This window comes from Protopterus annectens, chromosome 9.part0 (assembly GCF_019279795.1).
Source record: "Protopterus annectens isolate FY-2018-M chromosome 9.part0, PAN1.0, whole genome shotgun sequence".
NCBI lineage: Eukaryota > Metazoa > Chordata > Ceratodontiformes > Protopteridae > Protopterus > Protopterus annectens.
The window spans coordinates 952,177,908-952,249,996 of NC_056743.1; positions in this window are offsets into that span (position 1 = coordinate 952,177,908).

Here is a 72,089-nt window from a genome sequence, read left to right on the forward strand (position 1 = left end):
TAAATGTTGGCTGATTCATTAAGGCACTGTTAAATGCTTCCTGTATTGCATGCAGGTAATGTTAGTCCTTGAATCCTTTTGGCCATACATCAGAATGTAATAAAGGTTTGCTAAATAAAAGATGTCTGTGTATTTCTGTCATGGATATTTGCAGTCATTGTAGTTGTGTTGGTGACTAACTCTATTTGGCTCATGTCCGTATGACATATTTGTAATAGTGTATTGGCATATACCATTCATATGTTATGTTCATATTGTTTGGGGTGGGCAGAATGTGTGATTGCTATGGTCCATGTTATACTCAGATTTGAACACTTCAGCTGCTGTATACACACATGTATGTATGTATATATATATATATATATATATATATATATATATATATATATATATATATATATACATCTTTATGTACCAGTAATATATATTATTGTATACATTTATATGTACCTTTATAGATGTGTAGTTGTTTTTAACCTATCTGTGTATACGTATATCTCTATATATTGACATGTATCTATCTATCTATCTATATATATGTATAGATATATATATGTACATCTGTATATATAATATATATATATATATATATATATATATATATATATATATATATATATATATATATATATATATATATGTAGCATACACCTTTCATTGTGTACATGGCAGTTTGCCCTATTTCCACACAATCTTCCCTTTTGTATTTTAACCTGTCTGAAAACACAACTGCCATTGGCACATCTCAGGGAGCTTAGTGGTAGGTTACTCTGAGGATGGTGTACATGGTTGTGGGTTCTAATCCTGGAAGTGGTTGTTATTTTACTTCTCAGAGCAGGCAATGCTTGGGAAAGGGTGATTAATGCACATTAAAGCAGTTGTAAGCTAGTTTGCCTGTGTTCTGTGCGATAGTAATCAAAGGTTACACCTGTGAAGTGCTTATCCATTTAACTGTGTTTAAGCACCACTTACTGTAACGCAAACCCACTTAAAACTGCTTAAAAGTGCCTTAATCAATCTGCATCCAACAGCCCTTATTCTGGCCCTCATAAAAAATAAACAGCCCTTGAACCCAGGACCATGAACACCACAGTCACTGACTTTACCACTAAGGAATCTGAGATATGTATGAATGTTATGGTTTTTAGAATATACCTTTTGCTACAAGCATTCCTCACTACTGAAAACAAATGTGACAGTCAGTTGATGTACATATGTATAATACATGTTAATGTTCATATGTTTGTGGAATTATGTGTTGCAATGTGACCTGCCAGGGTGTATTAGGGATGAGCATGGTTCTGGTTTTGTGTCTTTTTTTATTATCCCCATACTCCATGTATACCCCTCTGGTTTACTTACTGAACATCCAACCCAGCCTCTCCTTGATGCATAATTTCATTACCCATCATTCCTCCCCCACCCCATACTCCACATACACAACAATCATCCCTTCTATGGTGAATTAAGTTAATATTAATTGTTATAATACCAGAGCTGCATGTGTTTTGTGTACACTTCAATTCCTTTGGATTGCTTCTCTGTCACAAAGTGTGTTTATAGATGTATACATATATATATATATATATATATATATATATATATATATATATATATATATATATATATATATGGCTATAGATGTGCCTATATATATATATATATATATATATATATATATATATATATATATATATATATATATATATATATATATATATATATATATATATAATTAGTATTATTTTTTAACAGTTATACATATGTAGACTTGTATATGTTGATTCACAAACTACAGTACATTACAATGTACTGTAGATATGTACACAAAGTGACTGTGCCATTTGTTGCCAGTACTGTGGAATACCTGTAGTAAAAGGTGTATTCTAAAACCCATGAAACATATATGCAGTTCAGATGGCTTAGTTTCAACTCCAGTGACTATGGTGTGCATGGTCAAGGGTTCAAGACCAGCGATGGTTTAACTTTTTTTAAGGCCAGAATACGGCTCTTTTAAGCAGTTGTAAGCATGTTTAAAAGTGATTGTGCGACATTAAGGTGGCAGTTAAACATGGTTAAATGAAATCTGAAAGTGTATAACCTGTGCGCGCAAACACGGTCACATCCACTAACTAATCAGGATATATATAGTTAAGTGTAGTAACATCTCACTATGTGCTTACATAACATTACAATCTCTGTTGACTTTACTCTCGGGCACACATGGGTTTATATGGGTGTTTCAAATGTTTATTAAGCTGAAGATTACTACCTAAATATGCAAACTGTCATTAAGGTATACTTTTTAACATAAAAAACCATCTCTTACTTTATTGGGATTTGAACTGCAAATACATAGATACTATGTGAATGCTCTAATCATTACACTATCAACATTAACATTGCTTCTGCCTATTTTTCTATTTAGATGATTTCTATGTGTAAGGTAGGCTAAACAAAGGGCAGTTGCATGCAAACCCACTGAGCTTCACATACTCTTGAAATAATAACATAAGAAATGACAGGGGAAAATATAAAATAAAATTCCTAACTACATTAGGCATAGCCCCTCACTGACACTCTTCAAGATAAACTTTGACAGGTGAATGGGTAACGGAATATATACCCCTGGGTTCATATGTGCCAGAACCATACAGCTGTGGGGGGGCCCAGTTTTACAGCTTCAGGACCTGTTGGGGAAACTGAATGGTGTGGAGTTTTCAGGTAAACATGCCCTGTTTAGATCACTAAGTGCCCCTATCACCCTCCGTCCCCCCCGTCTTCAACAGCTTCCGGCACCTCTGCCTTGAATCACTTCATTGGCTATGCTTGACAGAGGCTCAGTTAATTGATCAATGGGGTGGAGAAAGCCAACACACTGTAGCTATGCTTCTAAATGCCCTTGGACAGATAACCTAGTACCTACCTGTGAACCTCTAAGGTGCAGGCCATCAACAAAATACAATATGTGAATAAACAGAGCTTTCAGATCACAATATACAGTGAGTAATCAGCATGTAGGCAGAAAACTGTTCAGTACAGCAAGAACATGCAGAACACTGATGCTTAATCATTCCAAAAGTCTCTCTTGGAAGCTAGAAGACTTGTATCAGTTTAAGGCTTTCTATTGCTTACCAGAAGGTTACCTACATGAAAGGTGAGAAACAAGCACAGATGGGAAACATGCATGCAACAATACCATACCAGCTTGCACCTATTGCCCTTAGGCTTTGAATACTGCCCAAGGCTCTTGCCGCCCCATGGTGCCTTTTTTAGGCAAGGCTCAAAGGTGAAACCCACCTCCGTAAACAGTGCAAAAAAGTAAAACAATGAGGGTTTTGCTACTCAACGCCAGGAGGTGAAATCACAACATGCACGCACTCACATCACTCCTCGGTATGGACTACGTCAATATCTATGCAGTAACTGAAACCTGTTTAAGGCTCCTGAGAGCACCCCAGCACTACCGGACTACAACTCATACCACACATTTCAGCCAGAGAACATGGACTGGCACAGAAATGGAGGGGGTTTATCCATATTAATCAAGGATACCTACACCTCTAGGTTAGTGGGGCAGCATGATACCTCTGAGATCATCCATGTGCAGCTAACATCAGCCAATACTGCAATGCAAATTGTGGCCTGCTACAGATCACCCTCCATGACACAGGACCACCTCTCCATCTTCCTGGAGACAGTGGAAAACATGACAGTCCTACCGAACACCCTGATATCGGATGATTTCAACTACCTTACCATTAACTAGGAAAACTACTCGACTACTTAATTCCAGGCCCAGCACTTCCTGGAATTTATCAACTCAAATGCCCTGGATCGGATGGTAAACTCCCCAACCAGAGGTGGAAATATACTAGACCTGGTAATCACCAACATGAGTGACAGGTGCAACACAGCAGAGGTAAACCCATTACTGGTTAGATCTGACCATAAACTATTCACTGTGGCTGTTCACACCCCACCATCTCCCCCACCCAAGGAAATCACAGTGAAACCCTTTCCTACAGCTAACTTCACACTACTAAAGACAGAGGTGGGAAGTTTCACAGCCCCCCACACTAAGGGAAAACACTGCCCAAGATACAGAATGATTTACAAATGCACTCTATGAGCACCTACAAGGATGTATGGATCGTGCCAACTCTGGTAAACTAAGACTCACACCTCTAAGACAAGGACACCAGTCTGGTGGACCCCTGCAAAAAAAGGCTATACAACAGAAGGAGGACAGTAATCCAGAAATGAAAGTAACTTCCAGGAAGGAACGACATCCCTGACCAGTATTAGTAAGGAACAATGGTCCCTCATGTAATCATCCAAGGCTAACTTCAAAAGGGAAATAGCCAAGGATTAGACAGATAACCACAAAGCCTTTTTTTGCTATGTCAAGAATCTAAGTGGTAACTCACGGATTTGCGCTGTGCAGGTTCATAGGTTCATAGGTTCATACTAGGCTATCTGCCCGAGGGCATTTACAAGCCTAGCCCATAGTTTTAGGCTTACCACCCCCCTAGTATGGGGAACTATACCATTTATTTTGCTGTGTGCCTCTGTTGAGCAGTGACACTGAGGTAATCCTGGGGTCTATCTCGATCTCCCATTGGTCAAGATTTCTCTCTTGAACAAGGCCACAGGTGCTCAGCCTCATTATTTTCAATTTATTCGGGATTTTATTCCAAAGCATAGGGTCTATCCCTCTCCATCCTATCCCCTAGCGCCCACTAGGGTTAAAGTCTCTCCTCCCGCCCTTCTGGCTCTCCTAGGATTTAGATGGCTGATGTTTTGAGGTAGTTTTTTGATTGACATGGCCGCATATGACAATCAAACCTCTGGTCAGCCAAAGGTGCAATAGAAAGCAAAATATACTGAACCTACTGATATCCTACAACCTTGCAGATACATTCAGTGCATATTTCACCCCCATATCACTCCCTAAAGGGCACACAACAATACACAGAAAGTACAGTATCCCAGACATCACAGATGCACAGGTGAAAATAGCCCCCTCAAAAGGCAAAATACAGCATCACTGGGGCCAGATGGTGTCCCAGGCTATCTTGCAAACACTACAAGACAAACTAACCCCCCACCTAAATAAGCTTTTCAACCTCCACCTCTCCACAGACTACATGCCCATAGAATGGCACATAGCAACAGTTATTCCACTCCACAAAGGAGGAGCCACAACTGACCATGGTAACTACTGCCCCATAAGCCTGACTAGCCTGGTCTGCATGTCTATGGAGTGCATCATGATTGAAATCATTAACAAAGACATTGGTAACCTCCAAATACTTGACCCAACCCAGGTCTTCTTGTCTGAGGGCACATCATGCCTACTGAACCTGGTTGACATATTACAGACAGTCTCCCAGGCAATAGACAAGGGGAGAAGTGGTTCACACATCCTACCTGGACCTTGCCAAGGCTTTCAACACCATTCCCCACTCGGGTATTACTGATAAACTCACCTGCCTGAACATAAACCCCTATGTCACAGGCTGGGTTGCCAACTGGCTTACAGACAAAACCCACATGGTAAGACTAGCGGCCTCCAGGTCCAACTCTTAACCAATCACAACTGGTGTCCCACAGGGCTCAGTCCTGGGACCCCTACTGTTCGACATATACTTCTCAGAGGTACAGACAAACACAGGTGGACTATGGCGGACCACATTTGCCAATGTCTGCAAACTGGGAGCCATAATTGGCAGTCCAGCTGACACAGACATCCTTCAAAAGGACCTCACGGAGATCAACACAGGGTGTCAGAGTCATGGCCTCAAGCTAAATGCCACAAAATGCATAGTCATTCCATTTTGGAAAGCGAAACACCCACAAATTACCACATAGGTGGCAGCCCCCTTAATACAGATGAGTTAATAAGAGATCTGGGGACTATGGTAGATAGCAATCTCTCCTTTGACGTTCATATCGCCAAAGTAGCTAGGACATCCTTCTATGTAGGCCATCTAATAACTAAAGGGTTTGCATCTAGACATACTGAGGTTATAGTGCCCCTTTACTCGTCACTCATCAGGCCCATCATAGAGTATAATGCCCCATTTGGGATATACCTCAGAAGACACTTCCAACACCTGGAAAGACCACAGCAGTGCCTCACAAAGAGGATTACTGGCCTCAAACATATGTCCTATGCAGCCAGACTGAATAAACTCCAGCTGTAGTCAGTGGCATCTCCTTTACTCAGAGATGATCTCTGCTGGCCTACAAAGCCATGTTCAACTCAGACTTAATGGATATGCTCCACCTAAGGAAATTCATGTCACAGTGAGCCACGTGCTCTAGTGAGCTAAACCTTGCCACAACAATAACTAGAACATGTTGGTGGGACAGATTCCTGTCACAGAGACTCCCCATGCTTTGGAACAACATCCCTAATTACATTATACAGAGCCCCTCACTAACACTCTTGAAGAGAAACCTTGAAGAGTGGATGGGTAACAGTAGATACACCCCAGGGATCCCACCACTGGCTCTGCTCGACAGAGGGACAGTTGATTAATCAATGGAGCGGCAAAAGCTGACACATTCTGGCTAGGCTTATGAATGCCCTCGGGCAGTTAGCCTACCTATGAACCTATGAACCTATACATACAGTAGCAGTACATGCTGATAGCTTAATTTACTGTTCAAGTGTTGACTTACCTTGTGTCAATAGCAGTTGTGTGTGCAATTGTTGCGGGCTGCCTATGTTGGATGCACACATAAGACTGCCTATACATGATAATTTACAGGTAGTCTTGTGTATGTGCCATCCATTTTTACTGTGTGTACAGGTGGAGGAAGGTGTCAGTCCCTAGGTGCCTACACTGCCAGTGTGTGTGTTATACGTTCCATCCTTGCCAAGGCATGGGCATACTGGGCACACCTCCATCTGCCTGCAGGGGCTGGCTAAGGGGGCTCATGGTCTGAGTCCCTCTGTGCCTGTGGGGCCCTTGGCAATGGTGGTGGGCTGTGAGGGCCTTCACCATTCTGTCCCTGCTGCAGCTGTTTCCGCAGGATCATATTGTGTAGCATGGCACATACTATGAAGATGTGGGCACATATGGCTGGAGAGTACTGCAAGGCTCCACCGGATATGTCCAAGCAATGAAACTGTGATTTGAGCATCCCAGACACATGCTCTATGATGATTCTGGTTTGTGCGTGTGCCTCATTATGGTGTTCTTGCATGGGTGTGTGTGCATTTCTGATGGCTGTCATCATCCACGGTTCCAGTGCATAGCCAGCATCCCCCACCAGATGGCCTTATGGGATGTCCTTCCTGGCAAATGCCTGATACAGCTGTGAGGCATGCCAGATGTGGGAGTCATGATAGCTTCCAGGGCTGCCAGCACACACATCCATGTTAATGCCCTAGGCATTGCACACAACCTGGCAGCTGATAGAGGGGTATCCCTTGTGGTTTATGTAGCACCTACCCTGCTCACCGAGTGGTGACTTGATGTGTATGCACTTGTAGTCTATTGCACCCAGTACCTCCAGGGATTCTGCCACATGGTGGAAGAGATACATATTGCTGGCAAACTCCTCCTGCATTTGGGGGAAGTATATGTGCTCACTGGCATGTGGTAACATGGCATCCAGGAACTGGTGGAGTACCCTGGATGCTGATGCCTGTGAGATCCCCATGATATCCCCAGTTGGCCTATGAAAGGTACCTGTGGCTAGTATTCTCAAGCTTACACATACCTTGGTATCCACTGGGCTGGGTTCCCCTCTGTTTGTTCTGGCTCTGAGGCATGGCCGGCACAGCTCCACAAGTTGCTGTAGGTTGTCCCTGTCCACCCTGTAACACTCTACTATTGCCAGATCATGTAGCCCCTGGTAGGTTACCCTGTGTCTGAACACTCTTCTCCTCCTCTGGTGCCTGTGGTGGTTGTCAGCATCATCCTCCTCACCACCTTCAGTCTCCATTATATGCTGGTTCGTCAAAGCAATGGTAGCCCCTAACATGTCGATATTAAAACTTCCCCGTTTGTATACACCAATGGTGCAGTGTGTATGGGAAAACACATGTGTGTGTGAGGTGCTTTCACACTTTATACTATTGTGCTATAGAAGCTGCTGATGTAATTGTCTGTGTGTGAGCAGTTCCAGCTGCAAGGTATCTTACATATGGGTTTTACATTGATTACTGCAAGTGTGGGGGCTGTAGTGTGGAGTTATGCTTTCCTGGCTTGATTCATCTGTTGTCCTTTAATTCCCTTTTAAACCTAGATCCCCTCCCATTGTCAGGCATGCATCCACCTGCTAGCTTTATTGTCTTGTACTTTCCCTACCCAGTCGTGTGTTGCTAAGTGTGCTATGTAGCTTATATAATGCAATTCTACTTTGTTCTGCTGTGACACTTTACTGTTTTCTTTGCAGTACATCCCCTCCCCTTTCCTGTTTTGTAGGTAGCTGCTTGCAACCTTGTTAGCTGTTGTCAATGGCCAACTGTAGGTTCCTAGGTGTTAATTACTCATTTGTACTCCAATTTCGCTGCTGCAGCATTTCCTTATTTTTTTCATATATCCTTCCTGTTTCAGATCCGGTGCATGCCGGACATACCTGTTTATTGGGTTTAAGCACATTTTAATCTCTGTTCACATACATACTCGGTTACCTTGTGTGCTCTTAGCTAGGCAAAGCTAAAGCCAGTTAAACACACCCCTTTCCTTTAGCTTTGCTTAGCTATGGGCAAACCGGATTGGCATTGCTCCAATGTGCTTACAGCAAAGGTGACACACCCCTCTCTTGATGTCATCTTTATCTCATGGTCACACCTCGGTGTTATAACACTACACAGTGAGGTGCAGCCTTACACCAGGGGGGAATCTGTTTTTCAGTATAACTCCTCTCATTTGCATTAGATTGCCTACTAATTCCTAGAAACCGTGCATAACACTAACACAGCTCCTTAGCAACCCTTGCACCATGGTGTGGTGTAACATACCTGCCATTGACTAATATGGGGAAATCATGATATATGTTACATTGTGGTTTTATTTTCTTTTTTTCTATTTTTCTTATGATCCCGTTTGCACGCAGCTGCCCTACGCTTTAAACTTCACGATAGCGTGAGAAAAAAATAATAATGTTATTTTTACATTTTGTACATTTTTTTATGTCAATGGCTATATATTTAGCCATTGGCATATATTTATAATATAATACATGTGTTTGGCCGGCTGACATGGCTCCGATTTTATGTTTGCAGTAATGAAAACCGTGTTTTACGGTTTACATTTCTGCATGCTTACACTACGCCTGCACCACTTCCTGGATCGCTAACTACCCTCATTTGCATGCTACACTGCTGCAAATGGGGTGATTAGCATACAGGAGCCGAGAGCTGTGCCGGCGTAGCGTACGCAGGTAGTGCATGTAAAAACAGCTCGTACCTGCATCGCTCGGCGGCCATATTTGGTGTTGGAACACTGACACTACTCCTGCACCTGGCACAAGCTTCATGAATCCCGGGAGTTATTTATTTACCTTGTTGCTACTGCTACCAATTCTATTTTTTATTCATTTTTTCACATCATTACAAAAACATTGCAGTCCATAACAAAATAGAAATAGTTAATATCTTCAACAAACTCTCAGTATTTTCTTTATGGACAGACTAGACCCTATAATTCAAAAAATCAATGTTGCATGCTGTGATTTCATTACATCCTGATCCCAAAAACAGAATCTGCATTATCCAATATTAAAGCTACTACTTCAGTGGGTATTGAATACCAGCTGTATACCAGAATGTATCATTTGCACTTCAGGATCACTAATTACTTTTCTGTGCCTTTTACTGAATTAATTTCTCAGAAATGAATGTTTCAAGTTTCTGAATAACAACCAATGTGACATGTATTTATTTGTTTGTTTAGACATTAATAATGTAGGTGGGCTGGTTAAATGCTGTTTTTGGCAAAAGACCTCAGCATAAGGCAAAAAATAAGAAGCTTTGCAAGTTTATACAATACAAGAATTATAGATTAATTACAACAGCTCTGCCCAGAGTTTTTCTTTACCCAAGAAATCAGTATACAGTTAATAGCCCCCGTTTACAGCTCAGTAGCAACAAATAGACACTAACAAGTAAGGCATTCAAAATTAAACTTGAGAAACAGTTTGCTAAAAGGCTCATAACAACAGCAATGTATTAGCATACAGTTTGTTTAAACCACATTTACCAAAACATTATATATACTGAAGTGCTGGGAATTAAAATATAAGAAAAGGTTTGCTCAAAGGATGAGTAGTACACACACACACACACACACACACACACACACACACACACACACACATGCATGCACACACACACACACACACACACACACACACACACACACACACACACACACACACACACACACACACACATGCACACACACACACACACACACACACACACACACACACACACACACACACACACACACACATACATGCACACACACGTAAAAGCAGCTACAACAATGCAAAGTAATAAAAGCAGAACGGACCAGCAATGCAAACAAAGTAATAAAAGCAGAATGTACCTGTAATTCAAATGCTCATGCTTACAAACTGGAACACGGTGTTCAATTCAAATGCTCATGCTTACAAGGCAGAACAGACCTGCAAAATCAAATCAAATGTGCACAGTAATGGTTACAAACAGAACAGATCACACACAGTAAACTAAAAGCACATACAAACACATTCAAAGTAGTAAAAGCAGAATGGGACCTGCAATGTAAAGTAATAAAAGCAGAATGGATCTGCAATTCAAATTCTAGCAGCTCGAGCTTACAAAGCAGAATGGACCTGCAAATCAAATGCTGTGCCTCAGTCATGGTTGCAAAGCAGAAGTTGCAGAATGGATCACACACAGACACAATGAAAGCACAATGGACCTGCAAATCATTTTTTTTTTTTACGGTTTGTCCTCCTCTCCTTCTTACCTGGAGCAGTTGGGGAAATGCATGCATGGCTTGCACGCTACTTTGGCTGCCCCCCCCCATCCCCTACTTAAATATACCAACTCAGAGATCACACCACAGTGGAGGAAATGGCAAAGTCCCAAAAACGGCCCAGCAATTTTTCCCTGGGAACAAAATCGCTGTTTCGTGTATTCAGCATTTTCAGGTTTCAGTTTTAAAGGGTCGATAAATCAGTGTTCTTTATTTTAAGCATTCGCTGATTTAATATAGACCCGGAATATCATGCTTCTCACATGTACCTTTTGTGTCCCTCATGTACAGCAACTTGCATGGTTCTGTTAAAAGAAGCACTATGTTGCATGACACTGTTCCACTATTTGAGGAATGAATGTTTTCCATTACTGTGAATGTTTCTGACCACAGTGCTGACATGAATTAAGTTTTGCAAACTCTTTACCTACATGGCCAGCACATGTTAATTCCTTGAAATCATAAGCCAGGTTCCATATTAGTAGACCATCCCCCCATCCAGATGATGTCATAAAACCAAGTGTTTTCACTACATTCATAACGTGCACTCTCAGTCAAGATGGGGTAGCTAGGTAGGTACACTACAGGGTTAGAGTTCAGATGTACAAAATAGTAGCAGGTTGAATCTCCTGCCCTTCAGTCTGTGTTTAATGATGTTAAAAGCTGTGTGTGATCTTAAAAGTATGCATAGTGATAATCCAATGTTCTTTAGAAATAAATTTTCTAGAAACAATTCTGAGAAATGTATATCACTGTTGTTTGAGGAATACATCATTCTTACATGTTTTCAGGTGATGAAGACTGGACCAGAAATCATGCTCTGTGCATCAAGTGGATGCACAGGCTTGAGGAGCAGTGAAGGGAGATGGGTATGTTGATTACTTCTTCTGTTGTTTGAAATGAAATGCATATGATCCTTGTTACAGGACTACATTTTTCATATTAGTATGCATATTACTTAGAATGCAGGAATACCCATCATGCACCAGTAAGGTAAGTGAAATTATGACACTATAGCTGTACTTAAAACTGTGGTTTATGTCCAAAAATGTTGAAATATTATGTAGCATTAAACAATTTTTTCAACTCACATTTTTTGAACTATACTCCACAACCTGAACAACAGGTGGGTTTGTGTATCGGTCACACATTTTGAAGGTGAGGGGTATTACACATAATGTTAAGTGCTGCTAATAATAAACATTGTGGTACATTTTTATATGTAGCTGTGTTTTCCAGTGACTGTTCTATTATGTACAGTCTACTTTTCCTCAGACTGAATGGGTATTTGCTGTATGGGTGTTTCTGCTGTTGTTTGCTGACTGTCAACACTGGTATTGCATATGCCTACAGCTTCTTGGATGTTTTTGTTACGATAAAGTTATAGTCCTATTTTGCTGACACTTGTACAGTAGACTGTTCTTTGCAGCAATTCATAATCAGCAAGCATTATTACAGGTTGTGGTAACTGAACATATAGAATATTTTTTACTGTTGTATTCATTATATTGATGTATGTTCAGCTAGTTATCATGCTGCCTGGCTCAGATGTTTGTCAAGTGGATTGTCTAGCTTGAACAATACTGTCATATCACTTTCTAGTAATTTTTAACAATGACACTTGGTGGCTGCTAATATAAATCATTACATGCAGACAATACAATCTATAGATTACTACACTCATAGATTTTTACTACTGTAATGACCCCGGTGAGTGTTTCTAAACCTATACAAGTTTTCACAAAATAATAATGGTGTCTTGTTTACAAATAGGACATTGAGGGGAAGGCATTTATAAAGTACATCTGTCCATAATGGATGTTTGTCAGTCCCCCTGTAAAATTACAAATCACTGTGCATTTGTCTATGCTGTGCTTAAATTGTATAATAAACAAAATCAGCTAGACATGGATTTCAAGACTGTTCATTGGAGGTTCAGTCAGTGGGACACATAATCTGTCTCTCCAGTATGTTCTGTTTAAGTTACAGAGAAAATGTTGGTCCTAAGAACTTGTATTTCTGGTATTCTTTGACTTATAAATATACAAAAGATTCATCACTAGGGTGTTTGTGGACATCATGTAATCCGATCATAATGTCACCCCTCAGAAATGTATATGAAAGTGGGTAGATGTAAATGTGCTTAAGGCCCTCAGCATGACATGTTTGTTACGCTTTGTATTCTTTGTTTATTTAAACTCTTAGGTAGTTGTAGTTTCTGCATATGTCAGGTCAGGTACATACTGAAGGGATCATTGTAGTCTTTGTCCCAGTCTCCTTCAATAAACACATCACATCAAATGATTTATGACGACCTTTTTTAAACTTCCATAAACATAACTATATTGACCAATATTTTATTTTATTAATCACAGCATAAGCATCCATGCAACTCTTAACTAGGGCAGCGTGACCTCGCTCTTCCTGAGCAAATAAATGGTGTCCTTACTTCTGCTTGATTATTTTACTTATCAAGCAGCATCCCATCACTCATTTTCACTTATCACTTATTGAATTAAACATCCGACCAAATAAGCAGCGTCCTTACCTCCACTGACTTACTTTTACTTATCAAGCAGTGTCCAACCACTAACTTACATTTCCCAACTCATTGAAATGAACATCCAACACCAGTGGGGGAACAGAAGAGGGACAAGTCTGCCCTTCTTCTCTGCCCACCAGCCTGACCAGGCTGTTTCCCCTCCTTCATACCCAAATTTCCAGCAAAACTTTCCAAAATAAACCTAAATATATATTAAAAAGGTTGACGGCAAATATCATTCTGTGTACTCCATCCTCTCTGAACCAAACTGGATCCCTGTCATCAACCTCCCAAAGCCCTATCATATAACTACCCAAAACAACCAGTTGCCTAAATAGCTGAAATTAAACCGATGATCCCTCTACAATGACAAAGTAATACCCATACCCTCGTATAACCTCTGTAAATCAACAATATCCTCACTTATCCTACTACCAACGGTAGCTTTGTAATTATTCTTAGGTCATTACTTGCGAAAAGCACCCACAGAATACTAAAAATCCTAACACCATCTGAAACAACGCAAGCCTACCTGCATGCCATCCTACCAAACTACAATATCCTTTTACCACCTAAAGGATATAATATTGCCCAAATGAGATTTCCTTTTCTAAAAGATCAGTTTAATAGTAATCCACCCACTATACCCACTATCTATTATAAGGCAAAACATCTAATAATCAGAATAGCATTTGCTGACCAATGAACCACCCTCTTTAATGACTTCAATACATCCATAAAGCCACTACCCCCAGAGTGCAACCCAATGACCTCCATTTCCCAACACCAACTATTGCAACAAAACGTATCTTGTCAATAGACACAGTCTGTCAATCTTCACACTATCAAACTACTTCAACCCTTCAAATATATAAACCACTGCTCGAGATTTAGTATAGTCACCTAACCATGTCACCTATGCAACTATACTAATTGGAGCTACATCCACCCTTAATCCGCCCTTGTCCTGAAATTGTGAGTGTTGATTTTTTTTTTTTATTATTTATTGCATTGCCTTCACATCTGTAAATCAAAACAAACTATAGCCAGCATCCACTAGCAACCCCAGAAACACAATGTCTTGCTTAGACCTTCAAACTTCTGCTTAAGCCCATTCTTCATACATCCCCAACACACACACATATCTTGCAATGCTCTGTCAAACCTTTCACCTAGCCTTAAGCAGGGCACCCAGATAATGTACATCCTTCTGATTGCCCACCTGCTGCTGCCAAATCCAATGAAGAAAAGTGCTAAACTCTCAAAGTAGCACAGACCATCAAGCAACCCATCTACATAGCCTTTCCACAGGAGATAGCCCTAACACAGGAAAATCCAAACCCCACTACCATGCCCACAAATCTGACCCAACCTCACATTGTTGTGACTGTACTACAACTATGGACAGCATCAAACTCTATATATCTTCTTTATCCTGCTCCTAATGTACTTCATCCTCACCTGTCCCTACACTACCCCCACCTGTACTAACTCTGATGTGCCTTAATGAGCACCTAATAAATAAGGATTACCTGAGACTCATTGTGCACCACTCCAGTGGCTGGAGTATCCACACCAGCAGAATCTATTGCTTTTTGAGCAAGTTCCTTCAGGCCACTGACTGATGCCCACTCTGCACTTCAATATCTACAAAAGAAAAGAAAACTGTAAATCCTCTGCACACACATGAACCAAAATTCCCTAAAGAAAAACCTCCCCAACTGATAAAAGTTCATGTGCCTTGTGATACACCACCTCTGGGCCAGTAATAAAGGAGCCTCAATCCTCACCACTGGCACCAGTGGGTGGCACCAGTGGGTGACGTTCACTGTGCCAATAACAGATACACACAAAGTATCTCCAGATGCAGCTCTCTGCATCAAGCACAATCAAGCACAGTTTCCATTAAGAGCACATGGGGAACACAGTCAGTCCTGGGCTGGTTTCTCCCTCTTTCTCCAAATCCCCAATAAGACTCCTCACTGGTGCAGCTATAGAGTTGAGATCTCAGCTGAGTGTCCAAGTCAAGACCTCCATCACCCACTCTGCCCAACCAGTGTTTTGTGTCCATGCCCAAGTAGCTGACACATACCCTCTTTGAGATTTGATTTACACACACACATACACACACACACACACACACACACACACACACACACACACACACACACACACACACACACACACATACACACATGCACACCTGGGAAAGGCTGTCACAGGTTTACTAGTTATGCCCCCTTCTTGCCCAGACTATAAGTTAGTTACTACTGCCACTAGATACTCCTGCCAGCTACCTTAAGGCCCTTACAAGGGTAACCAATATACTGAGTAAAATTAATATTAATACAAATGGTAGTTTGACCAAGAGCAAGGTTATTTAGGAATGGCCCACACAGTGTCTCCAAATAAATATGCAAATACTCTCAAAACTTAAATATCTCTACAAAGATCAGACAAAATTATATGTTTAGTATATATTTAATTGTAAATAAAAGAACAAGAAAATACTAAGTATATATTCACAGTGACATCAGAGTTCAAATCACAGGAAATAGTTAAAATAACATTGAAGGACAGACTCAGACAAATAAAGAAAAGCAATATCAAAATTAAGCTTTACTATATTTCTGGATGAATCTAAAAGAATCACCATTCCCTACTTATATAATAGGGCAAGGCAGATGATGTGGTAAATGCACCTTGTTATTATCAGGCCCAAGACAGACTACAGAATGCTCAGTTTCACTGAGAAACTTCTCAAAATAATATGTAAAATATTACTTCTGGGATAGCTTGCAGAATTACATCACTTCTAGACATCTGACTTCTAGTTCCCATGCCAACCCCCTTTGCTGGAAGCTGGCAGGATTTAGCACCTACCTGTAAAAATACACACACAAGGGCTTTTGCTCAGATCTGTGGCAGGTGCTGGAATTCAATAAACAATGTCATGCCTCCGTGCTTCCAGACTACTAATTAGTTCACCCCAAGGACAATGCAGAAAGCTTCCTAGTATAGGCTTTATGTCCCTGGCTGCATTGAAACCTGTGTCATAGCATCTTTATGGCCTAGCCCATAAAATGATTTCATTTCAGATATATTATAAAGTTTGCTGGACTCATGTTAACCCTCCAGTTTCCTCTGCTAAAACATATAAATTTAAACAGTTACACAGTTACAGTTACAATAGTGCATGCACATTTCTGTTCTCTCCAATAGGGCACAATGTGGATACACTTCAAACACAAGCCCTCTACAAGTACCTTTTCAACACAAACATCTGTACAAGTCAGTTTGATATAGACATGGTATACATTTCTAAAACATTTGTAACACAACAATCTTGTATAAATCAGTTTGATATTCACAAATGACATATAATTATTTACAAAATTCCAGCTAGCTATGCTTGCAGTACCTCCTATCATCACATTCCTTGAAAAATCACATTGACAAGGTCAGCCACATACTCTTTGTTAACAATTTAATGGATATCAATGGTAAGAACTAAATTATTATTTCATAACAAGGCCTATTCTATAAATAAAATTATCATGTTAAATATCCTATGAGCTTCCTAGCTGAAGTTGTTAGTGAGCCATTAAATGTGCTCCACCTTTTACCCATTTGTACCACATTATATGTGACAATATTCCTCATCTTGGAGATGGAATGAGAGACAATAATCATGGTAAAGAAGATTAGACCATTTCATACTTCTCCCAACAGATTTTGGAGCCTATGCCTGTATCTGTATTAAAGGGGAGGCTTTACTTAACATAAGCCATCATAACATTGCCAAACTTATAAAGATCAGATGCGTTAGCAGCAATCACCACCACTGAAAAGTCACTATCTTCACTCAACCACTCATTCTCACAAAAGACAAACACATACAGATCCTTTTCATGGTTCATTTCAGGTTAACGAACTTGCAGGGACAATGTCAAAATATTGTGCTTACCAATTCCACCCCTTCATACATACAGGCACTGTGACCCACAATCAAAGATCGGAGTTAAACCCTTTACCTTGTGTCTATGAGGCAAACACAAAATCGCTACGCCCCCTTTAATGTCTACATTAAACTAACTTTCAGATTTGGGAGCTCAAAATCTAGAACCCACCAAAGTTTAAAGAAGAGACCTAAATTATGACAGAAACATCTGGCCATTCTGTCACATCTGGGCAGAAGTAATGTCCACTTACTGCAAATAGCAGTAAAAGTTCATGCAAGCTGCACCTCTCAACCTCTTATAGCAAAACATCTGGACAAAGCCATAAACAAGTATGCCCCTCAACAAAAGTGGGACAAAGGCAAAAAAGGTACATATTCATATTTCTCATGCTCTGGCCTGCAATTACAAACAGACTAGCCCAGAAAATTAACCCAAGTGGTTAAACATGTTATTCCCAATGGATGTAGCTCATGTAAATCATTGTAGCAGATACTTTATAGGGTAACCCCACACAAAAAAAAAAATTCCCACATACTATTATGACCAACTTACATATGTGACATTCACCAAATTAACATCAGAAGTGGTACTTTTGGTTTATTAGCCATTACAATATTAATATTCATGCAAACAGGCACTCATTTCCAGACAACTTTCTTCATCCTCTAGTGAAGCAGGATCACTGCAAAACCTGCAACATTGTCCAGTCCTGATCCTCCAGAAGCAGTCGCCATTCATTGAAATCCTCTATAACCTCATTGTGCACTACTCCAACAGTCAGAACATCCACCGCAGCAGCATTCATCACCTGTTGAGATGACATCCTTCAAGCCACCAACTGTCATCTGCAAAGAAAAGGAACTGTAAATCCTCTGAAAGAGAAGGAGAGAGAATAAACAGTACACAAGTCTCAAATCCATCTTCACAATCACCTCTCTTCCCAACAAACCCAGGAAAAGACAACTACACTGCAACATTCAGCACAAAGCTAGTCACCCCATCAAGTGGTAGATGCTTCCACTGTAAGCAAACAGATCCAAAGATTTTCCAACCACAGTCCATGAAATATTTTCACCCACAGTCGACAGAGAACAACCACATCTCCACATGAAAAAGGCAAATGACAATGCTACTAACCAATGATTTACTCCACCATCCTGTTTCCCACCCCCAGTACCCAAACCAACAACGACTGCATTGAGTCAAGCCCCCAAGCCACCCAGGTAAAAGTTTGCATTAGAGTGCATTTCCTGAAAGAACTGTAATCTGAAGCTTAGTGTACGTCATTATTTAGTGACTTCTAGCTCCAAAATCAGGCCATGCCATGAAAACCAAACAAGGCATTCTAAGACATAATTTTAAATATTGCCCTTACAAACTTAGAAAGTTGATAAAATAACCAGTTTGCCTTAGCATGAATTTTGGCTATATACTAGGATTTGTGTTACCATGCTTTCACTGAATAAGTCTAAAACTCAAATGTATGTGACTTTGCTACCTCACTCCATCTTCAAATTATTCCCTTCTGCACTTGTCTTGTATTATCTTCAAATGACCAAACAGCTGATGATTAAAATAATTGTTTGCTTTATTTCTGAAACTATCCAAACAAAATAACACTCACAAAATTGTACTTCTAGTATACCAGAATACACAATGTGGATGTTGCATGCACATCCATAGCGCTCAGCCTCTCACTGCAAGAAATCTTGACACCCCCCCCCCCACCACCACTACCACCAAGAAAAGCATAAAGCACGAAGTGACTTCAAACTCTGCTTGGATAAAGTAAGAAAGTTGCCAGCACAAAAGCATCTGCCAGATTAGGAGTCATAAACTCACACAAATGCTTTTATTTAGTAACACAAATTTTATGAGGAGCAGACCAAAATATGAGGCAAAAATTTGAACACTGTGAAATTCAGAACCGTGAAAGATATGTGCATATCTACTTACAGAGGTGCAGTTACAGAATGCACATCACTGCAGCTTAAGATAATCTCTGTCCACTTTCCTTGCATACTGATGACTTGACACATACCTCTCAACCTCTTAAAGCAAGAAATCAGGACAACACCATAAATAATGGGAGGACAAAGGCCCAAAATAGGGACGATTTATAAATATTGCTCTGATATACTTCAAAAGTTGATATAATAATGGGTTTTTCTTTACCATGACTTTTCTGAAGTGTATGAAGCCTGGAAATCAAATGTCTGACATTATTTTCTGACTGCCCTCCTAAAAGATTTGAGTCATCTGCCTGAAAGCCAAACATTTATGAGAAACAGTCCAAAACATAAAGCAAAATTCTGGACTTATTGTGAAAATCCTGACAATTGAGAAGTGTGTTTGGACATGCCTCCCACAGAGCATGCCTGTAAATACTTACTTAACAAGGTGATGACAATCATAACAGATCTATCTGCATGCCAAAATGACCTTTCTTGCTCCAAGAAACTAAGAAGCATGCCCATCATTATATTCTGACTTCAGTCCTCAAAGATCTGGCAATGCTCCACCAGAAAGACACAACCATATCAGCAATAGGTCAAAAGAGGAGGCAGAATTTGACCCCCTGTGAAAAGCTGCACAGCCAAAATGTACCTCCATGATCCACTGACAGCACCACACAGCATATGCATGGAGGCAGCCATTACTCTACATCTCTCTGAGCCCATGAAAAGCTATTCACAGCTTTCCTGAGGAAATTACATCAGAGAACAGCTGTCATAGTCTACCACCACCACCAATGAAGCCCAAACTCAGTCAAGAGCATAAAAATGGAGCTTCTCTCCAAAAAATGACCTAAACTACTGACCAATGACAATGACCACTCTTAAAGACATGTAAGTCACTTGCTGGATCTACAGCCTCACAAAATTGTTGAATGTGGTACCATTTCTCCTATTCTGTTCCTCTCTCTTTCTTTCTCTTTTTTTTCAAAACAACATTGGCCCATCATCTATACATGGACTACCTAGCATTACTCAAACCCTTGCTCCCCCCATAGCCATAACATATTTCCAAAAGTCAGAAAACCTAGCCAAAACATCAGTGGCCCCTCATCTATCCCTGAACTATATATCATTGCTAAAAACTGTCACCCCTACAGCCATAACACATTTCTAAAAGCCCAACACCAAGGAACAAAAAAACCCCATATAGATATATATATATATATATATACACACACACACACACACACACACACACACACACACACACACACACACACACACACACACACACACACAAACCACCTGTCTCCTGCAACCAGCCACCCCCCAATAAGCTGAGGCTTACGTGTTCTGCAGGAATACCTACAGGTCATCTTGGACATAATTCTTGCTTTAGTAAGCATGCCAAAATGCGATTCCTTACTCAGTCACACTTGCATAAAACCCATTATTCCCTCCTTACACTTACCTCATTTCCTCCCAATCCTCCTACATTCCCATTTAATCCTTTCATCCCTCCAACTAGCTTTCTTCCCCTACCCTTTTAATTTCAATTACTATTTCTACCTAACCCCCAGCTGAAGATGTCGATGGACAAATTGGTTTGTTACCAAACCTCATATGATTGTTGGGAAAAGGTCAAAATGCAGTGTGACAATGACCTCTTTGGACCTACCTGTCATGTCCTTACTTATAAATTGTGCAACCCAAAAGGCTTTCCTCACCACTGTGGCCACATGGTGGTTGAAGGTAAGACATGACCAATGCTATGTTGACATTTACAAGATGTTTATTTTTCAAAGTTCAGTTATGTTAATGTGGCATGAGACAGTGTCAGACATTCTTCCATCCAAATGCCAGGATATGTTACATGTGCTTGATTTGCATATGGTTGCCATGCTTCATCTGGACAGTATTCAAATCCTCAGGTGATGTCCTTGTTTCAAGTAGTAGGCTTTGTTGTACATGCCATTGCATGGCCTTGTGTATAGTGTCACATTGGTGATAGATATATTCCTACTGACATTTTCTGTCATTGGTCATGTCCATAACTGTAATAAAGTTCCATAGTGAATGTGTTATGTGCATTATGAGACATTCACTAGCAGAAATTATGTTGATTAAAATTGTGCTACTTGCTAATATTTGCATCATTTAAAATGAAACTGTGTTTTAAATGCAATGTTTGATGTATGCTACTTTACCTTCAGTCTTATAGTTGTATTTTCAGAGTTCACCAGTGGATAGCATGTTAATTATGTTAGATTGCAGGTGTGCATGTCAGTTTCATACTCAGTCATGGGGTGGGTTTGCACCTTGTATGCTTGACAGATTATAATGTGACACTGTTGCTTTAAATTTTTGAAAAGTTCAATCAGGATTACCACTTCCTCTTCCAAGGTTATATAAGGAACTGATGTTTTAACTTTTTTTTTTATCTCTGATGAAGTTCTGTTATAATTTATTGGGATGAAAGTGCTTAGAAGTTTTCATTAAATGGCCTTTTGATTTTAGTTGGACCACCATTTCTTTCTTCCTGTGTTCTGGATGTTTTTTATGTTTTTTACCATTTGTATTAATGTTGATGCTGTGAGCTGTCTGCAGTTCTGCTTGGGAGGCACTGTTTGGTGTTGTCATATTCAGTTTTACTGTGATCTTCATGAGAATGTTCTGTGTGATACAAATTTGCTTTTAATTTCTGTCATGTTTTGCAATTCATCTTCACAGAGCAAGAGACCTGTAGACATTTGCCTATCAGACGATGATGATGAGCACATGCTACGTCACTGCTAGATTCCTCAGATGATGGTGATGATGACAACAGTAGCAGTGATGAGTAATCCAGAACTGCATCTACCTAAGCCATTGTGCCTGCTGTACCTTAGAGGAGATGATGCCAGGACCAGAATAGAGACAATAATCAGGAACAGATCCTGGAGGTTGTGATCTGAAAACAGATGAGGGACATGATGGCGAACTTTTTCCAGCATATGGCCCTGACTATGCATGACTTTTTCAGGAAGATAGCCCCAGAGATCATTTGTGAGGCCATCACCATAAGACTGGTCCCTCCACTTCATAAGTATTGACTTTTTGCTCCGATTGTGTTATACTGCCAACAAGCTTGGTTACCTATGCAGTTGATGTTACATGATTACACATTACTGTGTATGTGTGATTTATAGATGGCCATTTCTCTGGATATCAGAAATCATTATGGCAATGTAACATACATTTGCCATTTGTTTAAATGTATTTTGTGTTGGATTCTACAGCACCCTGTGTGCTGTACATATGCATTTGCAGTGTGTCAGCTTATCCTCTCCTGCTTTTCCCTGATGTGGGCCCAGTTTGGCCACCTCCCTTACACCTTCATAATTCCGCATTATATTTTGAAGTTGTTTGCCTTTGTTGCAATTATTGATCATTGCCATACATTGCATTGTTGACATGGTGAACATGTGCCAAATGTATTGTTATTTTACAGATGCAAGACATCTGCACATAAGTGGCTGGCTACTGCTTATAATAGATCCTTGTTCTCATCATATCTGTGTGTTGTAGAACAGAGCATGTGTATGTACCTTTAAGAAGCATTTCCAGATGTAAGCATGTGCATATAAATAATGAGCACATGCAGGCAGCACTGCCATTTTGAGAGAACAGCCAGAGTGTTAACATGTCTGAGTATGGCAGTCAGTATGTTTCTAAGTTTATTTAAGTTTAAGTTACAAAAGCTCATTCTTGATGTGTTTGTGTGTAAGAAAGCTGCTTTAAGTGAACCCACAACCACTTGTCCATTTTATCCTGACCAGACATGCAACATGATGTCAGAACCAGGATTAAGAGAACAACTTCTTCAAGCCATGAGGTGCAGAGTTGAAGCTGAAGGCAAATTAAGATGGTTGAGTGAAACAGTGCTCAGACAAACAAAAAAGGCCAGAAATGAACTTAAAAGTAACAAAAACTTGCATAAATGATTTATTTGGCAAAGAAAATGAAACGGAGCATTTGTAAGGCACAACATTATTAATCAAACGAGTTAAAGTGTTCAAATCTGTGATATTATATAAAACTAGCAGAAATATTCATATGGGGCTCAGAATTCCCTTTGGTTTGCATAGCAAGCAAGTTTAAAGTAAAACAGGCACAAGAAAAGTATAATGAGTATGATAAGAGATTAAAAGGGCATAATGAGTACAATTAAAAGGCAAAATAAGCTTAAAGAACAAGGTAACTACATGTTTTTTAGTAAAAGACCGAGTTTGGGGCATAAACTACAATTTCGCATTGACCAAAGCCATTCAAAGCATAACAAGAGCTATTCAAAGTATCTCAGACCCCCGGATTTACTAATCTTCCATGCAGGACTAGTCTAGTCCTGCACAGAAGCGGCCGCTTAGGAGCAGGACGGCAGCGCACCATGCATATTAATAAAGGCGCAGTGCCCGACCTCCTAGGCATACACAAAGCATGTATGAGTGCAGAGCACTCAGAATAAACAAGCCCCTGCAAAGTAGAACAGCAGAAAGTGGAAATAAATGAGCAAGGCTACTCATAGGTGTCTGCATATCCCCACCAACAGTCCCCCATGTGTACAACAGCAACAGTACATATAAATAAACTGAAGAAAACCCGTCATATTTATAGTAAATCCGAGTACAGCTAACCATAGTTGCACGGGTGTGCCTATCACTTAGCTATGGTTAAAGCAGCTGTAAAGGACGAAGAGGATAACAAGAAAGATATATGCAAATGAAGCAGCACAGCAATAGTGTAGTGGGCAGGGCATCTGTCTAATGTAGAGCAGGCATTCCCGGTTCAAGTCCCACTGCAGCACATACCATCCTCCATGTGAAATCTATATATGAACAATTTTATTTTTGACTCTAGGTATATGCAGTTTATAAAAGTGTATTTTAGATTTTTGGACGACATATGTTTGGTTTGGAATGGGCCTAGAGAAGAAATAGATAATTTTGTAAGATATATTAATTATACTACAAAGTTTTTATAATTTACATATACAATATGGGACGAACAAGTGAACTTTTTAGATACTACTATATTGAAAGACAATGTAAACAAGAAATTTAAGTCCAAATTGTATAGGAAAGAGTGTTTTTACAATTCATATGTATACTATAGTAGTAATCACCCTATTAAACAAAAATGGAATATAATTAAGGGTCAAATGATTAGGGCAATATGGATGACATCCGAAGTAGAGGATACTAGGGTAGAACTAGACTATATAAAAAGTTTATTTGAAGAAAGGGGTTACCCTGTGGTGACTATAGAGAGTATCAAAGAAGAAGTACTGAAAGGATGGAATGAAAAATATATACCACTATTATTGAAAGGACAGAATAATGGTGGAGAGTTGGTAGAAAATCAACAAAAGAGGAAGGAAGATGAGAGGAATGAGACAGGGGATGTGTATATGACATTAACCTACAACCAAGATTCAAGGAGTATAAAGAACATAATACATAAAAACTGGATACTATTTTCATCTATGCCTAACAGTATAAAAATTTTCTCCACAAACTTAAAATCTGGGTACAAGAAGAATAGAAATTTAAAAGAAAATTTTGAAAAAGAACAAGAAGAAGGACATAAGAGTAAGGTTGGAACTTACAAATGTGGCAGGTGTCAGCAATGTCTGTTTGTATATAAACAAGGGACTTTAGAACTAGAGTTTATCAATATGTCATTCTATCTTAACTGATATTACCACTGTCAGTCAAAGGGTATAATTTATTTAGCTAAATGCATAACATGTGGCTCTTATTATATTGGAAAGACTGAGCAGAGTTTGAAACATAGGGTATATGAGCACATGTATGACATTAATAGAAAGAGAGAAACTAATGCCCTTTTCAGACATTCAGTAACATGTCCTCAAGCTGATTTTAAGTTTTGGGTCATTGAACAGGTTAAAAGAAATGAAAGGGGTGGGGACTGGGAAGCCCAACTGGAACTGAGGGAGTCAATATGGCAATTACAGTTGGATGCTTGTAACCCACCAGGCCTCAATGACCATATTTCACTTGTGCCAGCACTTAGAATTAGAGCAAACAGATACTTAATACTAAATATTAAATATTAAATAATAAACATTAAATAGAAAATAAATTTAGTAATACATGGATACTGATGTATAAGCTATTTTGTATTATGTAAAATGTGATTAAATATGTGTAATGTGTTTTATATATATGGTTTGTGCATTATTTAATTAAAATAGTGTGTTTATGCAAGAATTTAAAAAAAAAGTTATATAATGTTATATAAAATTAAATAAGTTTACTAGTTTTTAAGTAGAGTGATGTTTTTTTTAAAAAATGAATTTCAGTTAATTTATGACCAATGGGAAACGTGTTGGGTCTATTTAAATGGTAAGGTGGGAAGAGAAAGTTGACTCTGACGATGTTTCCGGGTTAGGAAATGAAAGCGCTAAGTCCATTGAAGAAGTGTATTTTATGGTGTTAGTGTGCGTTTTTGGACAATAAATATTAAGATATACATTGGAGGTGGCCTTTATTGATCTTGGAAAACAAATGGAGTTTTTTTTGATTTATTGGCTGGTGTACGACTTCAGGTGTTCCACTTTGATTATTGGTAACATTTTTTTTCTCACCAGCCCATAGCTACCACACCACTACACATTGCCCCCCCTCCACACTCCCCCCCTTAGGACCCATCCCTTATGTTGTCTCGGCCCAAGTATCCTAGGTCTGGCACATGCTGTAGTAAATGCACATAGCCATGGGTACCCACCCATACATCCACATGTCATTTATATATATATATATATATATATATATATATATATATATATATATATATATATATATATATATATATATATATATATACGATGCTTCACTAGGGATGGCTTGCACCTGTCACCCCTGGGCTTTTGGATATTGGCAAAGGCTCTTGCTACCCCCATAGTGCCTTTTTTAGGCAAGGCTCAAAAGACAAACCCACCTCCATAGGTATCACAAGGGCTAAGAAACTAAGAGTAATGCTACTCAATGCCAGAAGTCTAAACCTCAAGATGCATGCACTCAAAACTCTCCTTCACATGGAGAAAATCGATATCTATGCAGTAACAGAAACCTGGTTCAAGGCTCCCGAGAGCACCCCAGCATTACCAGGTTATACCTCATACCATGCTTTTCGGCCCCAAAACTTGGACCGAACCACAAAAGGAGGGGGAGTATCAACATTCGTCAAAGATACCCACACCTCCAGGTTGGTGGCACAGCACGAAGCATCAGAGACTATCCATGTGGGACTAACAGTGGGTAAAACTGCCTTCCAGTTTATAGCCTGCTACAGACCACCCTCCCAAACCCAGGAACCCCACTCGGCCTTCCTGAGAACACTGGAAAATATGAAGGTCTCTCCAAACACCATTATATTGGGTGACTTCAACTACCCAAACATAGAGTGGGAGCATTACTCTAGCTCCAACACCCTAGCCCAAAGGTTCCTAGAATTTATAAACTCAAATGCTATGGAACAACTTGTTACCACTCCCACAAGAGGGGAAAACATACTGGACCTGATCATCACCAACATGGAGACTCTATGCTCCAGACCAGAAGTGTATCCCTCACTGGTAAGATCAGACCATAAACTAATCTCACTGTATATTCACATCCCGACCCCACCCCCTGCCCAGAAAACCACAGTGAAAAACTTCTCTAAAGCAAATTTCACACTCCTCAAAACTGAGGTGGAATCCTTCAAAGCCCCCGGGCCTGTGGAAAATACGGCCCAGACTGCAGAATCCTTTATAAACGCATTCTATGAACACCTTCAGGAATGCATGGATTATGCAATCCCAAATAAAACCAAGACCCAATCCTCCAAAGGCAGACATCCTGTCTGGTGGACCCCAGCCATAAACAAACTATACAATAGAAGGAGGAAGCTACTACATGATAGAGCAAAATCCCAAAAAGGGAAAGCATCTCTGATCAGTATTAGCAAAAAAACTATGGGCACACATAAAATCGTCTAAGGCCAGCTTCGAGAGAAAAATTGCACAGGACACTAAGGATAATCACAAGGCTTTCTTTAGTTATGTTAGGAACTTGGGTGGGAATTCCCAGATATGCTCAGAATTAGTCCAAAATGACAAAAAATACACCGAACCCACAGACATTGCCAACATCCTAGCTGACAGGTTCAGCACAAACTTCTCCCCCACCTCCCCACCAAAAGAGCAAATATCTACCCCAGCAGAGTGCTGCCCCCCTGACATCTCAGATGCTCAGGTAAGAGCCGCCCTCTCCAAAGCAAAAAACACAGCATCAATGGGACCAGACAGTGTCCCGGGCTGCGTCCTACATGAACTCCAAGAAGAGCTAAACCCAAACATAAAACTATTGTTCAATCTCAGCCTTACTACAGGATATGTACCCAAAGAGTGGCGTACAGCAACAGTGGTCCCTCTCCACAAAGGTGGTGCCTCAACGGATCCTGGAAACTATCACCCCATAAGCCTGACTAGCTTGGTCTGCAAAGCTATGGAAAGGATCATCATGGACCTCATAAATAAAGATATTGGGGACCTACAGACACTGGACCCTACCCAGTTCAGCTTTGTTAAGGACAGATCCTGCCTCTTAAACCTGGCCGATTTCTTTGAAACAGTCACCAAGACCATTGACGAGGGGAAGGTGGTTCACACAGCCTACCTGGACCTCGCAAAAGCCTTCGATACAATACCCCACTCGGGCATTATAGATAAGCTCACCAGCTTAAATATTAACCCCTATGTCACTAGATGGGTTGCAAACTGGTTCAAGGACAGAACCCACATGGTTAGAATTGCTGGAGTCATGTCAGACTCCAAACCAGTTACAAGTGGCGTCCCACAAGGCTCAGTCCTGGGACCTCTCTTTTTCGGTATATATTTCTCGGAGGTACAAGCCAACACGGAAGGACTGTGGCTGACCAAGTTCGCAGATGACTGCAAACTGGGTGCCATAATCGACACTCCAGCCGACACAAGCATCCTCCAAAAGGGCCTCATAGAAACAGACAACTGGTGCCAGAGCCATGGCCTCAAGCTAAACGCCAAAAAGTGTATAGTCATCTCCTTTGGCAAAAACAAAGTGCCCACAAATTACCACATAGGTGGTAATCCATTAAGTACAGAAGAAGTAATTAGGGACCTGGGGACCCAAGTTGATAGCAATCTCTCATTTGACAACCACGTGGCCAAAGTGGTTAGAAAAACATTTTATATAGCCCACCTAATCATGAAGGGATTCGCATCTAGATCAGGAGAGGTCATCATGCCTCTTTACTCATCTCTCATCAGGCCCATAATTGAGTACAATGCCCCTATTGAGATGTACCTTACCAGACACCTGCAGCAACTGGAAAGACCCCAAAAGTACCTCACCAAGAGGATCAAAGGACTCAAACAGATGCCATATGCTGCCCGGTTAAAGAAACTCCAGCTCTACTCAGTGGCATACCGCCTGCTCAGAGGCGATCTGTGCCTGATGTATAAAGCCATGTCCAACCCGGAATTAATGGACATGCTGCACCTCAGAAAATCCAAATCCCATCGAGCTTTGTGCTCGAGAGACTTGAACCTCAGCACTGAAATAAATAGGACATGCTGGAGGGACAGATTCATAACCCAGAGGCTCCCTTCACTCTGGAATAAAATTCCAGTCCAGGTTAGGCAGAGTCCCTCATTGACTCTCTTCAAGAGGAATCTTGATGAGTGGATGGGAGATCATAGGTTTACCCCGGGTATCACTTCTGTGTCACTGTTAGACAGAGGCACAGTATACTAACCTCGAAAAAGGGCATAGCAAAATTAATTTAAAATGGGTGGCGAAAGCCAAACACACTCTGGCTAGGCTTATAAATGCCCTAGGGCAGATAGCCTAGTATGAACCTATGAACCTATGTAACTCTGGGTGTAGGCGAAAGTTGTATACCCAATGTTCGGGCTGTCCCGCATGGGACGAATGATTACCTTGTACTAGCAATAGATTTCATGTGTGACTCTGTGTACACTAATGGATTTAGTTGTAGGTATAGCAAAGTGTACATGGCACACAAGGTTGGCCGGTATGCACACAAAACAGTACCCAGCAATAACAGGCAACATGACAGGATATGTAGCTAAATATGTAAAGGTATGTGTGTGCATATATACCCATAACTACATGGAGATATACCTCTCCCTCTCTGTAGTACAAATGTATACATACATAGACAGACCTATATAAATACCCACATATAGATATATACATATGCAGCCACCCATACATCCACATGTCATTTATATATATATATATATATATATATATATATATATATATATATATATATATATATATATATATATATATATATATATATATATATATATATACATATATATATATATGCATGTGTGTAAATATACCCAGATATATAGCTAGGATATGATACAGCTGTTAAGGATTACATATGTTCACAGGCTGTGCCAATGAGGGTGAGGGGCCCAATCAACAAACGTGTAACATGTAGCATCAACCCCCCAAGCTTGGCAGGTGAAACATATAAACACACAATAAAAGTAAACAAACCACTGCTTCCCGGACTACAGGCAGGATACTACCAGTGAGAGGGACCTGCCAAGTCTAATCTTGAAACAAAGAAAAATTTCCCTTGCAGGACAAGCCAAAAATTATATGGCTATTCGGCCTTCCAGCCATTACACAGATAATGTATGGCAGGATGCGCATGCACCCGCACCACAAGGTTGGGGAAGCCTGATGACCCATGGGGTGAGATAACATATATGATGGGTCCCAAGAAGTGGGGAGTGGCCAGTGTGTACTGGTGTGTTCAGACCTGACCTGCACCCAGAGTAAGGAAGAGTGCCAAAGAGGAGGTGCAGGTGGGGAACTATGGGTATGTAATTATGGGCCTAGGCGTGCAGGTGTTGGCTGGAACGGTTCTATGTGGACCGCCCCAGGGATGTAAGCAATAGTATACATTGGGCAGACCTGACACCTAATGAGCAGCCACGCCCAGTACAAGTCCCACAGCAGCAATGTCTAGTTTACATGACAAAGGACGGTATAACCAGAAGTGTTGTTGCAAACCCACTAAATGACACCAAAGAACACATGGCCACAACACCCCACTGTAGGCATGTAAGCTGAACTAATTGGTATCACAAGGTATTATTGCTGTCCTCACCCTCACCCAGGGGTGTGAGTGTCCAGACCTACCCCCAAATGCAGGGTATATACACAGCTGTCACTGTAGAGGAAATGGCCAGCTGTGGACCTTCCCTTCAGCCGTCCTGCACATCCCTGTACATGTCCCCTACTATCAGCCCCTCTGTGTGGCCCAATAACACCACTTTCCTATCAACCCCTGTTTCATTCCTAGTAATGTTCACAGTCACAAGTAGGTGACACCCACCACACAACTATATTTGCAGAATCTGGAACCCTCAACCCAGGTGTATTACCACAGCTGTCCCAGATGACACATGTCAATAACACATGAAGGGAAAATTCAAGCACACTTGGATTACCACCTGCTCACCACCTGGCGAAGCCCACCACCCCCCAACTAACACTCCATACCCCTACACCAACTACTGACACTGACACCTCCTGTCCTGCCTCGCATACATATCCCAACACCCTGCAAACCTGCCCTACTGCTCCCCCACCAATCAGTCAAATGGACTACTATACAGTTAAAATGTCCCCCACTCCACCTACTTGCCTGCACCTTCACTATTCACATCTACTGTACAACACAGGTATGGCATAACTAAACCTAACCCGAATACCTGAGTGTAACCTATCCAAAACTGCTAAACTGGAATCCCACTTCACCTTACACTGACCTTTGTGAACAGTCATACCTGACATGTGCACCTGACTTAAGCATGTATAATACCACAATTTTCATGATGTAGTGCAGGGGTATGCATCAGCAAGTGGGAGTATGCCTGTTTGGGTGGTGGTAAGCAATGCCCACACTGGTTAAGCAATGTGGAGGCCAATCCAGTGTAAGACACCATAACCGAAGGTCAGCAAGTCCGAGCCTCACGCACACCAGCGCATACCCGCCTACACTTCCCCCGCAGTGCCTTAGGCTCACTGTAGCCCACAGCCCTCATTGTGGCCAGTAACAACATAATCAGCACTCCCAGGTTCCCACCCCCCCACCCTGTGCACTATAGTCCAAGTGTGTTACCATGAAGGCATGGCAGATATACAATTAGCTGCTGTTATCACAAACATATCATTCACCATAGTCAGTCAACAGTATAGGAAATGTATGTAAGTATGTACATTATACCAGCAAACATGTGCACATTGCTCAATCACAGTATTCTGAGCAGTCTATGAGTATCAATGAACAGTACCTGTCCACACATACTGTGAGAATAGTTTTGTGTAATACTGAAGAGAGTAATGGAAAACGGGGCACGCCGTGGGGGGTGTGCTTCATCCACGGAAGCAGGAGATGAGGCTGGTATAGTGTGTGAGCATACCACTGCTTCTCAAACACATGACAGGATGCTACCAGTGGGAGAAACAGTGTAGACCACCAAAGTCGACTCGTGACACAACAACAGGTCTGTCCCTGGCAGGACACATCAGACTTTGTGGATCACAATGAAGTTTCCACCAGTATCGGAGGAGGATCAAGGGAAGGCTCAAATGTACATAGACTAAATGGATGAAGAGCCTGCAGAAGATTGCATTGAGACAGTAAAATAGAGGAGTACCGAGACATGCAGACAAGGAAATGTGTGGAGGTGTGGTATGGCAGGGCTAGCAACTGAAGAATGGATGGATGCTGTGTACATAGAGCTTGGGGGCTGGGGAAAGGGAGCATGGATATGACATTAAGGTAGAAATATGCATATTAAGCAGAACTGCAATAGTGTAGTGGGTAGAGCATCAGCCTAACGTGCATGCATTCCCAGTTCGAGTCCCACTGCATCACATTCTATTTTCTATGTGAAATCGGTATATCAACATCGTTTTGCTGTATAACCTACTAAATGACATTTATACTTGAACAGGAGTACTGCATTACACATAGACCCACTCACTATTCAAAGGACATGAGATGACACACAGGTATGTATACATAGACAACCTTTAATAGTGTATTTTACAATAATATATGCCATTACTTACAGCACATAGATCTGGATTTATTTAATCAGAGAGGAATGCAAGGCCCACACAAAACAGTAGATGCAGACAGTGCAGATATATAACATACTATGCTGTCCAGGCTAAGCCCGTCAATTCGTACAACTGTAGACAAAGGATTTTCCGTCAAGATAGGTAACAATAAACAATAACAGATGTAGTTCAGCAGCCGCCAGTTACACCCTGTAGTCAAGGCCTAGGCGGACATGTATTACCTGTGCTAATGTCTATGTATCTGTCACATGTATGGACTCTGACCAACAAATTCTGTGGGAGTCCACGATATGACTGGGGTGACAGCAGGAATGCTAGCAGTAAATAATGATAGGCCAATACTGAACAATCCCTAACCGTATCACAGCAGGACAAAGCCAGCCATATATGTGAAGGACAGAGGCAGGAACTCAGGCCCGTACTCGTAATATTGCTGTTACACTCCCTGCAAATTGCTGGTGATACAGGATTTGTTGCAACATACCCTTATGCAAGAATAATACATCAGGAACACAAATGGAAGTAGCCATGAAAAACACAACCATGCTCAATGTAATGTACGTGTGTCATTGAAATTGGGATTTAAATTAGTCCTTGATCATGTTCCACATGTTGACATCACATCCCCCTCTCCCCCACCCACTAGGCGGCCCAAGCAGTACAGACCCATCCAACCAAGGCCATCCATGAGGCATACATGCATTACCCACAGTTCCGCTTCACCCCACCCATTGCACACATGCAACCACCAGCTCAACCCTGGTTTTCTCATATATTTCCTGTATAACCTACTAAATAACATTAAATGTGAACTGGACGACTGTATTAATAAGGCATTAGTAAGCAGGTGTAAGCACAACTAAGCAGTAGTAAGCATATATAAGCACTAGTAAGCATGTGTAAGTGCGTCTGTACGGGGGTGTTTTGCTGTTACACTCCCTGCAAATTGCTGGTGATACAGGATTTGTTGCAACATACCCTTATGCAAGAATAACACATCAGGAACACAAATGGAAGTAGCCATGTACTGATAGCATGCAACAGATAGATTGCCGGGGATATATCTAGAACAAGACCTGTATGGTGTACAGGCAAAAGCAAACAGACAATCCACTGGACATCATGTGGATAGGCCTACTGTTGAGAGCTATGCAGACAGACTGCATTCCATCCTATACTACTATGTACACACAAACACTGCAAGACCAGTAATATACAATGCACATAACAACACTACTCACTCTGTCTGTAGGTCTGGAACGTCTTAAGATTGTGTAGTTGCACTCTGTCTGCAAGCCCTGCTGTAATAGGTACTGCAAACTGCCATCTGTAACAGTGCTGCCCACATACAGGAAGGATGTCCTCCATACTGGAAAAGTGAAGGGACAACGCCCACATGAGTAAGCAATTTATAGTACTGGGTTGCAATGACAATGGTTAACTGAATCACTACACAGCAGGCTGCACGCAGTCAGCAACTGTTGCACACTGATTGGTGCAGAGCCCATCACCTGATCATGTGCATCACCTACAAAAGCCATGCTGAAATCCATTCAAACCAACTAATTTGCTCTACTGGAGAGGGAGAGAGACAGAGAGAGAGAGGGGAAAAAAAATAAAACAAAACTCACACACAACGGGAAACAAAAACCTACAAGCCCAAACCGGTAAGGTATCACACCCATCCAAAGAATAAAAGGTATGTAAAACATAACTGTATGTAATTTAATGTAGCATGTGGTAAAGATTAATAGGATATATAATGTTGAATGTTTGATATGTGCCATCTGTAGTTGTCCCTGTAATGATATCCCACTGAACAACTGCTCTGGACAGTACTGTCTTTCCCTGTAAGCAGTGGGACATACCCGCCAACCATGCAGATCAGCAATGAATGACAAAGATGTCAACCATAATATCTGTGTATGTTATGCTAGTGTGGACAATAGCTGGTGGTGGATGTGCTACCGTCATGATAGACACATGGGTGTCAGAGCACACCACTTGCAGGATAGTCATGTTAATGTGTAATGTAGCATGCATAAATGCCATAGGTGTGTAATATGCATACCAGCAATCTCACACCATATTTACTACCCTAATGTTAGCCTGTGTTCACATGTGGCACCTGTCTGTGTTGCAGCAAGGCAGAACAGTGCAGCTGTAAATGAAAGACAGTTACAGAATGTGGACCAGATATATGTATGCACTACACATATCTGTATGATACAGAATGTGACATGTATGTGTACAGATACACAGACACTCATATAGACATAGGTGTATCAACAATGTACAACATATATCTACACATATATGTACATAGATGTATATTTATACACATATATATAGTGGCACTGACAATGGCATGCAGAAGAAATAGTCTGTAACAGGCCAGCAAAGATAAGTGTCCCCACATGGAGCATGGCTACAAACACATAGCACAAAGCGTGGCACATACACATAGCACAAAGCAAGGTACAATACAACATATGCCCCAATGGTAGGTAAGCAGCTAATAATTGCAGTCTGCCAATGGTTTGTTGTAGCTGATATGGTGGGGGGAGACAAATATGTGTATTAAGAACTATGGTAACCCAGCTGCATGGGTGGCTCAGACCTGTTTCCATCTTTATGTTTTACAGGAAACATGTCACATAGTCATCTTCCCGCATACAGCGCCACTGAGACAGAGATCATTATCGACCACCTGGTACAGCACTACAAACTGCTGTTTGGGTGGACAGTCCATGACCAGCAGGAGAGGACCGCTCTGTGGAACGAGCTAGTCCACAGGGACAATGATGTCGGACTGCATAACCGCAGTTATGAGCAGGTCCAGCATCATTGCATCGATCTGCTTCGCCATGTATGTAGGCGTGCAGCTGCCATAAGGGGGGACCACCTCGCAACAGGGGGGGAAACCCATCCATCCACCCCTCACCCATGTGGAGGAGCTTCTCAGCAGCCTTGTGGCACCTGGCCACCTGAAGCATCAACACCTGTCAGGGCACATCTTGGAGGTGGATGCCAATGACACACCATCTGAGGAGCATGCAGGTAAGGCCCGAGGGCACATCGGTGCCCCACTCTTGTGTATGCATCTGCATCTGTACAGGTACATCATGCAAAACTGAGATGTCATATACATAGTCTGCTGCTGTGTAGTAGTAATAAACAGTTGTGTATAAACTGTAATATTGTGTAATTCCACTGTTGATGTATCATAATGCTGCACTCACCTTTTATGACTGCCACAGCTGTGGCCACTGACATCAGCTTTCTCACACTCCTATGTAGGTCCCTCCAGGATACCACCACGGTAGCAGCCCTTAGCCTGTGAGTATGGTTCGTGTTCATGCATGAAGATAAACTGGGCATGTAATAGCTACGGGAGGGATATCCCATGCACACGTCTGACACACCTATCCATGCTGCATGCTGTACACATTCATGTTTGTTGCTGTGAAATGCACTGCATCACAGTAGAGACCATGCTGGGGTATGCAAAGGGTACAACAGACACATGCAAGATAGCTAACATCCTGTCAATGTGCAAAGTGTCCACAGGGATGTGAAGTGTGGCAAGACACATGGCCTACAATAGGGACATGTGTGACTCAACACCACCATGGCTGCAGCTGCACACAATCAGGTTAAGTAAATGTTGCAGACATAACCCTGACCCCACAGCACTCATGACAACAGTGTATGCACTCCAAGGGATGTGCACATGAGTAGACCTTGCAACCATGCAGAGGTCTGGGACATGTGTAGGGCATTCCCCACAGCCATGGTAAGGTCCATTGGTTGTCAGTGTAATAGTCATGTACTGGTTATACATGCACTGCTGATGTTGTGATCTGTAACGCAGACATCAGGCATCCACAACTGACAGCTGTTCACATATCATCCCAGGTATGAGTCGCTACAACACATAGGTGCTGTGAGCATTGGAGCTGACATAACTGACACAGTATTACAGATGCATCAATGGTTTCTACACCTGCGAGGTATGGTGCACAGTACAAGGCAGGGTGCAGAACAGGTTCACAGTAACACTTTGTATGTGGGTGCAGTGTTAAAACGGGGAAGGGCCATCGCCAACCAACACAGCCCATGCCTCACACACATGTATACTGCTGCTAGCATGATGTCACTATAGTTGCACTGCATGCTGTTGATCACCATATGTAATGCATGTGGACAGAAGGGTAATGGGAGGACTGTGTGTACACATGTTTAAATCCACATGTAGGAGTGTGTGTGTGTGTGTGTGTGTGTGTGTGTGTGTGTGTGTGTGTGTGTGTGTGTGTGTGTGTGTGTGTGTGTGTGTGTGTGTGTGTGTATGTGTCTCAATTGTGTTTGTATGTGCAATCTAGTGCAGTGTGGGCGATGCATGTCAGATGTGTGTGTGTGTGTGTGTGTGTGTGTGTGTGTGTGTGTGTGTGTGTGTGTGTGTGTGTGTGTGTGTGTCCATGTATGCACAGGCTATAGTCGGACTGACCACATGGCAATACCTCCCCTTGGGATTGTGCCATACATGGAGTGAGACATGGGACACCAGGACAACCTGCCAGGTATGTAAACATAGGACAGCTGATAGCATAACAAGGTCTGTAGCATGAAGCATACATTGGGAGGTGCAGTACATATCAGGTATACACAACATATTGCCAGCAGCAGATAGGTAACTGGCTACCCACATATGCAACACTACAAATGCAATGGGGAATTACCTCAGCACATTCGTGAGTGTATCCAGGTAGTACTGTTGTCCGCATGATGGGTCACTTGTGCAGCAGATGTGTCATGGACTGAGCAAGACTGTAGTGTGAGGCTCTGGTGTGTGACATATGTAGTGAATGTAGCAGCCCCAACCATATAGAGGCCTTGTACACCATTACTGCCCATACACAGGGTAATACAGGGTGACATCAGTGAGGCCATGTACAACCTACTCCACCCAAGTCAGGGAAGCAATGGAGTAACAGGTCAGGTGTTTAACCACACGTGTAGGCATGGAGAGGAATGATATGGTAATGGGCAGTAGTGATGCATGTATATTAGCAAGTGGCATGCAAGATGGGGAACATATGTAACTGACTGTGGGACTGTCTGTAAACTCAGGAAAAGTGAGGAAGTAAGATGGCTGTCAGTGTGAATGTGTGTACTGTTATGCAATGCTGTATAGGTCTTAACATATGTATTTGTTTCCCCCATAGGTGGCGAGGTGGGTCAGGGTCCCTCCTGCACGCAAACTGAGGTAGGTGGCCCTACAGATATCGATGATGATGATGGTACAGGTGAGGCACAGGTGGGGTTGGGGGTTGTCAGAGGCCAACACTGTGCCATCATGTGTCATCACCCTCCTAGCCACCCCAAGCCAGCACACAGTTACAGTGCCCCTATAAACCCCATCACATGTGGCCATAGCAGAGGGACAGTTGGTGCTTAGTGGCAATGACCAGGAAAGTGTGGTGTCCATGCCAACTGTGTCAGGTCACAGTCAGCATAGCCAGATGTCTGGAAGGCCACCACATCGGCAGATGTACCGTAGTGCTCGTGGGAGGACCACGGGTCATCATGCCCCTGGCAGAGGTGCCACAACTGGTACCACCAGGAGCATGTTTCAGGCCATAATGGAGGCACAGGCATGTATGGAAATGCACACCAGACAGGGCCTGAGGCTGCAGAGATCTGCTTTTGCAGCTGTAAGTGGCAACCTCCATGAACTCGCTGGTGCCTTCCATGAATATACCGAGGGCACAGATAGATGGTGGGGTGAAATGATTGGCCTCCTCGACCATGGTATGTCTGTGCTAGAACGTGTAGTGGGAGTGGTGCGAAGGCCGTATGGATGTAGGCCATAGACACCAGCAGCTGGTGGTTAACGTGAGTGTGCTAGGACACCCAGCCACTACCATAGTGGCAGTACCAGCCCCAGCACACCACAGGGGCTGCTGTCCACACCACACCACAGCAGGCCTCGTGCACATGGCCCTAGCAAGTCCCAGGTGGGACATTGTTCCAGCAGACATATGTCATCATCAGGGGAGAGTAGCACCTCAAGGTCTGTACCTGCACGTGCCCATGGAACCCCTGGCAGGCACAGTCAGCATGTCCGTGGCCACAGGCAGTGAACTGCACACCGTGTCAGGTATGGTCTGTAGCTGTCCAACATCACCAGTATAGGGCAGCCAAATGGCGGAACTGTGTGCATGCATATCCACACATTATGCAACCCACTCCTAGGGCGACCCCATACCGACACACACCACATCACCATGCCCAATCAATGAACCACACCCCTCACCCACACACATGGTGACACATGTTTGGACCACCCTCAGCCTCTGGCAAACATGCAACACACCCTGTACATATGATGATACCTGTGCCATATCCCTGTCATCCATAACATCGATGCAAGGACAGGCTACTATGGGTCTGATGCACACAGTGACTGTAATGGAGTGCTACAATGTACCGCAGTGTAGAATGTAGCCAGGGGTAATGTGTCCTGCATACATGTCAGGTAGTGTAGCCATGCAGCTAAGATGACTTTCGCACACCCTGTGCATAAGATGATACCTGTACCACATCCCGGTCATCCATAACATCGATGCCAGGACATGCTAACATGGTTCTGATGCACGCAGTGACTGTGATAGAGTGAAGCAATGTGCTGCAGTGTAAAATGTAGTCAGGGGTAATGTGTACTGCATACATGTCATGTAGTGTAGCCATGCAGCTATGATGCATCTTAGGTGCTGGCAACACCAATTGTTATCCCCATACTGTCATCCATTTGTGCTGTAGGCATACATGTGTCAGCAGGAGGATGGTCTGCAGTCATATTCCACAAGGGTATGCCAGTGTGGTGACACCATGGCCATGACATATGTGCTGTACAGTTGCACACATGCCACAGGTATGTATAACAGTTATTGACCATGCAAAATTGACCGGTGGCCTGCTGGTACAGGTATAATCTGCACCCTTATGTCATCCCATCCACAAACACACACATCCTTACTTGGCGACACTGTGTCTAGACCCCAAGCCAGGTATGTAGTGCTACTGAACTGTGTGGCTGTCATTGCACACACAATACCATCTGTAGGGTGAGGTGTGTACCAGGTCAAGTGACATGCAGACCATCCACAGAGACGTACAATATGGAAATGGGGGATGTAACGTTTGTATATGGAGAATACATAATGTGCCATAACATCATATACACATTGACTGACACATAACAGGTAGATACACATCTTAGAGACCTAGTTGCATAGTTGCTAACTAACAGGTCCATGTGTCCAATGTGTTACAGGTAGTCTGCACACAGCACATGTGTAACTGGGCTGTATCCTGTTATCTGTTACCTGTATGGGTGATGGTGACATTGGCCATCTGAGAGTGGTATGTGGGCCATATACCAGGTTTACCATGGTGTAAAGACAGCGTACACAGCACCCACACCCCCCACTGGATATTGTACACACTGGAACCCATCATGATACTCTGACATACCTACTATCACACATTGGTAATGACGCCAAAACAACCCATTGCATATCCCAACAGTGGTACCACAAGGATATGCATGTGATGCGCACACCACAGGCATAGTAGGGTGTTTCATTGCATTGCCACACCTATGGGCAACAACAACAATATCTGTACTACTGTGTGGCAATGTGTATTGTAATAGGAGTATGTGGACTCAGAATGGTGTACCCTGCAGATATGCACACATGCACACATACACACACGTGGCAGACCTCAATGGAATTCCCATGTCTACCGACCCATTGGTACAACACTGTTGTGCTGGTACTGCAACTCATAAATAGCTGTTAGGGAGAGGAGTGTAACAGGCTACATGTTACGTTAATGGGGTTGAGAGGCACCACACACTATACGAGTTGTACAAATAGGCACCCCCCCAGCCAAACACGTCCACCCTGCAATACACTACCAAGTGTTGGAGATCATAACCAGGACCAGTGACAACATGGGCACATGATTTTACCTGTACTACATCCCACCTGTATGATATCAGGCTGGTATTGGTAACATATCATGCAGTACAGCCTGGCTTCCATGGGTACTGTATTATGTGGAAGCCGTCAACATCAGTGTACAGTACTGCTGCTAGCACGTAATGCCACTGTGGACTGCAGCAGAGATATTGGCCAATATATGCAGAGGGTCTGACACAGTCTGTACAGTCCAGAGGTATACACATAAGCCCTTAGTGCTACACATGTGTACCCTGTCTGACAATATGGATGTGGATGGCCATGTAGATGGGTGTAACACATAACGACCGGTATATGATGTCCACCATAGGTCATGTGTTCACACACCCCTGCCTGGCCTGTAATGGTATGACTGCTGGTACAGGGGTGCCATGGCCACATACTACACAATAGGTATTGACATACATCTGCACTGCATCCCACTGCCCTGTCTGACATACATGACTGTAAGGAGAGGGCCAGCAGCGGGACATTTGGCTAGTATCTGCACATGAAATCCCACTGAGTAGGTGCACTCAGCTGCTAGGCATGTCATAATGCACTGTGCAGGCTGCAGGCAGAATGGCTCAACACTGGCTTACATCTCCCAAGGGGGAATGCACATGTACCTGCATATAAAGCAGGCTCAACAGGCATGTCACAGCACAGGGTAAGATACACCTGTGTGACAGTGCATATCCACAGCCAATGTGAACACAGCCACAGCCATATATGGTTAGCTAGCATGGTATTACAGTATATGGACTATGTGTTCGACACCATCCTCATATGTGCCACTCACAGACTGACCCTACATATACTGGCCTGCTACACAGTTTGGTCTAGTGGCTGTCTGTGGTATGGGACACGTGTGTTTATAGCCCTGCAAACATGTACGCCACTACAGTACCATACAGTGGGGCAGCATGTAACATCTGATAGTAGGTGAACTAGAACAATGTTATCTACCACAGTCTGTACACAGGCTAAGGTACATATCAACACTGCACACACTGTCGACATTCACCATAGGTACACAGACCACGGTACTGTACGAACATCCACAGAATGTGCTGGTGATGTCATGTAATGTAACCCCTACTGTACATAACATGTGTGGCAGTCAGATATATCAGTGGCTTGTTCTCAGATATGATGCCACAACTTATGGTGTACAGCACATACGCACAACATATGTACAAAGGTTGACAGAGGTGTGGCTGGGAGCACATACACAGGGCCAATATTGACATGTTGCTGTGATAACCACATACATTTACTGTTGTTACAGGGTTGTTTCAACATATGTCCTTTGAGGGATATGACGTCTGTGACTACCACAGCTTTCTCCATCTACTGACTGCAATCTTCACACTACCTTCAGCAGTCGACAGCTAGATGCTCCGTGGGTGACACATGCAACCATGGACACAACACTGCCCAGGCTGCAGGTGACCCTGCAGATGGAGATTCCCCATAAACATGGAACTGACATGGCAGGTATTGAGACATGTACAATAGCCATATCCACACAAACACTGTTAAAGCAACATTACTCCAAATGCAGTATAGCGGCACTTACAGTCTGTAGTCAGGTCAGGCACATCCACCTCCTGTTTGTTGCACTGTTTCCACAGTGCATGTTGTTAGAGGTACACCACAATCCATCTGAGATGCTGTTTGCCACACAACAGTTCTAGTTCCTGCTCTCAGTGGATGAAAAGGGCCAACACCACCATGATATTCCTAGGTATTGGAGTGTGTTTCCATACAACTGGCTATGGGAATGTTACCACAGCTGTTTCACATGCAATCAGCTAGGGGAGGGCTGTGATTTGTGCAGGGGCCATCAGCTAATCATGAGCATTACTTACATTACACATGCTGCTGCCCAAGCAAAGCAGGTGTAGGTCTCCACATCCACCTGAGAGAGGGAGGGGGACACAGACAGAGGCAAATACATGTCAGGGAGTGGCGGGAGTGTAAAACTGAAGCATGTTTGTGTCACACACCTAGCAGCACAGGGTATCAAACCCCTGACAACTATATAGTGTGAGCACAGTTCGCTGCAATTATTGGATGCACCACATGGGTTACCTGCTGTGGAGCACTCAGAACATACATGTGACGGTGAGTGACATCTGCAACAGGGATACAGTAGCTGTACGGTAGGTGAAATACATGTGTCTGTTGGCATGAACAGGTGCTAGCATCAACACAGCCACACTCTTACAAGGACACACATACATTGACACACATGGCAAGGCCAGGTGTACAACTCATTGGTTGTGGGATTGCCACATCAGCTCACTGTGCAGGTATCCCATGCACCACACAGGTCATACGGGGCTATATGGGTGAAGGGTATGGGAAGGTGTCTGACATCAGACAGCATGCTGCAGTATGCCCATGGAGGTTGTAGGGAGTGTGGATGTGAACATCTGCAGCATGCAACACACACACAAACACACAGGGTGCCAGTACTGACATGCATGGGTGCATGTCTGCACAGGTGTGTGGTGTTCGACTGTGCCAGATGGCTGTCCAAGGCTAGGCGATGGGTGTACCTTGGCATCAGGCCACATGACCTTTTGATCTGCATTGTGGCTCAGGGATGTAGTGTCTGCATTTGCCCACACAGGCGGGTATTGTATCCCCCATCCAGTCATCTGGGTGACTACTGTGTGTGGGCAATGCTGTGCATCACTTGCCATGTCTGTGTTCCTTCGTCCATGACATGGATGGCATCTGGTATGTGCACACCTCCCACATGCATGTACAGTGGCATGTGGAATTGTACCTGGGTTGTCCGGCTCATGTTGTGAACACAAATTATCATCAGATGTGCCAGTCCTGCCCACCTGTGGAGGGAGCTGGTAATGGCCAGCAGCTTTACCCTGCATCTACATGGACTGCATGCTATCATCATTCCTTGGTGTCAGTGGCATCTGTCCTTACGGGCATGTTGTCAGGCATGGTATGTCCATTGTGGGTCACATGTGATGGCAGCACAGGTGGTGCAGGTGCCCAGTGGGAAACATGGGAGTGGTCACTGTCTGCACATATGTGCATATTGGACAGATGGACTGGATGTCATGCCCTCTGTGGCTCACCGCTGTTACTCCATAGTTACTATCAGTGGCCAATATGCAGTGTACTACCCACATATTGGCTGTTACCTCGGCATGTGTGTGTATGACACATGGGGTGATAGTGTGCCCAGGGTAATACTGGGGTTGCTAGCTGTGATTGCCTGGCACCGATGTCACATGTCTGGGTATGGCTTTGCACCCCAGCTTCGCAGCCATATCACATGTTTTATCTCTGTACAGTGGACATTGTGATCTATAGTATGGCCACTATATAAGAAATATGCAACACCCGATCCACATTGGCCACATAGTCACAACCACCTCTACACAGGATACGAGTTACAAACACACACTCACACACACACCTACACACCTGTCATGTTTGGGAATAGAACCCCTACCTAACTAGTGTATTACACTACAGCACTACGCAGTTATAGTACACGCCACAGATATTACTGGAGTAGTCCTTGCCCAAAAGTGTATTTCACAATGACTGACATCAGCAGGATTGTCAAAGTAGGGCATTTGAAATGACTGCTAGAGACTAGCCTAAAATATATTGCTTCCTACACAGACAGTGACACACACAATACATCCGGAACTGCCATGTGTGGGGATGGAACCAAACCATGCTTCTAATTCACAATACAGCAGTATGCAGTTACAGGATGTGCTACGGTGATTACTGGTCTACAACCTTCCCAGAGGTGTATTTCTAGGTGTGTGACATCAGCAGCCTTGCCAAAGGTGGGTATATGAAATATGAGTACCCTAAAAGCATTGCTCTCTACACAGTCAGACATGCACGCATACACACACAGTTGGCAGGTCAGGGGTTAGAACTCCCAACTAACTCCTTAATCATATTATGGCCATAAGATGTTACAGGATGTGCTATGGAGATTATTGGGCTGCAATTGTCCCAGAGGTGTATTTCAAGGTGTGTGACATTAGCAGCCTTGCCAAAGTTGGGTATATGAAATGTAAGGGGTGCGAGTATCCAAAAAAGAATTACTCTCTACACAGTCAGACATGCACACAAACACAGACACACACTCACACATGCAGTTGCCAGGTTTGGGGTTGCAGCCTCTACCTAACTAGTTTATCACACTACAGCAGTACGCAGTTACAAGATGTGCTACAGAGTTTACTGGGCTACAGCCTTCCCAGAGGTGTATTTCTAGGTGGGTGACATTAGCAGCCTTGCCAAAGCTGGATATGTGAAATGTAAGACGTTTGAGTACCGTAAAAGCATTGCTCTCTACACAGTCAGACATGCATGCATACACAGACAGTCGGCAGGTTGGGGGCTAGAACTCGCAACTAACTCATTAATCACACTATGGCCATACAATGTTACAAGATGTGCTATGGAGATTACTGGGCTACAATCATCCCAGAGGTGTATTTCAAGGTGCGTGGCATCAGCAGCCTTGCCAAAGGTGGGTATTTGACTTGTAAGGGGTGTGAGTAGCCAAAAAGCATGTGTTCAACACAGTCAGTGACAGACAGACACACACACATAGACTCACACACACACACACACACACACACACACACACACACACACACACACACACACACACACACACACACACACACATACAGTTGCCTAGTCTGGGGTTTGACTTACTACCTAACTACATTATCACACTATAGCAGTACACAGTTACAGCATGCGCTACAGAGATTACTGGGCTATAGCTTTCCCAGGGGTGTATTTCTAGGTGGGTGACATCAGCAGCCTTGCCAAAGTTGGGTATGTGAAATGTAAGGGGCGTGAGTACCCTAAAAGCATTACTCTCTAAACAGTCAGACATGCACGCATATACACACACAGTTGGCAGGTCAGGGGCTAGAATTCCCAACTAACTCCTTAATCACACTATGGTCATATGATATTATGGGACGTGCTATGGAGATTACTGGGCTACAACTGTCCCAGAAGTGTATTTCAAGGTGTGTGACATCATCAGCCTTGCCATAGGTGGGTATTTGACTTGTAAGGGGTGTGAGTGGCCTAAAAAGCATTGCTCTCTACACAGTCAGTGACAGACAGACACGCACACATACATACACACAGACTCACACACACACAGTTGCCACGTTGGGGGTTTGGCCTCCTACCTAACTACATTATCACACTACAGCAGTATGCAGTTACAGCATATGCTACAAAGATTACTGGGCTGCAGCTTTCCCAGGGGAGTATTTCTAGGTGGGTGACATCAGCAGCCTTGCCAATGGTGGGTATGTGAATAGTAAGGGGTGTGAGTAGCCTAAAAGGCATTGTTCTCTACACAGTCAGTGAGAGAGAGAGAGAGAGACACACACACAAACAGTAATACACACTCACACACACAGTTGCCATGTCTGGGGTTAGAACTCCTACCTAACTGGTCTATTACACTACAGAAGTACGTAGTTATGGGATGTACCATGGAGATTACTAGCCTACAACTCTCCCAAAGGTGTATTTCACATTGGATAACCTCAGCAGGCTTGTCAGGGTACCGCTATAGGGTGGCCGGTGTGTGCATGGCCTATACACCATTCATTTAGGGGTGACATGCCACAAGTGGCCACACATGGGGTCATATGTCACAGGTGCATGTATAGGGCAACTAGCTGACTACATCCTTGTACAGCCATGCTGCACAGCTGGCACGTAGACCACATAGTCTGTGATGCTGACAGGTACAGGTCGCTAGTAACTGCAGTGTGTGACATCTGCACCTGATGTGTTTGGGGCCCTTTGGCTGTGTGCTGGGTGGGACAGGCATGGATGGCTCCTTGTCAAGGTCACCCTTTTCCACACATCTGTATCCATCTACCTTTGGCTTATTATGGTGTGTTGTCCTTACATGTATGTCTGTATTCCTATCCACTGTATGTGCAAGGCAAGAGTGGTGCATACTGACATGTGTCTGCACTAACAATTGCAACTGCTGGATGTGTCTGGTCCACTGGTGTTTGCATACATGGCCTTCATGTGTTTAAGTGTGTGAGCATGCCCAGTATGATCTTTCAGTATGTTGACTGACATTGCCTTCACTTGTGTGTGTGAGCATGCCCAGTAAGGCTGTCTGTTTTGCATGTGTGGAGCATGTCCGGTGGTTTGTACTGCACAGCTGACCTTTGTGTTGTACACCGAAAGGTAGCATGCTGTGTCTGCAGGGTATCCACCGATCATTTGGCATTGACTGTTGCAACATGTCTGCATAGCGTGGGAACACCTGACTATTTCTATGTTTCTACACAGGATGGGGGGGTACACCTGACTGTTACTATATTTCTATGTGGGGTAGGGGGGCACACTTGACAGTTGTACACATTTGCTAGGACTGTACTGGTTTGTCCTGTAGTCCATTTCAGTCAGTAGTCTTACATATCGTGCTGGCTAAGCCATACTGGTGTACTACCATTCTTAGCTTTTGACTGCATACACATTCGTTTCTGACTTCCTAGCCATCACAACTGACATCCCACTACCTGGCCTGCTGTAGTCTGTCCATGTAGGCCTGGGTAGGGTTTACCCATGCCCCTCATTCAGAGGCCATAGTATGGCATTTGTTTGTGTTTGTCTACACCTGTCCTGCTGGCTGTGACTGTTGTTGGGTATGTGACCCCCCCGCTTGACTGGCATGAGTGACTCCCTTATCTTATGGGTGTCCCAGTATTGAGGGTGGTGCTGCAGGGCTGCCTATGTTGGATGCACGTAGTACACTGCCTACACATGGTTACTCACAGGTAGTGTAATCTTTGGCATCCCTTTTATTGTATGTGAGAGTCAGAGAGAGGTGCTATTCCCTGAGTCCCTCCCATGTCAGTGTATGTGCTATGCATTGCCTCTTTGCCAGGGCCAGGACATACTGAGCATGCCTCCTTCTGCCTACTGGGGCAGGCTGAGATTGTTCCTCCTCCGAGTCACTCTGTGCCTGTGCAGGCCTTGGCATTGGTGGGGTGCTATGTGGCCCTGCCCCTTGCTGCTGCTGCAGCTATTTCTGCAGGATCTTGTGGTGTAGCATGGCACATACAAGGATGATTTGGGTACATGTAGTTGGTGAGTACTGCAAGGCTCCACCGGATGTGTCCAGGCATTGGAACCATGACTTCAGCATCCCAAACACACACTCTATTATGATTCTTGTTTGTGTGTGTGCCTCATTATGGAGTTCTTGTTCGGATGAGTGTGCGTTTCTGAAGGGCGTCATCGCCACAGCTCCAGTGCATATCCAACATCCCCCACTAGGTGACCGTGTGGGATGTCCCTATTGCCAAATTTCTGATACAGCTGTGTCAGATGCCAGATGTGGGAATCGTGATAACTTCCAGGGCAGCCAGCACACATGTTCAGTATTGTGCCCTGGGCATCACACATGACCTGGCAGTTGATGGAGGGTAAGCCCTTGAGGTTGATGTAGACCCTACCCTGCTCACCAGGTGGTGCTTTGATGTGTATGTGCATGCAGTCTATTGCACCCACTACCTCAGGGTATTCTGCTATTTGCTGGAAGAGATGCATACTGATGGCCAATGCCTCACAGGTGAGGGGGAAATATACGTGCTCACCAACATGTGCTGCCATGGCATCCAGGAACTGGTGGAGTACCCTAGATGCTGATGCCTGTGAGATCCCCATCATATCCCTTGTTGGCCTTTGGAAGGTACCTGTAGCTAGTATTCTTAAGCCACCCATACCTATGTTTCCACTGGGATGGGTTCCTCTCCGTCAGTTCTGTGTGTCAGGCATGGCCGGCACAGCTCAACAATCTGTTGTTAGGAGGTCACTGTCCACCCTATAGTGCTCCACTTTCTCCAGCTCATGTAGCCCTTGGTAGATTACTCTAGGTCTGTACACTCTTCTCCATCTCCTCACTGTGGGTTGGTCAGCAGCATTCCCATTCTCACCACCCTCAGCCTCTTCCACATGTTGTATGATAGCTATTGCAGCCCATAACATTTTGCTGTTGTGAGTGTTAAAAGTTCCCCGCTTGTTTACACCAGTGATGTAGGGTGTGGGAAAAACCAGAGGTAGGTGTTTGCATAGTTTATAGTGGCATTCTCGGCTGGGCTGGTCTGCTGCCTATGTAATTGTCTGGTTCCGATACGTTTCACCTGGCAGCGAACCTAGTACCCCTTGATTAACTTCCTACTGCTGCTTTCCATGCCATTGCCCTTCTGTTTCATCCCAGGTCTGCGCCGCGCAATCAGTGTACTCCAATGTGCACACTGCTGCTATTTCCTGGGTTCACTTCCTTTATCTTCCTGTAGATCCCATTGCGCAGCATGCACACCCGCTTACACTTTGTCGTATGTGCTTGGCAGGTTTAGACACACCTCATGGCTTTGCTGTGCTAAGCTGGATGCAACCCCGAGCCACAGGGTTCCAATCCACTGACAGTATGCATGACACTCCCACACATGATGTCACCTACCTCCTAGTCTTGCACTCAGCTATTCATACTCTTACACTGTTGGGACCTGCCTCACATGCTGGGGAAAACTGGGATTCACTATCCTTCCCCTCATTTGCATAGAATTGCCTGCTAATGCATAGTTACATGTGTCATACTGTACCTCCCTCCTTAGCAACCACTATTCACTGGCCAAGTTGTCTTTTGCCTGCCATTGACTTGCATGGTGGAATACTGATTTTAGTTAGACTGTTTTTTTAGGTTTATTTTCTTATTTCCCCACCGATCCCATTTAGTCACTGCTGCCCTATGCTTCAACGGCCGTGATCGGTGGACATACCATAAAAGTTGTAATTTGTACATTTTGAATTGTTTGCAATGCAAATGGCCTTCTACTTGGCCATTGGCATGCTTCCTCAATGATATGCAGCCTTTATTTGGAGCTGTCATAGCTCTGTTTTGGAGTTTGCAGTACCGTACTCGGTTACTAACCGAGTACATTTCTGCATATTATGCTAGTCCTGCACGCCCTGATTCCTGATTCCTGGATGGCTGATTTACCTCATTTACATGTTTTTTACCTGCAAATGGGGTGATTTGCATACGGGGGCTGGGAACATGCAGCAAAAGTGCTACAGCACTTGCACACATCAAACATGCATGTACGTGGATCGCTCGGCCGCCATATTGGCAAAATTTCCTCTTACACTAATCACGCACGCCATGCAAGCTTTTGAGAATCCAGGGGAAAGTGTGGAAAGTGTTTGCAGAGTGCATGCTTTATTACAATGCAATTATTTCAAAGAGTTTGCTGGGTGCAAAGTACAGTTATTTTGCAAAGTGCAGTCAAAGTACAGTAATTTCGAAAAGTTTCTTGTACTGTGTGCATTTTTTCGCAGAGTGCCACCATTTCAAACTGTTTTTTCACATTGTACAGAGTTATTTTGGAAAATACAGCCATTTTGAAAGGTTCTTGTGCTGTGTACAGTTTATTTGCAAAGTGCATTCATCTCAAAGTGTTTCTTACTCTGAGCTTTTTCTGCTGTGTACAGTTTATTCACAAAGTACAGTCATTTTGGAGTATTTCTTACACTGATAAGGAGTGTTTTCACAAAGTACAGTGATTTCAAAGTGTTCTTGGGCTACAGAGACTTATTTGGCAAAGTGCAGTTATTTGTTGTGCTGTTGGGCAGAATTACAAGTACTGGCATAAAGTTCTGCCATATATATATATATATATATATATATATATATATATATATATATATATATATATATATATGTGTGTGTGTGTGTGTGTGTGTGTGTGTGTGTGTGTGTGTGTGTTCGTACATAATTTCAAGCACCTTCACTACTGTGTATTGATAATGCAGAAGCATTTTGCAGACCTAGTCCACTTGTGTTTGATCATAATATAGCAGAAAATTGGAGATTATTTGAGCAGAAATATGATATTTTCATACAAGCAGCTTTTTCTGACAAAAATGCACATACAAGGACATTCATTTTGCTTCACTTAGCTGGGTCAGACACCATTGAAAGAGACAATTCATTTGTGTATGCACCAGCAGTATATGCAGGAGAGGGAGAAACCGCAATATTGTGGTACCAGCTGAACCAAGTGGGGACCCTTGAGTGCTTAAAATGTAAATTTAGAAAAATGTGTAATCTCCAGACAAATGTTATCTTAGAGACACACTTATTTTATACAAGAGACCAAAAGCCAGGTGAAACTTTTGCAGCTTATATCACTAACTTGAGAAATAAGGCCAAAACATGCAGATCTGGTGACTTGAAAGATGAGTTAATAGAGGACAGGCTTGTGTGTGGTGTTAATAGTGCTGCAGTGAGAAGGATTTTGCTTTGTGACAGTGATTTAACATTAAGCAAAGCCATAGAGATTTGTCAAATCCATGAGGACACAAGTATGCTAGCAAGTGATAAGAGCATGGTTTCAACAGCCTCTAGAGCAAGTGTAGACAGCATGCAGCACCTGACAAGCAGAAACAGACTTAAGCACATGGCAGTTTCAAACCCTGCAGGTCTGCCTGAGAAACCCCGTAGCTTTCTAGCAAGTTCCAAGACTGGCTCAGTAAAAAGGGCGTGCTCAGTGCAGTATGAGGGTGAGTCAGCAAAACCCAAGCCAAGTCTTATTGTTAACTGTTGTAATTGTGGTGCCAATCATGAGTCTAAAAGAGAAAAGTGCTTAGCATTTGGTCAGCAATGCTACAAGTGTAAAAAAATGGAACCACTTTCAAAAGTTTTGTAAATCAAGCAAGGTTCATTCAGTTATTAAGAAAGGTCACACAAAAAAGCAAGTTGATCATGTAGAAAGCTGTAATCCTACTTTCTATGTAGATGGTGTGTCAGTGGTCGGTGAGAAGGTTAATGCAGTAGATTTGCTGGCAAAGAATAAAGTACTTTGTACTTTCCTGATCAATGGCAAGCCCATAGAGCTCAAATTAGACACTGGTTCAAAGTGTAATGTAATGTCAACAGAAATATTTGCTAAAGTGAGGGCTGGTGAGCAACTTAATTTAGCTAATTGTGCAAAGCTTGTTGCTTTCGGAGGTGAAGAGATTCAAACCAAAGGCTCAGTAGTGCTTTCATGCTATTCAGCTGGGAACAGTTACAGCTTGCAATTCTATGTAGTAAGAAGACCTGTGCAGTCATTATTACCTAAATGGCAATGCTCAGGTCTGTTCTGAGCTAGTACAAAATGGAACAAAATACACTGACACTTCTGACATTGCCAACGTCTTGGCTGACAGGTTCAGTGCAAATTCCCCCCCCCCCCCTCACCACCTACAGGGCCTGTTACCATTCCAGGGGATTGTGTAAGTCCAATTATTACTGATACATTGGTTAACAAGGCTCTATCTAAAGCTAAAAACACTGCCTCCAGGGAACCAGATGGTGTCCCAGGCTGTGTCATACGCGAGCTCCAAAAGGAATTAACCCTGCATCTTAATACCCTGTTCAGTCTCAGCTTCTCCACGGGATATGTGCCCAGAGAATGGCGCATGGCAACGGTGGTCCCGCTACACAAGGGTGGGGCCACAACTGACCCTGGGAACTACGGACCAATAAGCCTGACCAGTCTGATCTGTAAGGCTATGGAGCGAATCATTATGGAACTCATAAATCGAGAGATTGGGAACCTCCAGTCACTGGACCCCACACAGTTCGGCTTCATCAAGGGCAGATCATGCCTCCTGAACCTGGTGGATTTCTTTGAGACAGTTACTCAGGCTATAGATAAGGGAAAGGAGGTACACACGGCTTACCTTGACCTTGCTAAAGCATTTGACACCATTCCCCATTCGGGTATTATTGATAAGCTCACCAGCTTGGGCATAAACCCTTATGTCACAAGATGGATCACAAACTGGCTCTCAGACAGATCCCATAAAGTAAGAGTAGTGGGATCTATGTCCGAATCCAGACCAGTAATGAATGGTGTGCCTCAGGGCTCTGTCCTGGGGCCCCTCCTGTTTGGCATATACTTCTCAGAAGTACAGGCAACCATGGAAGGGCTGTGGCTGACTAAGTTTGTGGACGACTGCAAACTGGGTGCTATAATAGAGTCTCCGGCTGACATGGAGATCCTCCAGAAGGGCCTAAATGAGACTGATGCATGGTGTCCAAGCCATGGTCTCAAGCTAAATGCAAAAAAATGCGTAGTAATCCCCTTTGGAAAAAACAGAGTACCCGCAAACTACAACATAGGAGGTAATCCCCTGAAATCTGAAGAAGAAATAAGGGATCTAGGGACCCAAGTAGATAGCCAGCTTTCCTTTGATAACCATGTTGCCAAAGTGGTTAGAAAATCCTTCTATGTGACCCATCTGATCATGAAAGGGTTTGCATCAAGATCTAAGGATGTAATGGTGCCCCTTTACTCTTCTCTCATCAGACCCATTATTGAGTACAATGCACCAATTAGAATGTACCTCGCTAGACATCTCCAGCAGCTGGAGAGACCACAGAGGTACCTAACCAAGAGAATTACTGGCCTGAATCAGTTGCCCTATGCAGCACGATTGAAAAAGCTAAGACTGTTCTCTGTTGCGTTCCGCTTTCTCAGAGGCGATCTCTGTCTAATGTACATTGCCATGTCCAACCCAGAATTGTTGAACATGCTCCATCTTAACAAAACCAAATCTACTCGAGCTACATGCTCTAGGGATATAAACCTCAACAAAACAGTGAATAGAACATGCTGGAGGGATAGATTCCCTTCGCAGAGACTTCCCTTACTATGGAACAGGGTCCCGATCTACATAAGACAGAGCCGCTCACTATCACTCTTCAAGAGGAACCTTGATGAGTGGATGGGTAACAGAAAGTTCACACCGGGGATCACACCAACAGCACTACTAGATAGGGGCCAAGGGTACTAGCTGCTAGTACAAGGGTCTAGGGAACTACTAAAGGGCTGGTGAATACCGCACAACATGGCTGGGCTAATATATGCCTTCGGGCAGATAGCTCAGTACCAACCTATGAACCTATGAACCTATTAAGTCAAAGAGACAATTTGAGAATGAAACTGCTTTCTTTTACCAAAGAAGTCCATTATGTTAGCACATGCCCCAGTTCCAGCTTCAGTGACGCTATTTTCTCAGCGTATGCTGATGTTTTCAATGACATGCTAGGCATGTTTCCAGTTGTGTACTCCATGAAAGTAGACCCAGAGGTTAGTTCAGTGGTCAAACCAGCAAGGAGAGTTCCAATAGCTATGCAGGACAAACTCAAAATCCAGTTAGACAAAATGGTGCAGCAAGGTGTAGTTTGTCCAATCACAAAACCAATTTAGTGGGTGTCTTCCATGGTAGTTTCTCATAAGAAAAATTCAGATGAAATCAGAATATGTTTTGACACAAGAGACTTGAACAAAGCATTAAAGAGACATCATCATCCTATGCATACAGTTGAGGAGATTGCCAAACTCATGCAAAATGCTACTGTTTTGTTCTGTCTTATGTACAAAGAGTTAATTTTGGCAAGTAATGCTTGATCACAAATCTTCACTACTGACTACATTCAGTACTCCATTTGGTAGATACAGATTCCTCGGGATGCCTTTTGGCATAAATTTTGCCAGTGAAGTCTTTCACCGCGCAGTGGATCAAAATTTTTCAGGCTACCCGTGTGCAATAATAGTTGATGTTTTACTGGTTGGAGGCAATGGTGAAATAGAGCATGACAGAAACCTCAGGAAAGTTCTGGACAGAGCACATGAAGTGAATTTAAAGCTCAATTCTCTGAAATGCAAACTCAGACTACCAGAAGTTACTTATGTAGGCCATTTATTTACCAGTACAGAGATATGGTCAGACCCTTCTAAACAAGCAGCCATTCTTGAGATGCCAGCTCCAGACAATGTCCAAGCCCTACAGCATTTTCTAGGTATGGTTAACTATTTGGGCAAATTTATCCCAGACTTTAGTGAGTTATCAGTGCCTTTAAGAGAGCTGACACACAAAAATGTTGCCTGGTCATGGTTAGAACAACACCAGAGATAATTTGATAACCTCAAACAGCAAATTGCCAACCCGTCTACATTAAGATACTACGATGTCCACAAACCAATAGTTCTTTCCTGTGATGCTTCAAAGTTCGGTCTTGGTGCAGTTATTCTTCAAGAGGGCAGGGGGGTTGGGAGGGTGGCCTAATGGTTAAGGTGTTTGCCTTACAAACACAAGGTGCAGGGTTTGAGTCTCACAAGGGATAATTTGCTAAGCTTAAAATGGCTCACAAGGGCAGTTAGCTTAGTACTAATCTATGAACCTATGAACCTATGACCTTTTGCCTATGCATCTAGAACTGTTATCCAAACTGAAATGCAGTATGCTCAAATTGAGAAGGAGCATTTGGCAATTGTGTTCACATATTCAAAGTTCCATGATTATATTTATGTGCTAAGCTGAGATCCTACTTAGTGGAATCTGAGGGTATAGAATACAGGAGAAACCACAGGCATCTTCTTCCTATTTCAGAAATGATATTGCAGCATCATACCTGTGATACAGACTCTAGATCTGAGAATAACCCCGACAATATTCATACAGAAGAACATGTCTCAGTATCTATTCACATTCCTGATGATGTCTCACTTTTCCCCAAAGTTGATAACTCCTTGAAGACAGTCAATGTTGCTAGATCCAATTCTGTCTTTTGTGTTACACAATCGGGTCTTATTTCTAGACCTAGTGTAAAATACACAGCAACATGATTGTTTTATATGTGTCTAATTTTGTATGATTGCATGTCAAATAATAAGTTCTGTATAATTTCATGTTAAAAGTTCATTTCTGTAAATTGCTTGCCATTGAATACTGTCATTCACTATATGATCTATTTCTCAAAGATGGAGGATGTAGAACAGAGCAAGTGTATGTACCTTTAAGAAACATTTCCAGATATAAGCATGTGCATATAAATAGTGAGCACATGGATGCAGCAGTGCCATTTTGAAAGAACAGCCAGGATGTTAACATGTATGAGTGTGGTAGTCAGTATGTTTATAAATTTATTTAAGTTTAAGTTGCAAAGCCTCATTCCTGATATGCTTGTGTGTAATAAAGCTGCTTGAACTGAACCCACAACCACTTGTCTATTTTATCCTGACCAGATGAGCAAGTGTTAACCAGTGTACATTGTTGAAATTCACGTGCATAACCTGATATATTTTTTTAAGCTGTAGTGCTATATTTTTGTAAATATTCTTACATGCCACTGGCACATATATGTGTATTGACCTTGCTTTCATGTATTTTCCATTTAGGCCACTGAGAGTCATGCATATATGCCTACACCTGTATATTGTCTTTGATATGGCATATACATGTCTGTGGCATACATGCATTCCATGACACATTTGTTTGGGGTGTGTACACCTACTACTGTATTATGCAGCCATTTTGTTGCTTTTATGCAATACTTCTGTTTGACACTGTGCTTGATTGTTTGCCTTTAACAAGCATGGTTGTATGTATGGTTCTGTCCTCTGCTGGTTTTGTCTAGCATTGCTAGACCTGTCTTTGCTCACCTGAGATGCTGTTCGGCTTACACTTGCACTGCTGACAGATGACTTGGATATGTGCTTATTTATTTAATCTGTACTGTGATCCTTATTTATTACCCACCAACATACATTTACCATTGGTAATACATTTACCATCAGTTATACACATCTAGGTATGACTGCCACACAGTTTGCAACATGCTGCACTGTGATAATACATAGGTAGATATGCTTTTCTACATTTCACCATCACTGGCATGCACCCCACCCTATCTGACAACTTTTCATTACCTATGTTGCGCAATGTGCTGTTTGTGTAACTTACCTGTCCTTACTGTTTTTTTTTTTCCAACCTTTGTCTGTCTTGTGTTGTGCTATTTGTTCCATGAGTACACCTGCTGTGATGTCCTTCTCCACCTCTTTCTCTATCTTTACCTCCTGTTCAGAGTGTCTGTGAGTCATATACAGTGTGCAGTTACTACTGAGATACTCCATTGTGGGCTGAGATATCCTGAGTTATTTTTGTCATATTTACATATTACATAGCTATCTGCAACTTTTTTTCTGATATCTGCACAATGCACCAGATTCCAAAAACTTTACAGAACCTAGCCCATGGTCTTCACTGTGTGAATATTAAGTTCAAGTTTCTAAAACCTTGATAATCAGACATAAACCCATATATGTATTACATTATATTATATTATATTATATTATATTATATTATATTATATTATATTATATTATATTATATTATATTATATTCACAAGTGCAAAAAAGTAATACCTCTTTCATTATAATACAGACAAATGTGCAACTTGCCACTCTGGGTGTGTGGGAACAGTTCTGGAGTTTATAATTTTTATTTTTGCTGCATGAAAACAGTAATATGTGACATAAAAGTGTTTTTATATTTAAGCACCATGATCTTATTCCTTTAAACACATTCTGATTTTTCCTGAATTACTGCAACGGATTAAATGAAGCACTATTATAAAACTGCAATATGCTCTCCTGATATGAATCTATGTGTTATTATACCAGAAGGACAACATCAGTTCCATTACTGATAGGTCAGGTAATAAAAAAAAAAAAAAAAAAAAAAAAAACTGCACAAAAACTACCTGGTCAGAAAAAAAATGCTACATTTAATTTTTGTGAGGACATCACATAATAATATACAAGCAAATCCTCAATATCAGAATAATCTGTGTTGCAGCACTAAACAATGCATAAAATAAATATAAGCAAGGTACTGTTCCTTGTTAAAGCCATAAACACCATTCACAAATTCAGATTTGTCATCACAGTAGTAGATACTCATTACCAATGAACTCAGGCATCATAACAGTACTGTTGGGAAATCATCCAAAACCACAAATTCCATATTCAAAAACTTCAAAGTGACACAGCACAATTTCACCTAACTTACCATTTAAAGCCATTTCAGTCCAAATTGAAGATTCCCCTTTACACAGCAGAAGAGCATCCCATTATATGATAGAACTTCCAGGATGTGTGCACTTTCAGAACAAAAATAAAATGCATTGAAAAAAACAAAAATGAAGCATGCCCAAAAAACAGAGAAGAGATATAAATGTTTCTATCCTAGTGAGCAAAAGAGGTCAAATTATAACAGACAACTTGGTCAGAAGCCAAAAGTCATACATTGAGATTTGATTATAAAATTACAATTGTGCATGCCTCTGCACAACCACACTTAAGCCAATATGCAAAACTACTCAGTGAATTTTCAAAAAGAAGACAGGAGACACAAGAATGAAAAAAAAAACTTTCATAACTATAACATTCAGACTTAGAGTCTTTTTCTTGAAAAATTAAAGCATGAGCATTGCATCTCTAAATCTGTTTCAGCAAAAATCTAAGAATGACCTGTAGACAACTTCTCAGGAATTAACTTGCACCAAGGAGTCACCACCCTCATTATGCACACATTGTTTTTCTTTCATTAACAAACAAGCTTTAAAGCACCTAACTTCACTTCATCAGTAAGAGCTGACATCATGACCATTTGCTACTCGGGTAAAGACCAGATGCTCTTACCATCTTGTCCACTAATTTTGGAGGCTAGCAAGATATTATCATGTCTCATTAATGCTCATGTAAAGAACAGGAAATAACACTAGCCACCATAGCAAAGTTGTCTGCAGTAGCTAAAACATTAATATGTCATCTAAACATTATGTCCATATAATGAAGTTTTAAATAAATAGTGATTAATGCATCTAATTATTTTAATATTCATTATTGAAAGCAGAGTTCCATCAAAGCTATTGAAGATGCAATATTTTATCCTATTAGTTCTAAAACATTAGGAAAGCAACATGACTATTAAAGAAATAGACTAGCTTGGAGCGTGGCCAGTATGGCAAGCTGATAGCAGCATACAATTTCTGCTCTGCTTCATTCAATTACTTTTGACAGGATTTCTCTGTCATTTTTAAAAATTATCACTTAAAAGTTCTGAATTTAACAAATGGACACTTCCAGGATCATTTTGGTGTAAAATTCAAGTAATAGTTTTATATACTCCTATCAAACTTCAAGAGGAAAGATAAAAGGAGAATATCTCTGAAGGAAGATGAATAATTCCAAGACTGCTCAACAAGTCAATACAATGAATAATATACCGCAGTCTATCCTTTCTAATATTCAAGACCTGGTTCTCAAAAACAGACAAACTTGATTATAAAGTGGAAGAAATAAAAGAGGACTGCACCAAATAGAAAATCCAAATAGCAGTAATAGAAGACTCTGTTTCTGATATTGAGTCTAGGTTATCAAAGGAAGGATACAATACTGAATTCTTACTACAGCAAAACAACAAACTTATTGAGAAAATAGATTATCTGGAAAATAGAGCCAGAAGAAATAACATCAAAATCTATGGGGCTCCTGAACAAATGGAAGGGGAAAATATGGTGAACTTTCTGTCTTCATGGATTCCTAAAATATGAAATCTAACAGAAGCTCTATATTTCAGTATAGAAAGACCACACCGATCTTTAGCTACAATCCCTTCAAAACTTATCCGTCCAAGATCTGTCATCGTAAAGTTTTTTGTTAGTCAAGATAAAGACATTGTCCTATAAACTACCTGTTCTATTTCATCTCTGAAATTAGGAGACTCACAAATCAGACTTGATAATGATTTTTCTTCTATTGTAGTATCAAAAAGGAAAGCCTACATTTCCCTTTTAAAATCTTTGAAAAAAGCTGGTATCAACACTCACTTGATCTTACCTGCCAAATTAAGACTGTTTTTACCAGAAGGAAAAAAAAAAAACATTCAATACTTTAAAGGAAGCCACTACATTTGTTTAGAAGAATAACTTATTAAATTCAGTTGAAGAAATGGACTCCAGCATCACTTTGAAGAGACAATCATCAAAAATGACTAGTCGGTCAAAGAAAAAAAAACTAACACAAATAAATAATCTGAGATTTTCCACATTTTTTTCTTTTTATAACATCAAAGAAATAACTTATTGTCCTCCTGAGATGATTACAATAAAGTAATACTTGTTATTCTCCTTTAAGTTAAATATTATTGTATTCTCAGCTTCTCAGTCACTTTAGAATACATAATTCAAAAAAAAAAGCTTAGTAATCATATATATTACAGTAATATACTGCATTTTGAATAAAATAAATCAAAATGCTTATGCACTTCATTTGTCCACATTCACACAGGCACTCATTACCTGCTCCACATAACTATAATTGTATAGTAGTATACATTAAAAGTATTGTGTTTGATAGAAAAAAAAGAGAGATATGATATTTAAATGCAGTGCTTTTACATATGTAAATGGTAATACTTTTCTTTTTCAAATGTTATTTTATTAATTAGTGTTGATGTTGTGCTGTTTTCCTTGTTGGGCATTCATGTTTTAAAGTATTTAGCTATGTAAAATATGTTTTGATTGTTTTTAAACATTAGAGGGAGAAAATGTGCTGAAAACAGCTTTCTAGTTCACTCATGGCTTGTATAATGCACCCACAAACTTTCAGTGTTTAAAATCTTTCTTTTTATAGTTTAAATTCCCACTGACTTACCTTTGAAGATTTTCTGATCTTTTTGAAGTCAGCTCAAGCTTCTGAGTGTGTGCAGGTGGCATAATCTTGATGGAGGCCTGCTGTTGTCCAGGCCTGGTAGTTTTGTTTGTTGAGTTTCCTGTATTTTTGGCAGCCATTTTCTGCTGATAGTCTATCTTCATTATTATTGAGAGTAACAGGGTTTCCTGACCTTCTGTAGTATGAGTGATTGGGTAATAGCAGGGGCTAATAGGACTGAGTAGTAATTTGATCTTCTAACTCTTCCATCCCTACTGGTATGTAAACCCTGTGTCTGGAAAAGGTTGTGCTTATATCTATCAGGCTGTGGATGGTAATTCATTGCTGAAACTAAGCAGAAATTCCTTAAGATTCCAAGAGCAGGATAAGTTATTTCTTACATTTATTTCATTGAATTACACTTCTATAAAGCTTATAATTGTGCTATACAGTTAAGCTACTACATTATGCAATGTTCTAAAGCTTTTCTTACTGTTTCTCTGCATTTATGTACTGTTTTAACTGTACCTTTCATTGCTAGATACTGTTTCATTACTCTAATTGCATTTTTTACTGAATTACTTAACTGTAAACTGTTTTTTCATACTGAGAGTTGTATTTTCTGTGTGTGAGTGGTCTATCCATGCTTTTCTGTGCATTTTTGATTTTCTGAGGTTTCTGCGCTATAGTCTAGTCTTTTTGCAGTTAAAAGCATTCTCTAGAGTCTGCTTGCTCCTTGATCTGTTTAAAACTTTCATTTAGTAGCTACAGCTAGTAGCTGTAATAGTTTCCCACCCCTCCCTGTTGCTGTGGTGTTCTTATACTTGGTGGCTTTGCAGTTGCCCGCCCATGCTGTATATTTGATCTGTGACACTCCACCCAGTCTAGTGTTATTAGTTCATTCAATCTAATAGAGAACATTTGTGAAGGCCAACCCACTCTGATTCTTAACCTTGAAATAACTTCTGCTCCAGCTTTCTCCATTTCCACTTTACTGAAAAAAACATTCTAAGCTTGTTTCCCCTCTTTCCTGTAACAAGTCTAGTCCAGATACAGATTTGCTGTATCCAGGACTGTTTTTAAGCTCCCGAGACCCCCCCCCCCGCTTAACTAGGGTTAAACTATTCCTGGAGCCATAAAGTCTGCTCTTCAAATTTTCCCTCGCAACTAGCCAGCTTTTTAGTTTTAGCACTCAAATCTGTTCCTTTGAGCTCAGCACTTGTCCAGAACTCATTGTAAGCACTAAATAAGCTACAAATTAATACAGCACTCAACTTTCCTCACTTGTCTAGAGGAAAACTGTTTTTAGTACTTAATAAATAAGCACTTATCGAGGCATGTCTAAAGGTCAGCTCCCAGTGTTTTCTCCTGTCTGCCTGATGAATCTGGGCATCTTGGGGCAATGCAGCAACTGCCTCATGTACACAGACAACCCTCTCCTCTTACCACCCAACACTGCAACCTTTGAGAGATGCACTTATATAGCCAAACTGGAAGCAAAGCTCTCTTCACCAAAGACTGGACTAGACAGTCAAGAGGAGAAGGTAAACACTTGTACTACACCACACTCATCACATAGTCCCTCAAAATCTACACCATCAAAACACACACAAAGAAGCACAAAACACACACCGACATTCACGGAGGCTCTCAATAAAAATCTGCCCAAACAACCGAGACCTCCAAAGCAGAAATGCAAGCAACCTCCACCCCCCAACCCAACCCAAATGACACACAGCCCACAAACTCAGTGTGCCACTCAACTACAGCCCATAAGGCATAACGTACACACCACTCTAGTCATAGGTGACTCTATAGTCAGGCACACTGATGTTCCACTCACCAGGCTAAAGAAGGAGAAAGTTACTGTCAGCTGCCTGTCGGTTGCCAGGATCTGCCACATAATGCATGCACTCAGGTCACCCCACAACAAGTACAAATATGACTCTGTCATTGTCCATGTTGGTGTGAATGACCTGAGAGGTACCTCTCTGGACTACATGAAAAGAGACATGGAGGAGATCTCCGATCTTGTAGCCTAGGTAGGTATGTTCCTAGCCCTGAGTAGCATCCTGCCATCACCCAGAATGATATCACAGTACAAGGACAAAATGACTGACTTCAACAGTTGGCTAAGTTTCTGGTGTCATTCTAAGGGAATCCAGTATCTGGCTGCCTAGGATGACATGATTGACAGACCATGATGCTTTGCCAGAGATGGCCTGCACCTGTTGCCCTTGGGATTCTGGATACTGGCAATGGCTCTTGCCACCCCTATAGTGCCTTTTTTAGGCAAGGTTCAAATGACAAATTCACCACCGTAACAGGTACAAGCAAGCAAAATCTGAGGGTAATGCTACTCAATGCTAGAAGTCTAAACCTCAAAATGCACTCACTCGAGGCACTCCTTAAAATGGAGAACATCGACATCTGTGCAGTGACAGAGAGCTGGTTCAAAGCTCCAGAGAGCACCCCTGCATTACCAGGCTATAATTCATACCACACCTTTTGTCCACCTAACCCGGACTGAAACACAAAAGATGGAGACGTGTCCATATTCATTAAGGATATCCACACCTCCAAGCTAGTTGCTCAGCATAATGCATCCGAGATTATCCAAGTTCAACTAACTCTGGGCAAGACCGCAATCCAGATTGTAGCTTGCTACAGACCCCCTCACCATGCCCCAGGTTTCCTACTCCTTTTTTCTTGATACACTGGAAAATATTAGGGAACAACCCAACACTCTAATAATGGGTGATTTCAACTACCCCACTATTAACTGAAAAAACTACTCATGTAACAACTCTTTTGCTCAATGTTTTCTGGAATTCATAAATTCCAACGCCTTGGATCAACTTATCCACACCCCCACCAGGGGCAACAGTATTCTAGACCTGGTCATCACCAACATAGGCAACCGGTGTTCCACACCAGAGGTCAATTCCCTGTTGGTCAGATCTGCCCATAAGCTAATCACCCTAGACATTAACACCCCCCATTAGGGAAACAACCATGAAAAATGTCTCCAAAGCCAATTTCACGCTTCTTAAGACAGAAGTGGCAAACTTCACGAAACCCATGCAGATGGACAATAGAAGTATGACTGCTGAATCCTACACAAATGCACTTTATAAGCACTTACACGAATGCATGGATCGTGCTATCCCTAACAGAACCATGATGATATCTTCCAAAAAAAGGAAGCCAATCTGGTGGTCTTCTGCCATAAAAAAACTCTACAACAGAAGAAAGAAACTGTTGCAAAAAAGGGTAAAATCCCATGACTGGGAACTCCCTGGTCAGCCTCAGTAAGAAGCTCAGATCCCTCATAAAATCCTCCAAAGCTAGTTATGAAAACAAAATTGCCACTGACTCTAAAGACAATCACAAAGCATTCTATAGCTATGTCAAGAATCTCAATGACAAGACTCAGATCTGCTCTGAGTTACAGCACAATGGCACTAAATATACAGAACCAACTGATATTGACAACATCCTGGCAGATAGGTTCAGTGCTAACTTTACCCCCCTCTCACCCCCTAAAGGGCCCATCTTTATACCAGAAGAATGCAAAGTTCCTGTAATCACGGCTGCACACATAAAGCCCTCACTCTCCAAAGCCAAGAACACAGCATCCATGGGACCTGACAAAATCCCAGGCTGCCTTCTACATGAACTACAGAATGAAATATCACTCCACCTAAGTACCATGTTTAGTCATAGTCACACCTCAGGCTTTGTGCCCATTGAATGGCACACCATGATGATTATCCCACTCCACAAAGGGGGAGCCACGACAGACCCCTGGAACTACTGCCCCATTAGCCTGACAAGCCTGGTCTGCAAGGCCATGGAACTTATCATCATGGAACTCATAAACAAAGGCATTGGAGATGTACAAACTCTGGAGCCCATGCAGTTCGGGTTTGTAAAAGGCAGATCATGTCTCCTAAATCTGATAGACTTTTTTGAAGCAGTCACCAAAGCCATAGATGAGGGTAAGGTAGTTCACGCAGCCTATCTAGATCTCACCAAGGCATTCAACACTATCCCCACTCTGGAATTATAGATAAACTCACTAAACTAGGTATAAAACCCTATGTCACAAGATAGGTTGCCAACTGGATTGCTGACAGAACCCACACTGTAAAAGCAGACTCCAAATCAGACTTAAGACCAGTGACAAGTGGAGTATCACAGGGTTTGGTCCTGGGTCCTCTTCTGTTTGGTATCTACTTCTCTGAAGTACAGGCTAACACAGAAGGTCTTTGGCTAACTAAGTTTACAGATGACTGCAAACTAGGAGCTATAATCAAAACTCCTAATGATGTGGACATCCTACAAAAGGGCCTCACTGAGACAGATGCCTGGTGTAAAAGCCATGGTCTCAAGTTCAATGCCAAAAAGTGCATTGTCATCCCCTTTGGTAAAAACTCTGCACCCATGAACTACCACATAGGCAGTAGTCTACTTAACACTGAAAGTGTGATAAGAGACCTTGGGACACAGGTGGACATTAGTCTCTCCTTTGATAATCACATCACCACAGTGATCAGAAAATCCTTCTACATGGCACACCTCATCACAAAAGGTTTCTCATCCAGAAAAAAAGAGCTCATTGTTCCCCTCTGCTCATCACTCATTAGACCCATTATAGAGTACAACGCCCCATTTGGTATGTACCTCACAAGACATCTATAACAACTGGGAAGGCCACAGAAATATCTCACAAAGAGGATTACGGGCCTCAGATGCCCTACGCAGACCGTCTCAAAAAACTCCAGCTTTACTTCGTCGCATATCGCCTACTCAGAGGCGATCTCTGCCTAACATACAAAGCTATGTTAAACCCAGAGCTGTTGGACATGCTCCACTTAAAGAAATCCCAATCCCTCTGAGCTATACGCTCTAGGGACCTAAACCTTGTCACCACAATAAAAAGAACATGCTGGAGGGATAGATTCCTGTGCCAGAGACTTCCCATACTCAGGAATGGACTACCTATCTATGTCAAACAGAGCTCCTCATTAGCACTCTTCAGGAAAAATATTGATGATTGGATGGGAAATAGGAAATTCACCCCAGGGATCACTTCTGTGGCTCTGCTTGACAGGGGCACAGGAAATTAATTTTCTTGGGTGGCAAAAGCCAGGGTACCTTTTTGGCTAGACTTATATAGGCCCTATGAACATATGACAGTCTCCATCTTCATGAACAGACTTTTATGCATGAATCCAGGAAGTTAACTGCAACCTTTGGACTCTAAACTGCATGTTCAACACAGGAGAACAACCAGAATTAGAAAAGGACTTCTGAATGCTTTTTTATATTTATAATCTTTATTTTCTTTGAAATTAAAATGTAAGTGAGCATTTTATATAAAAGTAATGATTTAATACGTGTATTTAATTTTTGAATTGTTACAGATTCATGTTTACTTTCAACAGTAAAAAGTGAAAGTTTTCAGTGTTAAACTTCAACACTTCTTAAAGCTGAACAGCATGCTGATCACTTAATCTATGTTATTATATCTGTTATTAAGTATTTACAGTAGGAATCAATAACAGTAATAGAGGTTAGCACAATACTGTAGTTCATTAGTTATTATAGTTAATACTTTGAGTTGATTTATTAATAAATATTGTCATTTTTATTCATGTTTAATTTGTCCAACACATTTCCTCAGTCTTCTTTTTTTCTGATAGCATTTGCAGTAATTAGCCAGTAGATGTCATGGATTAGTTAGTTAGTGGCTTGTATGGGAAACATAACAAGCCAGAAATAATATATTCAATGCTGAAGGTTTTTGAACTGTTTGTTTTCATTGCATTTAAATTAAGTAGCAGTCTCTTGTCCACAACAAATGTTATTATAATTTCTGTTAGAATTAGCCCAGAACATTATAAAATTTTATTAACACAGCTCATTTTGATTAATGCCAGTATACAAGTGTCTCTCCTTTAATTTAAATGGGTTAAATATCCCTAGGAAGAAAAGCAGCATAAATAAATATTTATCCTTGCATAAGGCTAATATTATTGTCCTCAAGAAACCCATTTATTGTCAGAAGACTTAAATAAATTATTGTTAAAAGACTATTCAGCATTGGTTAGCTTACAGTTTAAATATAAAAGAAGAGGTAGCCTTTTTTATGAAAAAAAAAAAACTTTAGGAATACCTGAGATTATAGATTCCTGTTCATATAAAGGTTGTATGCTTGGAATGGTAGTAATAAAACTGAGAAAGAGATTTATACCCTTATAAACACATATTGAATACCTGTAATTGACACAAAAGCTGTAAAGAAGTATTTACATATCATGACTCTACACTCCAGGGTAAGATAGTGTTAGCTGGTGATTTTAACTGTATTTTATCTCATAATGATACCACAAACACTAAATATTTTAAAATGTCTTCAACAGCTAAACATTTAAACAATTATATAAACACAAGAAACTTGAAAGACACATTTAAAATAAAATTGCCTTCTTCATTAAAATGTACTCACTATTCCTATAGATTTAGTACACAGACAGATACAGATAAAACTTTTGTAACCAGCTCTTTACTTTCTAATTTAGATGAAGTATTTATTCTTTCATATTCCTTATCTGATCATAATGCCATTACTTTTAAAATAGCTTTTAGCCCTGACAATCTAAACTTTTGTCAAAGAATCCCGGCATACATAATTAAAGTAAAAGGTCTCAAGAATAGGTCTTGAAGGAAATTAAGCAATTCATAGAATTACATAGTAATGGTCAGGTCTCGGTTATGATTTTATGGGATAAATTAAAAGTTGTTCTTTTTGGCAATGTTAAAAACTGGTACTTATCCATGAGAAAAGTATGGGATAAGAAGTTGATAGATATACAAGAAGAAATAGATAAGCTAAAACTAAATCTTATATCTAGTGATAAAATAACACTTTCTAACAATAAAAAAATAAATAAAGATTTCCAAGATATCCTTCAACATAAAATCTCTATCAATCTAGAAAAAAAATCAAACTACATTCATACTCATTAAATCCTAAAAGTTTGCACAAAATAGCAATTAGATCGAAGTATCTGAATGAAAACTATCACATCAAAGAAAGTACCGATGTTCAAAAATTTTTTGTTTTAAATGCCATTCCATTTTTCCGACATAAAAATCTTGACATACTTGGCAAATGGTGAGGTACACAAACCCACAGCTATCACAATTAAATTGACCCCTAATGTCATAGGTGTAGTTCTTAATACAGAATGTACTAGTCACTTGCACATATTTACAAAAGTTGCATCTACCACATTTGTACATCCCGCAACTAGTGGGGACAACTCTAATCCTTCTGTCAAGTATATTTTTCAAATTATACCCCCTCTTAAACACCATAATTGGATTAACCCCTATTTTTTGTCTAATAAATGGGTCATCACTGAGAACAGACCAGTTCTTAATAAGGATGTCCCTCAAAACCTTAGCATCTAATGAAAAATGGGTAATGAAATTCAATTAAAAATTAGTTTGCATGAGTGGAGGAGTACGGGTAGTTTGTAATGTACCTGATACAATTGTTACTGTATCCTCAATGCTTAAATCACCTGTAATGTGGGTTAAAACATCCCTGTTAAGGATGAGTTTAAACCAGCCAGAACTTCTTTTCCTACATACTTCATTCATTACTTCATCTATTACATGGGATGGGTACGCCCTCCCAAGAATCATTTCCTTAAATAAATCACACTTTAATGGGAAATCATCTTCCAGGGTAATCATTCTGGTGGCTCTAACAAGTTGGCCTTTTATAAATGCTCTTTTTAGTGGTATGGGTGAGAGCTCTCAAAATGAAGGAGGGTATTGGAATATGTAGGCTCCCTATAGATTTTAGCCACATATTTTCCATCCACCCTATCCTTTGAAAGCCAAACATCCAGAAATGAAATATGGTCTATGTTAAAATCTGAACTAAACTTGAGAAAAGGGGTAAAGCCAGAAATAAAATCAATAAAAAAAATTAGCAGCAACTCTGTCAATCTTCAGAATGATAAAAGTATCATCCAAATAGCGCATGTACCTACAAATATTATTGGCAAAAATGACACTAATAAAAGAAATTCTCTCTCCCAGTGGGCCATCACACAATTGCTGAAGCTTCCACCACAGGGGGAACCCATCACCACTCCAGTTTTCTGTAGAAAATATTCACCGTTGAGCAAGAAAAAATTATTGGATAAAATAATATCCAATAAGTATTCAATCAAGTCAATGTCCTCACTTGGAGCACCTTTTGAATGTAAAAATTCTCTCAGCCAGCCAATGCCTAGCTCCTGTGGAATAGTCGTGTACAGGTCCTTGACATCCACAGTTAAAAAAATTGTAATCTGCATTGAAATCCAGTGTATCTGATGTTTCCAAGAAGTGCCATGAGCCTTGACAAGTTTGCGTTTTCCTGTCCAGGTACTTTCTGAGTTTCAGATCAACAATTTTGGCACACCTATATGTTATGCAATTCCTGCCATCAACTATTGGGTGTAAGGGAGGGTCTGACAGACTTTTATGGATTTTGGGTAAGCCAAAAATGGTCAGGATGACAGGGGCAGTAATAATCAGATAGTTAAGCAAATCAAAATCAATTCTAGTGTCTATGAAAAGATCGTTGATAAAGGACCTGATGCGCCAATATGCACCATTAACTTCGTTTAATGAAACATTCTTATAGGCATCAGTATTTAAAACCCTTATCATCCTATCAGCATATTCATCCTCAGTCATGATGATTATACTATTATACTACTATTATACTCTTATACTATTCAATATTCCAATCCCAGAAGTCATACCAATATACCAAATGCCTCTTTTATGGTCAGTTTTATCAATAGCAAGGAAAGTCATTACAAAAAATGAGAAGTCTAAGTCAATTATCTTATTTAACAATGAATTTATCCATTTAGCTAAAAAAGTTTGTAATAAAGACATTTCTACCATAAAAATGAGAACTAATAATACAGCACAACAATTAATTTCTTGGCAGAAATTGTATAACTTATTAGAGAAGTATTAACTGTTTGTATTGTATTCTTTGTTATGGACATTGTATATAGCACATTTCTGTAGTATTTGTAAATTGTTTTATTGTTTTTTGAAATGTAAAATCAAATAAAATAATTCTTAAAAAGTAGAAAGAAATAGACTAGCTTGTCATTTTGATTCTTGGAGGAACAAAATGTATAAATAAATAATACCTCTACTTCCTTTTAACTATTAACTATTACAGTAACATTTCTCTAACAAAGTTATAGTATATACATATTATGTGATTTTAGCATTGTGTTTTAAAATATTCAAATGTACTAGCATGAGATATCCTTTTAAAGTATAGTCAGATATAATAACATAACTAAGTTACTTTTATATTATTGCTATGACTAGAATCAGGGTCAATCTTTGACATTTTGGAGGCAACTATAGTTTTTCTATTGTCCTTTTCAGTTTGTCTCTTCCAGGAATTGTAATTTTGATCCACATCTTGCCACATCACATTTTGGCAGTAGTTTATTGTTTTTAGCAAAGAAAACTGCACCTTCAATAGAGATATTTTTCCACCATTAGTAAGAAAAAATATTTAGTCCAATGAGAGGCAAAATGTGAGTATAATTATTTTATTTCATTGTTTTAACCAAAGCTAGGATAGGTTTCTTTTCAATGGAACAGCAGCAAAAAAAAAAAAAAAAAAAAACAACGAATTATAACAAAATAACAAAGTGGACCAATTTCCATGGATCATGTATTGATAATGGATGACAAGACTTCAAATAAAAAGCTGTAAAAAAATATTAATAATGAGCTGAGCACTTTCATCTCACTATGCAAAAAGGGACATCAACAACTTCTTGTTCCTATGTATTTTCCATCAAAACGCATTAACCTGTCACACAGAAAAAAAAACAATCATCTTAAAGATGCAATACATAACTTCTTTCAAAAAATATTTTTTTCTAGTCATTCTAAACACATCCAGAAATTAAGATAAAAAAGTTTTGTTATTTTAACTCACATTGGTCTTAATCTTAAGAATATTTGAAATAGACATACTGTCATTTATTCCCAGCTTTGTACAGACTTTAAGACATATTTGCCAGATTAACTCTTTCTGTTCAAGTGAGTTGTCTGTGTCACCACCCCTCTCATTAGAGATGACCTTGTCTATTACAAAGAAGATACATTTCTTAAATAAAGGACAACTGACTGAATGCCTGTACAAACCATTACTGCCCTTGACTTTTTTGATGTCGTACGTGTGTTCATAAATTTGTTTCTTAAGATTTTTAGTGGTCTTACCCACATAGAAGGCAGAACAAGAGGTGCATGTAGCTAGATACCCTAACCTGGAAGAATTACAGTTACATCTACCTGGGCACTTAAGAGTTCTCTCCACATCTTCTACCACAAAGTGCGGCCCATCATTAATATATTTGCAAATTTGTAACTGCCACAGTTTCCCATTTTTGATACCATGATATTATTCAGTTCAACCAGAAAACTTTCTAAATGTTTTTTAATATTTCTCCTCCTACTGTATACTATGATAGAGGTCTCTCCTAAAATAATCTTAAGTTCCACTGGAAATACTATATTCCACATTTTTTTTTTGAAAATACTCAGCAATTTAGGGACTGCCGTATTGTAAAGAATGTTCATAGCCCCATTCTTACTACTATCATTTTTGTATCCCTTATGTTCACAAAATTAACACCACCCGTATCTTTCTTTTTTGCACCAATAATAGAGGCAAATCTGTTGTTTCTCCCTCTAATGATTCCCTTCTTAATTCCATTTAAAAGTAATTCAGAATAGCATCTTTCTTTAAACATGTTTGTTAAGTTACTTAATTCAGCATAAAATATTGCATTGTTGGACACCAGCCTTGAAAGATGCATCATTTCCCCTTAACAATATTCTTCTTCTGAAAAGTGGGTGACAACTGTGACAGCGCAGGAAAAAACTTGAATCCTTTTTTATTGTAGATATTGGACTGATATCTCTCTTGCTGTGGGTCTTTGGTTATAGTAATATCCAAATAGTTTATACTCTCATCATCATAAAAATGTGTTAATTTTAAGAAGTCGGACTCCAAATAATAAATACATTCCAGCACTGAAGGAACATCAGCCTTTCATAAAATAAATATATCATCCTAAAATCTAAAATCTATAGTAACAAAACAATTTCTTGGTAAATGGGGATACAAACTGATGTTCCCAGTCAGCTAACACCAAAATGGCACAAATAAGGGCACATTGAACTCCTGTAGCAACCCCTGATATTTGATGAAAAAATTCCCCTTCAAAATAAACAATCTTGTTCTGTAACACTAGATCTAAAAATGGAGAAGGATAAAACAATCAACTTCCTCAAAACTTGTATCTTGCTTCAAAATGTTAGAGGAATGCTCCGAGCCTTCATTGTGAAGTATAACTGAGAACAAGTTCATAATATCTATAGTAATGAATCAAATCTCACTTTTAAATGGAGTGTCATCTAGCAGTTGTAACCAATGCCAGGAATTTTACAAAATGTGTTTATCTTTAACTAATAAATGCTTAGAATAAAAGTTAATGCACGCTGCCAAGGGTTCAGTTTTAGATCCTCATGCTGCCACTATAGGCCTCACAGGGGAATCAAAACATTCTTACGTATTTTTGGAATGCCAGAAATAAATGGAATTACTGGTTTGACAATGCTGACAAAATCAAACAAGCTGTTAGAAAT